Here is a 70482-nt window from a genome sequence, read left to right on the forward strand (position 1 = left end):
TTAGGCAAAGGAAAATGACCTTGTTAGGGTGTGGTGCCTGGCCTTAACCTTGAAAAAATAAGAATCGGTTAGGTTAAATTATAAAAATAAGATTTACATAGCCCCTGTTTCCTTCTGAGAGAAAGGGGGAGAGAGTTAGATCAAGGGAGGGAGAAAGAGCAAGAGAGAGAGAGAGAGAGAGAGAGAGAGAGAGAGAGAGAGAGAGAGGAAATGGGAGGGGGGGGTGACCCTGCAGGTGCCGCTCTGTGATATTTCAGCAATGTGCAGTGCAGTCACATCAGCAGTTGTGGTACGGCTGCAGCAGCGTCCCTGACGCGCAGAGGCTGCCCACTCTCCATACCGCGGGGGATAATCCCAAAATTATTGGTTTGCGACCCAAACGCAAACCCACGATCCTCGGAGAAAGATACTTTTGTTTAGCACCCAATCCGCCATCCATGGCTTCATCCGGGAGTGGAATGGAGGAAGTGCGCGTTTCGGCGTTGACGCCCCTGAAGTTGGTGGGCTTGGTGTGCGTCTTCCTCGCGCTCTGTCTGGATGTCTCGGCTGTGTTGAGTCCCGCGTGGGTAACGGCGGATAACCAGTACTACCTGTCTCTGTGGGAGTCCTGCTGGAAGCCCGTCACCTCGGACACATGGCAGTGCAACACCACACTCGAGACTGGTGAGAGAGACCTTCCTCGTGCTTACTAAAGTCAACAGTTATGACTGTATTGACTATATTGTGTTTGTGATTAGGGAACATGTGATAGGGTTCTATTTTGGGGGGATTTGGGGATATTTTTGGTACCCACAGTCATATTCAAAGCATCCATTGAGATGCATATTAATTCAGAAATGACAATGGGTCCTCTGCTGCTGAGTCCACTGGTGCATCAGCACAAACATTGTTTTTCTCTCTGCTCAGTAACAATTTATGGGGTGGATGGGGCTAAAAGGAAATAGCAGGAGCATCATTTTCCCCCATTCCCCATTTAAGATGTGTGCACTCTAAAACAGCTGTCTTTTCTCAGTTAAAAATAGTTTATTTCAAAGTAATACTTATAATATAAGTACACGAGACTTTATAAAGTTCCCAGTTACCCCCTTTTCTATTTGCCCAGCGTGCCGCTAAATGATGTGGGTAATATGCCTTGCGAGCGGTGGTGCAGCTGGGGTTTTATTGGGCTTTTGTTGCCGACAAAATCAGCCTTTGTTGGGGTTCCTCCGCCGGCCATGGAGCAAGGGAAACTTTGAGAACCGAACGTCCCAGAGATCCAAATATCCTGCCGGGAGATAAGTGTAACCAGGGCAACAAGTGCCGCATTCGAGAAATGCTGTGTTTCTCTCTGCAAAGGGGACTTATTTTTCATCCAGCACAGAATCTTTTGTAGAAACAATCTGTATTTCGATTATTCCGCCACGTGTGTTTAATGTGCCTTTTTATCGAGTTATTTTTGGCCTGCTGATTGTTGTCCTGTGTGTTGTGCAGGCAGAAAGTAGTTTTTTTTGTTGTTGTTTGTCTGACAACACTGTTTTGTTTCTGTGATGAGTAACTGAAGGTCATTTTGTCCCTGCTTCTTCCTACTGTCACTCTGACACAAAGTGCAGCTTGATTCCTTATAAAGACATGGAGTCTCTATGTCAGCAGGCCACATTAACTGCACACAGCAAACTGGTATTTTTTGTCAGGCTTGGTCTTGCACTAGGCTTACATATTGATTTGACTCACAGTAATCAGTCAGTTTCTTCTCCCAATATCCAGGTTTTCTTGGTGTCAAGCCCAGGACATTACACAAATGGTGTTAGTGTTGCAATTACCAGGTTGGCACCCGTAAAATAATGAGCTCCGCAGGGTTGTTGTGCATAGATGTGCAATGGAAATGGGTGACGTTTGGATGGTACACTCAAGCACACACACGGTTTCTCTTTTTTTTTGATGACCCTCTCTATTATTACACACACACACACACACACACACACACACACACACACACACACACACACACACACACACACACACACACACACACACACACACACACACACACACACACACACACACACAGGGCAGAGGTCGGGTCAGATACAAAACATGCAGGGGTTGACACAGTCTCAGGAATATGGAGTGTCTCTGTGAGGACGTTTTGTGCTGATGCCAGTCCAGTGGGAGGGGCGCAACGAATGTGGAGCGAGTGTGTGAGCACTACGCAGGCAGCACTCATCATTATTAGCACTGATTCTAGTTCAGTCAGAGGTGATGATGGGGGAATATGAGACTCAGGCTGCATCCCAAAATGGCACCATATTATTCCTCACACTCTGAGAATTAAAGGTGCAATCTGGAACCTATAAAAAGGTTCTTCGGCTGACCCCATAGGGGTTGTTTTTTAAATATTTTTCTTGAGAGGATGGTCAGGGGGCCGGAACACAATTACAAATCATTTGTAGACTGCAAATTGACTGCAAGAAGCCCAAACAGACATAAAATATAATAATTTGAAACCTTGCTTACATTTGTATATGATCGCATACACTCAGTGGCCAGTTTAGTAGGTACACCCATCTAGTACCGGGTCGGTCCCCCCTTTGCCTCCAGGATTATTTGCCTCCAGAATTATTTGGGCCACGGATTCGACCAGGTGTCGGAAACGTTCCACAGGGATGTTGGTCCATACTGACGTGATGGCATCCCGCAGTTGCTGCAGATTGGACTGCGTTACATTCATGCTGCGAACAGCCCGTTCTGTCTCACCGCAAAGATACTCTATTGGGTTGAAGTCTGGGGACTGCACAGGCCACTCAAGTAAACTGAACACCCCATGATCATGTTCCTGGGACCATTTTGAGACAATACATGCTTTGTGACATGGCGCATTATCCTGCTGGAAGTATCCATGTGACAAAGGATCAATTGTAACCATTAAGGGATGCACCTGGTCAGCAACAATGTTCAGATATGCTGTGGCATTCAAACATTGCTCAGTTGGTATCAAGGGACCTAACGTGTGCCAGGAAAACATTGTGTAAACACAATTACACCAACGCTCCCAGCCTGGGCCGTTGACACCAGGCAGGATTGGGTTTATGCCAAATTCTAATTTTGCCTTCCGAATGACTCAACAGGAACCGGGATTTGTCGGACCAGGCAATGTTTTTTCACTCCTCAATTGTCCAGTGTTGGTGATGGCGTGCCCACTGGAGCCACTTCTTCTTGTTTTTAGCTGATAGGCGTGGAACCCGGTTCTGGTCGTCTGCTGCAATAGCCCATCCGTGACAAGGATGTTGTGTGTTCCGAGATGCCGTTCTGCACACCACTGTTGTACTGCACTGTTATTTGTTTCTTTGTGGGCCGCCTGTTAGCTTGCACGATTCTTGCCGTTCTCCTTCGACCTCTCTCATCAGCAAGCCGTTTTCGGCCACAGGACTGGATTTTTTTTTTTTTTTTTTTTGTTTCTCGCACAATTCTCAGTAAAACCTAGATAATGTCGCGCGGGCCACATTCTGCCTGCAAATTCCGCCAGTTGGGGTACCCTGCCACAGGAGAACCCTTTGAATAACTATTTTTGGTTCCAGGTAGAATCATTTTTGTTCCAGGTAGAACCCTTATCAGTTCCTTGTAGAACAACAAGTAATCTAACAAGTAATCTAACAATTCCCCAACAACTTCCTAATACACACAAATCCATAGTGGTGAATGAGAATATGTACATATAAATATATGGATGAGTCGGCCAAAGGCAAGGTGCAATAGATGGTATAAAATACAGTAGATACATATGATATAAGTAATGTAATATATGTAAACATTTTGAAAGTGGCATTATTTAAAGTGGCATTGTTTAAAGTGACTAGTGGTCCATTTATTAAAGTGGCCAGTGATTGGGTTTCAATGTAGGCAGCAGCCTCTCTGAGTTAGTGATCGCTGTTTAGCAGTCTGATGGCCTTGAGATAGAAGCTGTTTTTCAGTCTCTCGGTCCCAGCTTTGATGCTCCTGTACTGTACTGTATCTCGGCTTCTGGATGGTAGCGGTGTGACCAGGCAGTGGCTCAGGTGGTTGATGTCCTTGATGATCTTTTTGGCCTTCCTGTGACATCGGGTGCTGTAGGTTTCATGGAGGACAGGTAGTGTGCCCCCGGTGATGCATTGTGCAGTCCGCACCACCCTCTGGAGAGCCTTGCGGTTGAGGGCGGCACAGTTGCTGTACCAGGCTGTGATACAGCCCGACAGGATGCTCTCGATTGTGCGTCTGTAAAAGTTTGTCAGGGTTTTGGGTGACAAGACAAATTTCTTCAGCCTCCTGAGGTTGAAGAGGCACTGTTGCGCCTTCTTCACCACGCTGTCTGTGTGGGGTGGACCATTTCAGTTTGTCCGTGATGTGTCCCCCGAGGAGCTTAAAACTTTCCACCTCCGCCACTGCTGTCCCTTGGATGTGGATAGGGGGGTGCTCCCTCTGCTGTTTCCTGAAGTCCACGATCATCTTCTTTGTTTTGTTGATGGTGAGTGAGAGGGTGTTTATTATCTATGCATAGTCACTTTACCCCGGCCTACATGTACATATTACCTTGACTAACCAGTACTAACCATTGACTCGGTACCGGTACCCCCTGTATATAGCCTCGTTATTGTTATTTTATTGTTGCCCTATTCTTTTTAGACTTTAGTTTATTTAGTAAATATTTTCTGAACATTTCACGGCCCTACATATTTCAAAAGGGTTGGGAAGAGATTTTTTACGTATCGATTCCATGGTACAGGGTGTATGAGTTGATATATAAAACAACGCAAGATTCAAGTCTTTTCAGTTGAAATTATTATATAGAATTCCTGCCACCAACAAAATGTTGAATATTTGGGGCATACAATCATCGAAGCTCTGCTGATGTTGTTGTGAGGATACAGAATCAATAGACCATTTGTTTTGGTATTGCTCTCAGGGTCTCGGATGGTTGAGGGACAGCTCTTGGGGAACTGTAGGGGGGGGGTCTTGGAGGCCTGGCGGTTGGGAGCTTGGGCCGGTGGCTGATGGATCGCTGGTTCGGGTCCCCGGTTTTGACCTTGTGGGAGATCTGTCAATGTGACCTTGAGCAGGGCGTTGACCCTGGTTGCTTCTGTGGGTCACTCTGGATGGGAGGCTGTTAGATGACTAATGTGATGTAGTTGTTGAGCGTCTTCACTTCAAGTATATTGTATGTTTTAAATATATATATTTTTAAATAATACATTTTACGGTAAGGTCTGTTGTATTTGGTGCATGTGACAAATAAAATGTGATTTGATCTTCCAACAATGCAGAGTTAAAGATAAATATATAAATATATATTTTTTAATAGAAATAGTGACACAAATATATACAGTGAGTAACAATAACGACTAAAATAACCCTTTCCACAGAAGGGGAAAGAAAGGGTTCTACCTGGAACCAAAAAGGGTTCTCCTTTGACAGTGCTTCCAAACTCCGGTCCTCGAGAACCCCCGACAGCACACATTTTAGTTGTAGCCCCCGACAAAAACATCTGATTCAACATCTCAAAGTCTTGACGATTAGTTGACAAGTAGAATCAGGTGTGCCTGTCCGGGACCACAACAAAAATGACACATTCCCTCTACTGTCTCAGGCCGAGAGGGGCCCTGAAGGCCAATACAGATTTTTCGATTAACAGGGATGGCTGCTCCTGAAATACACACAGGGAGATGTAATTACCGATCAGATTGGATCTTGCATATCACCATTTCCATCTGTCATCATTACAGTACCTAGGCTGCATCCTAAATGGGACCATATTCCCTATATAGTGCACTATTTTTGACCAGAGCTCAAAAAGTAGTGCATTACATAGGGAATAGGGTGCCATTTGTGACTCAACCCCAGATTAATAGTTAGCCCTTCCTGTCCTTCAAGCACTGAGACCTCTGGCTGTATTTCTCGCGCAGAACATGTGGGTCCGTTCCAAATCTCTGAGCTGCTGAGATGAGCTTCTGTATCCTGCTGTTACACAACTGATACAGACTGATAAGAACCGCAGTAGCTCTTCCAATTTCAGCTGTAGTCTGATAGGGAAAAAATGACCGAAATGACTATGAGATGACTAGAATGATTAGATACAGACGGACAGGAGTTAGTGTAGCTCCTGCGGTCGGAGAGGCAGCCAGTGAGGTGGCTGCAAATGAGAGGTCAAGGGTCGTTCCAAGTCAGTACCGCATGTTATGGAAGCACTGAGGCCGCAGGGAGCTCTGCGTTTTGTGGGTTCCCTCCAGCTTCCTGTGATGGATGACAGGACCATTTTTAAACTCTAAATTGTAGGAGCCATATTTAGTCAAAGAAGTGAATGTTTGTTTATGTTCGAGCAGCTCGGACTATGGAATGAATCCCCCCTCCCTCCCTCCGACGAGGACGGGAACTGTAGTTGAAGCGGCTTACACGCTGTCACATTCTCTCATTGTCGAATGGTTTGATGGTTCTCATATTGCTATAGAGGGGTTAATAATTTGCCATGCATCATTCGGTTTACCTGTGACTGTAATGAACACTGTGTGATTTTATCATTAGGAACCAAACCCTTTCTGTGATGGTATTTACTTTGTTAACATATATTTCTTATAGGTAATCAACAACCCCATCATAACATCACCTTGTTTGTTTACATATGCCATTTCCCCACCCAGAGTCCAGACTGTTACTCCCAACAATTATATAGTTATATCACTCAGCAGTCCATCAGTCTTGATAGCCCACTCAGTCTACTAAGATTATGTGCCTGGAAGCCAGTTTTACCCCCCACACAGTCTAGCTTGTTAGATAAGAGTGTCTAGCAGCTAGCTATGTGAGACTATGCTTGTTTAACATTCTATCGCAGGGTGAAGTTGGCCCAAGTAGACGCTGATCTTGGGTCATTTTGCATTTCCCCCACTTCTGGTCGATCTGATCCTAGATCTGATCCTAGATTTGCACAGAGGGGAAACTTCACCACGGAGCACATTGTATCCCAGCTTTCTCCCCAAATACCGCCTATTAAATTCCAGAGCATTTCTATCCCTTACTCCTCAACCCACCAACATTTTTATTATACCGAGATTATTTTTCATTCCATACATGCAGAGAAGTGGATCAATATAGTAGACCTAGCTAGTAGCTCTCTCCCTGTCACCCCCCCTCCACAATCCCTGTTAGCATTCCAGCGAGTGCTATTTCTAGTCTCTACTTTAGTTGAATGTTTTGCAGTTCTTCTGAATGAAACGCTGAGACTGCTGCTGATTTTGCATCGGGCAGTCAGGATGGATACCTATTACCGGAGTCACCCAGATAATTGCTTTGTCTACTTCTGCTGCTGCACTGGTATTTGTTAAGAAGCCTAGCAGCGAGAGCGTGTGAGAAAGAGATGGAGAGAGAGTGTGTGTGTGTGTGTGTGTGTGTGTGTGTGTGTGTGTGTGTGTGTGTGTGTGTGTGTGTGTGTGTGTGTGTGTGTGTGTGTGAGAGAGAGAGTATGCATGCATTTGTTCGTTTTAGTCCATTCTTCTGTGTTGGGTAAAGATCTGATTTTAGTGCAGGGTTAACATTGTTGGACCATACGCCACACTGTAAACATGGATCACTAGGCTTATAACCCCCACGAAAACATTTTCTTTGCAAATCTCAGTCAAATTCTCAGAATTCTCTTCCTATACCCATGAGGAATAGGAAGCCCTGTTACCAGATGGTGTGTGTGCAATGCGATTTTTCACCTGCATGACTTTCATGTCGGTGGCTGTGTGACCCCCGCCCCCCATAACTGAACATGTTTTCTTAAACTCTCTCTCTCTTTCTCTCTCTCAGACTGGCAGATTGCCACGCTGGTTCTGTTGCTGGGTGGTGCAGCCCTCATCCTGTTCTCCTTCCTGGTGGCCCTGGTGTCAGTGTGGTTCGGCTCCAGGAGCCACTGCTACAGACCCATCGCTGTCATGCTGTTCGCTGCAGGTACGTTATTGAATCTGCCATATACTCTCCTTTTCTGTGTCAGTTCATGTGCTCCATTTCTCTCCTTCACGCCCATTCCTCCTCTCTCCCTAACAGTGGTGCTCCAGGTCTGCAGTTTGATCCTCTACCCTGTTAAGTTCATTGAGACGGTCAGCCTGAGGATATACCACGAGTTCAACTGGGGCTATGGCCTCGCCTGTGGGGCCACCATCTTCTCTTTTGGAGGGGCCATTCTCTACTGCCTCAACCCCAAGAACTATGACGACTACTACTAAACCCTGCAAGATTAGAGAGGAGGAGAGGCCTCCACACAACTTCATTTCCCCCCCACACTCGCTGTGAAAGCAGCTGAAACACTGAACCTTATCGAACTGGTAGAGAAAACACATGTTCACACACATCAATTGGAGAATCAACAACAGTAGTGTCTATCTATACATTCAAACCTTTACAATACTGTACTATACCAGACTTAAAGGGACACGCTTTAGCACAGTATGAGCTTGTGGCTTCCACAGGCATCTCCGCCTGTGTTGTGACCGACATCTGCCATAGGCTAAGTGGTGAGGCTAAAGAGCCCATCAGACAGTTCAATGGAATACTACTTACCAATCAGATTCACCAGTGAAATCATGTCCACATTCTGAGCCAACAGTAGGTCCCCTTTAATGCAGGAACTCCAGTAGGAATTGGCAGCACAATGCTTTGTCATGAATAAACCACAGAGAAGGGACAGCTGAGAGTGACGGACACACAGACCAATCGGAGAGCAGAGGGATGGGCTAGGTGGACAGATTGATCTTGAGGAAAGGAAGGTGACTCACCTAAGAAAAGGAATCAAGGATGCATGACATCGCCCCCACTCATATAAGTGATTACCTTTGCTTGTGCCTTTATTTAATCTGTGCCAATCTAAAAGAAGATCGGATGGGTTAAGGCATGCAGCATAGAGTCATTTGCTTTTACCTATACTGCTCCTCTAGATCCGTGCAGATGGAGGGAAGGCAAAATGTGTAGAATTGCAGAAAATTTGTTGTAAAACTCTTGATTCTCTCCACCCATGGCAGAATGTGTAGAATTGCAACAAACTTGCTTTTAAAACTGCAACATTTTCTCTACACCCCATGGAAGAATTTGTAGAATTGCAGGAAATTGAAACTCTAAAACTATTTTTTTCCTCTCCGCTGTCAAGAGGGGACGCTAAAATGCTCGCAGGATGGCCCCCCCCACCCAACTAAATTTCACTCAGGGCCCCCAAAAGGCTAGGGCCGGCTCTGACTGCCTGTGTGGGTATGGATGTGGGTACGCAGACCTGCGATCCACTGCTGCCCCTCGTGATGAGTTCAGATTTTTTATGGCCCCCAACTCTAATCTAAAGCCAACTGCACCCTGCGGCCTAACCCCATCTGTGCCTGCTTCGATTAGCAGCAGTTGTATGATATGTAAATAGAGTAGTTAGAGGTGCTTTTGTGTGGTAAATGCATTTCTAATACAGTAAATTAGAGAAGTAGTAGTAGTTTATTTAAAGGGACAATGTGCAAATAAAAACACATTTCAGACAGTGAAATATGATGCTTGCACCAGAATACGCTCAACACAGCTCATTTTAATCCACAGTCCCTAACTAAGCAATACGAAATACATAAACACACCTAAATCCACACACATCACTCATACAGTAGTATAGTACAATATAACACAGGGGTGTCAAACTCATTCCACGGAGGACCAAGTGTCTGGGCTTTTTTTTAAGACCTAGACAACCAGGTGTGGGGAGTTCCTTACTGATTAGTGACCTTAATCCATCAATCAAGTACACTCGGCCCTCTGTGGAATGAGTTTGACATATGTGATATAACAGATGAAAACAAACACAGGAAACATAAAATACAACTAATAGAATAAAACACATTGAGACTTTTGTGCATTAAGAATTAGTCAATGTCTGCAGGATTGATGCACCTTGATCCAAGCTTTGATTTAACCTCCATTGGAGAAGGATTTAAAGTTGCTAGCGCTTCTGAAGGTAGACGGGCGGGAATTCCATTTTCTGATGACTGAGGTGGAGAATGCTGACTTTCCATTCCTTTTAGGAATGACACAGTCTCCTCTCGTTGAGGTTCAGGGCGCTGCTGTTTTGTTCCGCAACCTGGTCTCAAAGCATTTTTCTTTATTCTGTATGCAAATCCATGCCACTCCATTTAGTATCATAGAAGATTTGACGTGTTTGATATGTTGGGTTTTGTGTGGTATGTATTAATTTGTGGATGTCCATCACTCATTTCGTACAATATGTTACGAATTCTAGCTAGGTGGCTAACGTTAGCTAGGCTAGGGGGTTGGGTTAAGTTTCGGAGTTAGGTTAAAGGTTAGGGGAAGAGTTAGCTAAAAGGGTTGAGGTTAGGGTTGGGGGAAGGGTTAGCTAACATGCTAAGTAGTTGCAAACTAACGAAAAAAGTTGTAAATAATTGAAAAGTTGCTAATTAGCCAAAATGGTCCGTGATGAAATTCTAACACACAACCTTTGGGTTGCTAGATGTTCGCATTAAACACCCACCCAACTTTCATAGTTACCATAAGTAACCATATGTCTTGTGTAACCATACCAAACGTAACATATTCATTTCAGTGTCCCGGATTTACATGTACTATGTTACGCTTAGTCGGAGACCAGGCTGTGTTCAGAGCTTAAAATGACAAAATCTTTCAGAGGTGATAATCTTATAAACTAGACAGACAACTGAGAAAACAAAGTTTTGTATTTGGGGCGATTACTATGGCGATGGTAATGTGATTTCCTGTCAAGGATATTCAGTGCTTGTTTACATAGAGATCGAAGGGGCTTAATTTATGTTTCATTGGCTTGAGGCCAGCTGGTTATACAATAGGTGAGAGAAGAGCATTGCATGTAAATTCATCTTGATGTATCGGAAATTTGAAAGACATATCCGATTTTGCTGGACATCTTAATGTTCTGTTGTTGTTCAAAGTAGGGTCTAGGTCAATGCCCAAATATTTAAACTCTGTGGATGAGTATGTCTGGGTAAGCATGTTTAGTTTTGTGGGGAATTACATCACTGCCGTTGTTCCCACATTGACGTTGAGCCATTTAGCCACTTTCTCCAATGATGTGTGTGAAGAAGGCAAATGACTATTGTGTGTGTGTGTGAGAGAGAGGCCTGGAGCGATATGATCAGTCACTCCCACACTCCCCATGCGATGCCTCTTATTGGTTCAAACCGTTGGGATCTGCATCCCAAACGGCACCCTATTCCCAATTTCGTGTAACGCTCGTCTTGAATACTCTGTATTCAAGACGAGAGTATATTTGTCTAGAATATACTACAGTTCCTGATCCATAACATCTTAAAATGAAAGTGAGTTGACCTTTATATTAAAAACAACAGGTAAATGGAGTGTGTAGGAATGCATGTGTGCTTGGAGGTAGAAAGTGTGTGCGTAGGAGCAGCGAGGCGTGCGTGTGTGTGTGTGCCGAGAGTGGATGAGTATGGATTGCTTCTGCCGTGTGGCTGACGCCTATTAGTTTGTTCACTACCACAATAAAACAGGTAATGGAAACAGACAAGTGTGTGTGTGCTTTTCATTTGCAAAAGGGGGGGAACCACATCAGAGAATGAAATCATTAAATGAAATGCCACTAAACTACAGGAAAGATATTCCAGGCGTAAAGCATCCGTCACATAGAATCAGCTCCTTTATTAAGTACAGCAACTTGAGGCATTTGCACGGGGAAATCTTTTTTTTTTTTAAACATGGAATACAGTGTGGGCATAATATGCATAAAAGTACCAGGAATATATTCATATGCAAGCCTCTTTAGTGTTCTTCATTCGATGAAAGAAGGAGCTCTTGGTACAGAGCTGATACAGTGTATAATCTACATTAGGATTAGTTCATCAGACCCTTTCTTTATGCAATTGCATTGTCCCACTGCCAGAGAGTGCAGCCCTGGTCATTTTGTAAGGGAAAGAACGTCCGCCCGTCGGTAGGGTTTGGGAATGGGCTCAGTCGTGTAAACAGGACAATCTCATTCATTCTGTAACGGAATGTTCACCGGATAAACCACGCCGCCTCCTCAGTTTTCTAAAAACAACGCTTCATTGGCTGTTCTGTAGCCACTGCCACTGTCCACACAGCTAGTCCCTCCCTTTTGGGTTGCCATGGGAATAGTCTCCTGCTGTCCTCATCCTGGGAAAATGTTTTTCACCAATGGAGACAAGGTTCAAAGTGCATGGGTGAGTTCCTCTAAAGAGACAAAAGGAGGGGGGGTGAGGGGGTGTCTCTTCCATAAACAGGTAGGAGGGGCTTATATATAGATTGACAGGGAAGGATGGTCATTACACAAGAACATGGGCAGAGGAGTTTACAGGAAAAGGAAGTAAGGAGGGGGGACTACTGTCCGGAACGGTTCAGGTGTAGCGCGGCATTTCGCACTGTTCACAGCGGTTGAGTGCAGGGTGGTTGAGGAAGGTGCATTCTTCACAGCTCCACTGGGCTCCCTCAAAGTCCTCGTCCCTCTGGGGCCCCGCGACAGCAGGCTTGGGGTTCCGCTCCCCCTCTGGGAGAGGGGTACACATACAGGCTTAGCGTCATTAACGAAGAACATACAGTGCATTCGGAAAGTATTCAGACCCCTTGGCTTTTTCCACATTTTGTTACTTTACAGCCTTATTCTAAAATGGATTAAAATCGTATTTTTTCCCCTCAATCTACACACAATACCCCATAATGACAAAGCAAAAACAAGTGTAGAAATGCGTGGGGGAAAAAAAAAAAAAATCACAAGTATTCAGACCCATTAATCAGTATTTGTTGAAGCACCTTTCGCAGCGATTACAGCCTCGATTCTTCTTAGGTATGACGCTACAAGCTTAGCACACCTGTATTTGAGAGGCTTCTCCCATTCTAATCTGCAGGTCCTCAAGCATCGTCAGGTTGGAAGGGGAGCGTCGCTGCACAACTATTTTCAGGTCTCCAGAGATGTTCGATTGGGTTCACTCAAAGACATTGAGACTTGTCCCGAAGCCACTCCTGCATCGTCTTGGCTGTGTGCTTAGGGTCGTTGTCTTGTTGGAAGGTGAACCTTCACCTCAGTCAGAGGTCCTGAGTAATCTGGAGCAGGTTTTCATCAAGGATCTCTCCATACTTTGCGCCGTTCATCTTTCCCTTGATCCTGACTAGTCTCCCAGTGCCTGCCACTTAAAAACATCTCCACAGCATGATGCTGCCACCACCATACGTCACCGTAGGGATGGTGCCATGTTTCCTGGCATTCAGGCCAAAGAGTTCCATCAGACCAGAGAATCTTGTTTCTCATGATCGGAGTCCTATAGGTGCCCTTTGGCAAACTCCAAGCGGGTTGTCGTGTGCCTTTTACTGAGAAATGGCCTCCGTCTGGCCACTACCATTAAGGCCTGATTGGTGGAGTACTGCAGAGATGGTTGTCCTTCTGGAAGTTTCTCAGTTCTCTTTTCTACTTTTAATAAATTTGCAGACATTTCATTATGGGGTATTGCGTGTAGATTGATGAGGAAAATATTTTATTTAATCAATTTTAGAATAAGGCTGTATCATAACAAAATGTGGAAAAAGCCAAGTGGTCTGAACAATTTCCGAATGCTCTGTAAGCAGTCTTAGCATTAGTAATGGGTGGGGGGGGGGGGGGAGAGAAATAAAATTATCGATAGTTATACCGAACCAAAATTTAAATATGCAACATGCAACAATTTCAAAGATTTTACTGAGTTAGTCCATAAATCAGCCAATTTAAATACATTCATTAGGCCCTAATCTATGGATTTCACATGACTGGGAATACAGATATTAATCTTTTGGTTACAGATACCTTAAAAGAAAATGGGCCTCACAACGGACCTCAGGATCTCATCACGGTATTTCTGTGCATTCAAATTGCCATCGATAAAATGCAATTGGTGTTCGTAGCTTATGCCTGCCCATACCATCACCCCACCATGGGGCACTCGGTTCATCAGCAAACCGCTCTCCCACATGACACCATACACATGGTTTGCGGGTTGGGAGGCCGGTTGGACATACTGCCAAATTCTCCAAAACAACATTAGAGGTGGCTTATGGTAGAGAAATGAACATTGAATTCTCTGGCAACAGCTCGGGTGGACATTCCTGCAGTCAGCATGCCAATTGCACACTCCCTCAAAACTTGAGACATCTGTGGCATTGGTTTGTGTGACAAAAGTGCACATTTTAGAGTGGCCTTTATTGTCCCCAGAACAAGGTGCACCCGTGTAATGATCATGTTGTTTAAATCAGCTTCTTGATATGCCATACCAATCAGGTTGATGGATTATCTTGTCGAAGGAGAAATGCTCTCTAACAGGCTAACAGGGACGTAAAAACATGAGAAATATGCTTTGAGCATATGGAAAATGTCTTGAGATATTTTGTTTTAGCTCAGCTCATGAAACACTTTACACGTTGCGGTAAACAAAAAAAAATCACTGTACATACTGCAATATTATTTTGGGATAATAATATATAGATATTTGACTCTACACACTTTTTTTTTTCTTTTTACTTCAGTACTTAGCGTTAACTAGCGCTAGTCAGCTGTTCCTGCCCCCAAAACACCTGTATGTTTCATCCTATAGCTTGTTCTCAATCGTGAGCAAGCATGTTTTCAGCACTTTCATTTCCTTAACCAAAACTTGTTTTTTCAGCAATATGCTTAGAACATTAAATTGCAATACATATAGAATTGTAAGAATCGTAATACATATCGCATCGGCACCTAAATATGGTGATATTGTCTCGTGACGTCCTTGGCGATTCCCAGCTCTACTTAGTATCGCACCAACAAACACAGCAAATACCACAAGTCTTACAGAGGAGGTAAACTGGGGCGTTAGGAAAACAGTTTTTTTTTTTAATAGATGCTACACCGCATTTTGCCAGCAGAAGACAGCAAGCCACTTTATCAAGTGTTCTCGGGCATGAGCCGCGCAACGGAATCTTGTCAACTGAACCAGCGTAATTCTATTCTGAGCAGCGCGAGCCTCACACGAAACCGCACTGCTCACCCACTGGTTTCATCTAAATGAAGAGGCAGGTCTCGCCCTCTGCAAAACTGGCGAGACCGGTTCATCATCACAGTACCAAACATAACAGGGGAGGAAGTCCTTCCAATGGGATGTTAACAGAGGGCCTAACTCGTTGTGCAGCAAGGATCCCATAGGCATTCATGGCAAGAGCAGGGGTGTCGACCACACTGGTGTCATAGCTAGATGCATAACCTGCTCCTTTTATCCTACTACTGTCATATACAGGATCAAATTGCCACAATCCTTCCACTGCTATAGCTGGTGTGGTAGTGGTGAGCCTTCTGGTGCAAAATGGCTGTCGTATATCACCAACGAGGGTGAGACTATCTAGTGGCGAATAAGGTGAGTTAACCCAAAATTACAATATCAAGCACGAAATTAAATTAATGTCATTACCACACACACACACACACACACACACACACACACACACACACACACACACACGGCACCATTTTAAGACCTGTCTGAGAAGGAAATGCTTTCAAAAACATTTGGAGAATGTCCACACAGGGAGTCTCTGCAACACAAAAGTAAATCAACAAAAGGCATGGTCACGCGATCATTTATCACATTTGGTCTACTGATAGGGAGTGATCAGAGAGAATGAGGAAAAAACTAAAACAAGCAATATTCTGTCAAATGTAATTACAAGGCATTATAAAAAAAGTCACACAGCCACAGTGAAAAATGCCACAGCCACCGACATGAAAGTCATGCAGGTGAAAAATGACACTGCACACACACACCGTCTGGTAACAGAGGGCTTCCTATTCCTCATGGGTATAGGATGAGAATTCTGAGAATTTGACTGAGATTTGCAAAGAAAATGTTTTCGTGGGGGTTATAAGCCTAGTGATCCATGTTTACAGTGTGGCGTATGGTCCAACAATGTTAACCCTGCACTAAAATCAGATCTTTACCCAACACAGAAGAATGGACTAAAACGAACAAATGCATGCACACTCTCTCTCTCTCTCTCTCTCTCGCTGCTAGGCTTCTTAATGAATACCAGTGCAGCAGCAGAAGTAGACAAAGCAATTATCTGGGTGACTCCGGTAATAGGTATCCATCCTGACTGCCCGATGCAAAATCAGCAGCAGTCTCAGTGTTTCATTCAGAAGAACTGCAAAACATTCAACTAAGGTAGAGACTAGAAATAGCACTCGCTGGAATGCTAACAGGGATTGGGGGGTGACAGGGAGAGAGCTACTAGCTAGGTATACTATATTGATCCACTTCTCTGCATGTATGGAATGAAAAATAATCTCGGTATAATAAAAATGTTGGTGGGTTGAGGAGTAAGGGATAGAAGAGGGGAAACCTGCTGTTCAAACAATAACAAAGCAGACACCCCACCACTGTTTTCGTAAACAGCTGAGGTACGGGGCTGGAGATATGGAACCACTCTCAAACTCAAGAGATATAGATGCAAGGACTGACCATCCATGAAACCAAAATTATAGTTTTAACCACGTTTTGAGGCTATACAGCAAGGCTGCCCAACCCTCTTCCTGGAGATCTACCGTCCTGTGGGTTCTCAGTCCAACCCTAATTTAACACACCTGATTCTAGTAATTAGCTGCTCAACAAGACCTTAACTAGCTGAATCAAAACTGCTAAATTAGGGTTGGTCTGAAATCCTACAGGACAGTAGACCTCCAGGAAGAGAGTTGGTCTGAAATCCTACAGGACAGTAAGACCTCCAGGAAGAGGGTTGGTCTGAAATCCTACAGGACAGTAAGACCTCCAGGAAGAGGGTTGGTCTGAAATCCTACAGGACAGTAGACCTACAGGAAGAGGGTTGGTCTGAAATCCTACAGGACAGTAGACCTCCAGGAAGAGGGTTAGTCTGAAATCCTACAGGACAGTAGACCTACAGGAAGAGGGTTGGTCTGAAATCCTACAGGACAGTAGACCTCCAGGAAGAGGGTTGGTCTGAAATCCTACAGGACAGTAGACCTCCAGGAAGAGGGTTGGTCTGAAATCCTACAAGACAGTAAGACCTCCAGGAAGAGGGTTGGTCTGAAATCCTACAAGACAGTAGACCTCCAGGAAGAGGGTTGGTCTGAAATCCTACAGGACAGTAGACCTCCAGGAAGAGGGTTAGTCTGAAATCCTACAGGACAGTAGACCTACAGGAAGAGGGTTGGTCTGAAATCCTACAGGACAGTAGACCTCCAGGAAGAGGGTTGGTCTGAAATCCTACAAGACAGTAGACCTACAGGAAGAGGGTTGGTCTGAAATCCTTCAAGAAACAGAGGGCATATATAATTCATTTAAGTCCAAAAACTGGATGTACCAACCACAGATTGCCCCCTTAAAAATAAAGTCCTACCAATGTTTACAGTGGTACAACAGACGACATCCTGTATCTCACCTTTTCTTCCTGGCTTGGGCGGTACCACCGGACCGGTCTGAATGTTCTTATAAAAGTTGTTCTCGGCTTGTGGATCAAACTTCCCTGATGACAAATTACACAACTCATACAGCATCTGTTATTTGACACCTGAATGTGTGCTCTTGTACATATTGCATCTTCAAACGCCTGTTTGTGTGTTTCTCTGTGTGTGTGTGTGTGTGTGTGTGTACCTAGAGACTGCAGAAGATCCGTCTCCTTCAGGGTACAGTCGACATCAATCTGTAGCTGTCTGTTCAGACTGCGCAACCGGGTCATCTCTTCAGGCTGGAACAGCCGCAGAACACCGGTGGGTTGGATGAGACCAAAAAAATACAAATGTAGACAACTCTGTACCCTGCATTGATTTACTGTTTGTATACACATTTCACAGAAATATACACATATACATATAATATATATATATATTTTTTTATACATGCATGTAGCTAATGTGCGTGTGTTTGTATGTGTGCCTTCAAACATGTTTGTGTGGCTAAGCATTCAAAGGTGTGTGTGTGCAAAAAAGAAAAAACATGTTAAGTACTATGCCTTCAAAAAGGAGTGTGTATATGCATGCACGTGATCATGCATTTAAACCTCACCGATGTATGTGTTTAGGGGCCTATGCAATCACATCTGCGTGTTGCTCCCCCCGTATGTGTGTGTGTGTGTCCCTCTTACCCGGGGGATGAGGCTGGTGCTGTTGACTCGCCTGAAGCGTCTCTGGAGGGCGTCGTACTCCATGTCGTTGACGTCTGCCTTCAGCTGCTCCAGCTTCTGCCTCTCCATCAGCAGCTCCTTCAGCAGACGCTCCATCCGGGCCCTCTGGTGCAGCAGGAGAGCTGGGGGACACAGTGGTGGGAAGACTGCTTCAAACAGGTGGGACGGGTCGGGAGGTGGGCCGGATACGGCATGCGGATGTGCAGGAACGCATACACATCTATGGTTCTGTGAGCGCGCGCACACACACACACACAAACGTATCCGTTCATAAGCCGTGCTTACCCTGAGTGTAAGCGTAGTCGTCGGAGCCCGAGCTGGAGCGGCGAGGCATGCGGTTGGCGATGTGGCTGACGATGTTACCGGGCAGGGCTGAGATGGGCAGGATGGGTGCCGGGGCCAGCGCGTGATGCTCCCCCTGGTCCACCATGTTGAGCAGAGATTCAGGAGAGGAAGCCACTGGAGGGGAACCTGAGAGCGGCCTCTGCTGCTGGGCCTGGCCTGGGGACACTTTGATCTTAAAGGTGTAGCCCGCCTGGCTGCCTGGCTGGGGTGAGGAAGCGGGCCGGGGCCGCGCGGGGCTCTGGTGCAGGTATACCCCGGGGTGGAAGGTGGCAGAGCTCCCCCCGCTCAGGCTGAGGCCCCGCTGGGGTGAGCTGGGAGAGGGGCTGGTAGCCATGTAGAGAGTCTGTCCCGGGGGGCAGTGCACGGGGGAGTTGCTGTGGGGCCGCGGGCCCTCCAGGGTGATCTCAATCTGGTTCTTCAGGGAGCTCTTGGGTAGGTACGGCCGGTAGATGGGCTGCTGCTGCTGCTGTTGTTGCTGGTGATGGTAGGGCATGCTGGCCAAGGTGGGAGGGCTGATGGGCAGGAAGACATGGGTCTGCTGGTGCTGGGGTTGGTGCTGCACCTGCTGTTGGTGCTGCACCTGCTGTTGGTGCTGCACCTGCTGTTGGTGCTGCACCTGCTGTTGGTGCTGCACCTGCTGTTGGGGCTGCACCTGCTGTTGGTGCTGCACCTGCTGTTGGGGCTGCACCTGCTGTTGGGGCTGCACCTGCTGTTGGGGCTGCACCTGCTGTTGGGGCTGCACCTGCTGTTGGGGCTGCACCTGCTGTTGGGGCTGCACCTGCTGTTGGGGCTGCACCTGCTGTTGGGGCTGGTGCTGGGGCGAGCTATACGGGGACTGGTAGGTGGGAGTGGTGTAGGGCGAGGGCTGATACACAGGCTGCCCGGACGAGGGCCAGGGGGAGGGCTGCGGGCTCTGGGAGGGGGAGGGCCGGATGTAGAGGGCATTACCGCCACTGTTGCCATAGTGACCGGCAGGGATCTGCAGGGCCTGGGGGGCGTTGGGCAGGTTCTGAGACAGAGTGACAGTGATAGGGTTCATGGTGTAGCGAGGAACAGGCGAGTAGGTAGGGGACATTCCCTGCACGGGAGGCGGAGTGGGGGTGCTGGCCATGCGCCCCCCGTGGTCATTCATGAAGAAGGGGTTGTACCCCAGCGAGGGGGCTATGGTGGCGGGGGCCGAGAGGGGTTCCGTGAAGCTGACGTGCTGGGGCTCGATGTAACCGTCACTGGAGCTGTGCACCAGGGAGCGCCCGCCTCCATTGTCCTTGCCCGCCTCCGAGGGGGGGTAGCCCCCTAGCTGGATGTGCAGCATGTGGTTCCGGCTCAGACGGGCCTCCTCCGGACTTTGGTACTCCCCATAGAGGTATCTGTTACTCTCCTGAGCCAGCAGGTGACAGCATATATCCAGGTTATTGTTGTTCTGGAGGAGGAAAGGAGACAGGATAAAAGATTCAGTGATGTGGCCCAGACTGATGTTGTAGTTCTATAGGGGTCACTGGTCTGTCGATTTACAGTAGAAAAACAGAGGCATACTAACTTCCTGGGGTCATAACAGATCATCAACTAAACCACACAAACAACTGTCAATGTTTTAAAAAAACAAGTTTAACTCTTTATTCTCCCAAATTTCATGGTATCCAGTTACAGCCCACTACAGGAGCCGCTAGAGCGCGAAGGGACAAGAACATCCCTTCCGGCCAAACCCTCCCCTAACCCGGACAATGCTGGGCCAATTGTGCGCCACCCCATGGATCTCCCGGTCGCGGCCGACTGCGACAGTGCCTGGACTCGAACCAGGATCTCTAGTGGCACAGCTAGAACTGCGATGCAGTGTGCCACTCGGGAGGCGATGTTCAACTTCATATATAGGCATACATGTGTAAGCCTAGATCTGTGAAGCAGCATACAGGCATTTCAATTAGAGAATCAGTGCATGTTTGTAGCCTGAGTGAGCCCCAAATGGCACCCTAATTCCCTATGCAGTACACTAAAGTCCCTTTCCACTGGCCTTAAATGGGCCCAACCTAGGTTGACTTCAAAGCGTTTCCACTGCCTCCGGAAATGATCAATTATATAATGTTGCTAGGCAGCCAATGTGACTGCAGCTGGCTTCTAGCTAGCGAGATGTTGAAGAATGAAATTCCCCCTGTAACTAACATTACCCCATACTCCTGCCAGTGCCAGCCAGACTCAGAGCCATGTATTTAGCTCGCTGACATTAGCGTTGTCGTTAGCATACAAGGCTGGCTAGCTTAATTCCTACCTCTCATGCCATGGTCTATTAGCTAGCTAGCTATCCAAGCAAACCAGATGACAGCTAGCTAGCTTTCGATAGAGCCTGGCCAGCTAAAATACCTGTTCGCTTCTTTAGACTGATTTGCTTGCTAATGTTAGGTAGCTAGCTAGCATTGAGGGCTCTGTTCTCATAAATGTTATTGTTTAGTGCATAAATTAATAAAGGATACAGCTATGGTGGTAATTTGTTTCATGTCTAACTACTGCAGTACTGCTTGTCCATCTGCTCAGAAGAGCTAGCTAAATGTTTTGTCCGCATCCAGCAGTGATCAGCTTGGTGGTTGCATGGTAACAGCATCCCCAACCCGAATTCTAATCGAACTGGCACCAGTTGTGAAACTGGGCTGCGCTGGCTCGGATTTCCTTAGATCCAGCTCGAAGTTGAGAATTCCATTCGAGCCAGCTCGAATTTGGCCCTAATTTTAAGAGCCAGTGGCAACAGGGCTTAAATGTTACTTTTGACCAGGGTCGATATGGCCCCGGCCAAAGTAATACACTATAGGGAATAATGTGTCATTTGGGACACACACTATTATTGCGTGTGATCATAGCTGTCTGGCTACGGTAGCATACCTGCAGAAGGCACTGGGACACTACTCCCTCTGGGATCTCGGGGAAGCGCTGCTTGAGGTCCTGCAGGATGTGATAGTCTAACTGAGGGCCTCCCTGCGCCATCCTGAGCCCACAGAGAGAGTCACTGAGCTCACAGCCCTGAACGCTGCACCTGTGCTCTTCTCATCCTCTACACACACACACACACACACACACACACACACACACACACACACACACACACACACACACACACACACACACACACACACAATCATGAAAAGCTCGAAACAATCTGCAGTCGTCATTACATCACATCAGCCCAGCCACACAACATTAAAAGTCTGCGCCTCTGCCGCAAGATCAGTGCTTTAAATAGCAACAAGGGTTAGAGGATGTGCTTACAAACGGAAGGAGGCTTTTTGGCAGCTTTGGTCAGCGGTTCCTCTGCAGAAACAATGTAATTAGGCGACACATATGTTACGGACAGTTTATGGGCCCTAATGACCAAACAGACAGGCCGATAAAGCAGCAAGGAGGGGTTAGCCGGGCTAAAACTGGTCAATAACCCCATCCGACACTTCACACAACCGACGGGTTTGGCTGCAACAGACAGGCATGGTATCTGGTGTGATAGTTTAGTCATCTCACTGCACCAAGCAACAACCTAAAACCCAAGACAGCTTGCTACCTAGCTAGAGAACGCGACATGCACAAGTGTTACCTACGCCAGCTAACTAATTCATACTGATCACTAACGTGTTTGCGTTCGCATCAGCATCAACGTCTGTGGCATTTTAGCCATCTAAGTTACCTAACGTTATCCCTCTGCAGTGGATAATAGTGATCCGACTCATAATTTCTGGTCAATCATGCTATAACGTCAACTGACAAACGTTACGTTAGTTGTTCTTATTGGTCTTAGCTAGCTAGCGTTACTTACACGGAAGACAAAAACAAATTAATGTTAAATGGCTGACAACCTAAACAAAATAGCGCGCCGTCCACATACTAAATTTAGCTAAGTAACTAGAGTAGCCAGCTAGCTGGCCAACGAAACTAGTTGGCTACCTACTATTGTCGTTTTTGGATAAGCGCGTTAACTAGACAAATAGGATGCGTATGTTGATTGCTAACGTTAGCTAGCTAGCAACCACCAAGTATCGACACAAACAAATCTTTGGTATCGAGTTAAAGAGATGAGCTAATGTTAACGTCGATAGCGTTAGCGGACAACTTCTTCCTAAAGCGCCGTTGACCAGAAAGGCACACACCAACAAGTAATCTGACATAGAGAAGCTAATCACGTTAACGTAGCTAGCCAGCGAATCTATAGGTGTTAGCTAGCTAGAAAGCTCACAATGTATCGAAACCAAGATTTAGCTAACGTTAGCTACTTCGACTTACCATGAGCTTACTCACTCCTGTCATGGACCATTATAGCTACAGTTTCAGAGAAAGCCCATCGATCTGATATTTTCCGAAAGTGGCAGACGAATATGTATTTCACTCTTGATAGATAAAGCGATTGTGTTTCATTCCAAGACAAGGCCGTCGTCTCCACATACGAAATTGGATCTATCGCGATAAATGTAAGCTTTTCGGAGCAGGAAGTGGTCTAAATCTAAATTGTTGGTACTGCGCATGCTTGTCTTTTGCGCCCCGTCCAGTCGAGCCTCCCTTCTTTCCTTAATACATATGTAGATGTGGTTTAAGTACAGTAGTTGTAATAACTGTATGTGAGGCGAATCCTATTATGTGTCATTTGATATTTCCTCTTACAAGGGACACACGCATTTCGTTACACCCACAATAACATCTGTTAAATATGTGTATGTGACCAATACAAAATGATTTGACAAGGGAAGGGCGTCATGATGAGTTAGGTTATTATCGGACACAGTCCAGCCAGTGTAGGCCAAGCATGCCCCGGTATTGTAGGCTATAACATATAGGCCCTAGGTCATTATCTTTCTTAGGCCTATTGATTGCATATTGGAAAGGTTGTTCCATCTATGTGTTACAAATATGCTATAACAATTCAATGCAAAAAAAGTATGCAAGACACTCCTCTTGTTAAGGCAATATTCCCTAATTGATTGCCTGACCCGAAGACACATGTATTGACAGTTATCAAATACCTCAAAAGTTGAATTAATCATTTACAAAAGCGAGTTAATAAAAACTGGTACTATAGTTAAAAAGTCCATAGTTGTACGGCGTCATGTCGGCTGATGCTGTGGTTACCATGTAACGGGACTGGAGTCTTTTACGCAACAATGTGGACCAATGTCATGAACATGGGCCTACAAAATCCTACGCCACAATTAATGAAGTTATAGACTATGATAAAAGCAAAGTGTCATGAAACGACATATTAAATGTTGTGCGAAAGAAGAACAGGATCGACTTTCAACAGCACATTTATTGGAGGTCGGCGATGACTGTGTTGATTACTATGATCAAACAGAGAGCAATGACGGAGTCGGTGCCTGGTCGCAAAATGCATGTAGTTACAGGATTGATATTTGCACCAAGGGCAAACTGTCCGGAAAAATAATTTCATATCAGAGAAGAGAGTGTGCAGAGAATACATGTGATGTCATATCGCAATCTCAGCATTACAACGACCCTGAGCGGTTCATTGAACAATACAGAAGTGACAGATTGCGCCGTTTCCCCTGTCACACACATATCCCTACACATCCGGGGACATGGGTGGTGCTGAAAAGCTGCGAGGAAGAGCCCTTCGATTTTACCATGCCACCAATCAGAGGTAAAAACAACAGCGCTACTGGAGACTACTTGGAGCAACAATATGCACTTATATCTGAAAAAAGAGACACGTTTTCCAAACACAAACAGACGGATGAATGTAAAAAGTTATCTTCTGCATGGTAAGCAAAAAGGCTACTTTCAGTCTGATGATGTGAACTTTTAAATGCGTGCTCAAAAATGATATTTCCAATAGGCTATAGGCACTTTATTCTAGAAAGCCTGGAATACACGTCATAGGCAAAATACAGATGTAAATGTCACACCAAAATTGATATGATTCTCTTCTATTCTATTATGTCTAGTTTTGGTTGATACAGATTAGAGCCAGCGAAAGTCTGTCCATGCGAAATCTTATGTAAGGTTTAATTACTAAAATACATGCCACTGTTACTGAGTTCAGGAAAAACTGATTTCCCAACAGTGTTCAAGATGATGAAATGCTCTGTTTTACCTGCCACGCTATGCTAAGGTCATTTCAAGTGAGTTAACCAACATCTAAGTTTTACCTTGCCAGTTTACTTCCACACTAGAATGATTCATATTGCTCAACAATACTTTGAATGCTCTGTAGATCCATGAGATTGAATCTGGAGACCTTGGTTACATCCCAAATGGTCCCCTATTCCTATACCTATACTTGATCTCTTTTTTCCATTAATCTCAGAATTGTGGAGACAAGGAGCTGTCCTACTATGAGCCAAATGGCACAGTCCACTCACCTATCAACAACATGGGCATCAAGCTGCTGACAGTGCAACAAACACACACCTCGTTGGACGCCTTGCGGAGGAACCAGCGACTCAGGAGCAGCGCTGTCATCAGGAGGCACCCGCGAGCCAATAAGAGTGCCACCTTAGGGGACATCTCCCTGTCAACATTCAAAAACAACGTGGTGTGGTGTAACGGCTATCGAGAGACCTCTTCCATGCAGGCCGCCGCTCTCCCTGATGTTCCCAGTTCTTCATCCAAGAAGGGATACAATAAGGTTAATCCTTTTACGGTCAAAGGGTTGAGAAGGCTCCCGCCAAGTCAGAAGTAAGTCCTGCAAAAGACCATGCCCGGAGTTGAGCTCTTAGAGTGAAGCTCTAAACTGTTCTTTAAAGCACATCAGTCCATTTTTTTAAAACAGTTTTCCCAACTGGGATAATAAAGTGATTGATTGATTGACTGTGATTGATGTGTTTATGTGGGGGAACCTAGATCTTCAGTTTTATGAGAACAGAAGTGATGTGCAGGATGAATATGTCTGTGTGGGACGTTGCAGTGGGACCAGGCCTGGCCGCTCCTTTCCCGCGTCATCTCCTCCCAGTGGGAGATCCATCACCCCAGGCACCCAGCTCTCCTCCACCACTCCCTTACCTCCATCGCACCCCTGGAAGTCCAGCTCTACATGCTACCTGACCGCTCCACAGTTGGCACCCACGAAGCCCCTGGTGGTCCAGCAGAGGAAAAAGAGGTCAGTCATGTCAATGCAAAGTAACAGCCAGACTATGACCTGATAACCAGGGTTTGGGGATCAAGGCTATTTCTATCATGTTGACTCATGTTGATTCAGAAAATCCCAAATTGAGATTTAATTCAGGTACACCTTACTTCAAGCATGGTTATAAGGCATTGTAACTTGTCACGAGTATGTATGACCCCCTTATAATATGTTATTATCATCTCATAATGATTGTGACTAAATAACAGCCATTTGTGAGTATTAATGCACCATAGATTGCATTGACATTGTGGAGGACTTTATGTTGTATTGTATTAACCTGAATGTCTTTCTCTCCACAGATGGTGCCCTCTCCAAGACGGTGAGAGGGTTGGCTTTGCAGAGATTTTGTTGAAACAGAGGATAATGGTATTACATTAAATGCAGTTACATTTTCTATGCTAATTCGTATCATACAGACTTTTTGCTCCTTGTCCTAAAAGTAATACATAGGAAAAGTTATAATTGTGTTTAATTGTGAAATGTGTTACCTTCTATGTACTGTGTAATGAATTCCCTTTACAAAAAAACAGGTGCACTGCCAACTTTATCCATCAACACTAGAGGGCAGCGGTGACTGTTACTAAAGTTTTGGATCGTGAATTATTATAGTAGTTAATAAGAACTTCCACTTGTTTCCCTCCAAATCGAAAAAATGAGGGGTACATGTGAAGATGAGTAACTCAACATTTGTTTTGATATGTATATTTCCAACGAGAATGGATCAATTATGGAACAGAAGATTTTCATATATTTAAACAGGAGAATGGTGTGAAAACATAAAAATCCCAGTTTACTGATGAATGGTGAACCTGATTTCTATGTTGGCATTACATTACTACTACACTGTATTGGCCATTGAGTTCACAGTTGACAAGTGTCTGCTGAATTATATCAGCACATAAATAAAAGAAGATGGTCAACAATATAAGATCGCAACAGAATCTCAGGTTACCAAAATTGCTCACGTTTTTCAAATGGGTAAGCCAGTGTCAATCGCTGACCCAGATCAGAGCTGTGGATCATGGAAAAGTTATTTGTAATTGATAAGTCAACTGCTCTGCTTCTGGGCACTTGGTCACCGAGCCAGGTCTCACTTGTCATGGGCCTAAATATAGCCAGTGGCTGTTAACTGATAGTACTGACATTATACAGTGCCTTTGGAAAGTACTCAGACCCCTTGACTTTTTCACATTTTGTTACGTTACAGCCTTATTCTAAAATGGAGGGGGGAACACCTCAGCAGTACACACGATACCCCATAATGACAAAGCAAAAACATTTTTTTTAAAATTAGCAAATGTATCAAAATAACAACTGAAATACCTTACTTAATAAGTATTCAGACCCTTTGCTATGAGACTCGAAATTGAGCTCAGGTGCATCCTGTTTCCATTGATCATCCTTGAGATGTTGCGACAACATGATTGGAGTCCACCTGTGGTAAATTCAATTGATTGGACATGATTTGGAAAGGCACACACCTACCTATGTAAGGTTCCACAGTTGACAGTGCATGTCGGAGTAAAAACCAAGCTGAGGTCAAAGGAATTGTCCGTAGAGCTCTGAAACAGGATTGCGTTGAGGCACAGATCTGGGGAAGGGTACCAAAACATTTCTACAGCATTGAAGGTCCCCAAGAACATAGTGGCCTCCATCATTCTTAAATGTAAGAAGTTTGGTTGGAACCACCAAGACTCTCCTTAGAGATGGCCGCTCTGCCAAACTGAGAAATTGGGAAGAAGGGCCTTGGTCTGGGAGGTGACCAAGAATCCAATTGTCGCTCTGACAGAGTTCGAGAGTTCCTCTGTGGAAATGGGAAAACCTTCCAAAAGGACAACCATCTCTGCAGCACTCCACCAATCAGGCCCTTATGGTAGAGTGTCCAGGCAGAAGCCATTTCTCAGTAAAAGGCACATGACAGCCCTCTTGGAGTTTGCCAAAAGGCACCGAAAGACTAGGACCATGAGAAACAAGATTCTCTGGTCTTATGAAACCAAGATTGAACTATTTGACCTGAATGCCAAGCTTCACTTCTGGAGGAAACCTGGCACCATCCCTACAGTGAAGCATGGTGGTGGCAGCATCATGCTGTGCGGATGTTTTTCAACGGCAGGGACTGGTAGACTAGTCAGGATTGAGGCAAAGATGAACAGAGCAAAGTACAGAGAAATCCTTGAGGAAAACCTGCTCCAGAGCGCTCAGGACCTCAGACTGGGGTAAAGTTTCACCTTCCAACAGGACAACGACCCTAAGCACACAGCCAAGACAACGCAGGAGTAGCTTCTGGACAAGTCTCTGAATGTCCTTAAATAGCCCAGCCAGAGCCCGGACTTGAACCCGATCGAACAATCTCTAGAGAGACCTGAAAATATCTGTGCAGCAACGCTCCTAATCCAACCTGACAGAGCTTGAGAGGATCTGCAGAGAAGAATGGGGAAACTCCCCAAATACTGGTGTGCCAAGCTTGCAGAGTCATTCCCAAGAAGGTTGTAATCGCTGCCAAAGGTGCTTCAACAAAGTACTGACTAAAGTGTCTGAATACTTATGTAAATGTAATGTTTACGTTTTTATTTGTAATAAATTAGCAAACATTTCTAAAATCCAGTTTTTGCTTCGTCATTATGTAGTCTTGTGTGTAGACTGATTAGGGGAAAAAACAATTGTATCAATTTTAGAATAAGGCTGTAACCTAACAACATTTAGAAAAAGTCAAGTAGTCTGATTACTTTCTGAAGGCTTTGTATCTACTTACAGAGACATCTAGAGGAAACAGAGGTCTTTTTTGTCCCACCGTGCAAATCATTGGAACCAGATTTCACCCTTGTGCCCTGTTCAAAAATGTGCCCAATATTTGTCTGGAAGGATCTGGAATGGCAGAAAAGTTTCCCCAAAAGAATCTTCAATTCCCATTTTTCGTGTCTCTCAATAATATGGTTTACATTAACAAGGCTATGTAGGCACAAACTAATAATAAAAGAAAAGAAAAAAAGACTATTCCATTGCAACTATTCCATAACTTGTTACTCTGTTGTGGAAAGGTTTATAGTCCTTAAATGATAGCTATAATTCAATGTGATCTCCTGTAGGCTCTCTATGCTAGCAGAAACTTAACCAGAGACTTACACCTGTCATAGTGGCCACTCACCTGTCAAGTCCCCCTGCAGCTGAGCTCACACACACCACAGCTTGTGACATTCCTCTGAAACAGCACCTTCCCATCGATGTTGTGGTGGCCATAATGTAGTTCAGTGGAGCACAGCGCCAATCTCTGGGCTCCTGTAAAAAATAAAGGTCTACAGTAGTGGACATCTACACATCCTGCCTTTAAAGCGGCAATCAGCAGTTGAAACAATAGCAAAACGTTCTCCCCGTTCCCATTTTGGTAAAAGCTGAGGGATAGGGCTGGAGAAATGTATCCACTCTCAAATTCATAGGCAGCGCTATGGATGCAATGACTGACCGTCCGCGATATCAAAACTCTAGTTTTAAATATGTTTTGAGGCTAAACAGTGTTTGTTTACATTTACTGTGTATAACAACATTAGAGCAAAACAAGTTATAATAAGCCGTATTCTTCAGGAATCAATGGGTAATATTATTCATTTACAAGTCCAAAAATGGATGTAAAGCAACTTCAGGTTACCCCTTTAATGGGAGAAGTCTAATGACAGTAAGTCCCCAATCCCAGTAGCAAAAATTCAACAGAAATGACTTGATTTGCTCTCTATGTTTGTGTTTGGGGGGGGTCTTATCTTGCCACCTCAAAAGCAGGACACTTGTCTATGTGCCACCACAGTTAACCGCACAGACAAGGCAGCTCCTGGAAAGGAGAGGCCCCACCAGGTCACGGGGTCTTGACATGCCGGGCCGTGTCGGAAGACACTAGTCCAGTCTGATACTGCTGCCACGCAGTCAGACCTGCCACCAGTTGGCAGCTTTCATCCACAACTTTAATCTCGTTTTACACACGTATGTGCTGTCTGTTTCAGCAGATGAGCCAATTATAGATTGGCAAGCTACTCATCGATACAGACGTCTCTCTTATGTTGTTTTCACATAAAGACACCCTTGTGAGACAAGATATACCAATATGTTGAGGGAAAAGCAATGTACATATCGTAGTATCTTAGCTTGGGTATCCTTTTGGCAGGGGTATCATATTATTTCACACTTACCAATTAAAGTGAATTAAATTATTACGGTAGTGGCCATCACTAGACCAGTGCCTCTGACCCAGCATAGTGAAAGTCTGACGAGACGTTCCACTCCAGGGCTGGACGGACATAGGGGTGTGTGGGCCGTACCATTCTGAGGCTGGTCGAAAGGGGTGTTTGGCCGTGCCACAGCAGCTGAGGCTCAGGCCTGGCCTGATTCAAGCGACCTGTCGCCAGACTTGATTAGTTCCCACAGCTGTGGGGCTATATAAGGCAGTCAGTCTTCTTGTTGTCCCTGATGCCTTGAGGGTCTCTGGTTGGGACCAATACCATTCAGTCTTCAAGGAACTGACTGATTCAAGGAACTGACTCCACCGTTCACACTACCCTCTGCCCCAAGAGAGGAGGTGGATGGATGAGGTGGGGTGAACACTAGAGAGCAGCTGGCACCCGTTGCTTTTTTCACATCATAGTAATCCGTGCTCTTGAAACACTATTTGGTGTGTCCCCAGCTTTGACGACATAACTTCTTCAGTGGATCTGTGTCAAACACAGGCCCCACAACTCCCCAGTGTCCTTCTTCTCTGTAACCTGAGCAAAGTCTCACTGTATCCTACCTCTCAAATCAACGATTTAAAATCTTACATCGTAGTATACAGTAGGCCGATTACAGTGTGTCTTTTATACTGACTGTGACCTGTAGCACTGGTGATGCATGCTGGTCTGGCTGAGTGATGCATGCTGGTCTGGCTCTCAGGTTTCAGTTCCGGACATTAGCCGGAGAGTTGACTCTTGGCATGCTGGTGGCTTTCCCAAAGACCGATACACTCTTAAAACCATCTCAGTAACTTGAGTGAAAATTGTAACATTATGTCATATTTTTTTGCATATTGACTGACGACATTGACATCAATGTCTCTGAGTTATTGGGGTTTCTTCCCCATTCCATAACTCTATAAAAATCACTGCTTAATGAGAATGTAATGCACACGTCTGCATTTAGACCAGAAAGGAATGATATTCCTTTTTGATGAAACATTTATTTTTTCGATGTGTGACTGATGTCCTTCCCTTCATGCTAATTTGTTTGAAGGCCCAATTTCAATTAATGATGTGCGTGTTTTGAACAGTACTTCAAATCAAATTGTATTAGTCACATGCGTCAAATACAACACAATACAACCTTATAGTGAAATGCTTACTTACAAGCCCCTAATCAACAATGCGGTTTAAAAAATATGAATAAGAATAAGAAATAAAAGGAATAAGTAATTAAAGAGCAGCAGTAAAATAACAATAGCGAGACTATATACAGTCTTTGGCAATTTTTAGGGCTTTCCTCTGACACCGCCTGGTATAGAGGTCCTGGATGGTAGGAAGCTTGGCCACAGTGAAGTATTGGGCCATACGCACTGTCTCGTCGTTGTCGGTGATAAGGCACACACTGTTGTGTCATCGGCAAACTTAATGGGGGCGGCAGTGTAGCCTAGTGGTTAGAGCGTTGGACTAGTAACCGGAAGGTTGCGAGTTCAAACCCCTGAGCTGACAAGGTACAAATCTGTCGTTCTGCCCCTGAACAGGCAGTTAACCCACTGTTCCCAGGCCGTCATTGAAAATAAGAATATGTTCTTAACTGACTTGCCTGGTTAAATAAAGGTAAAAAAAAAATGATGGTGTTGGAGTCGTGCCTGGCCGTGCAGTCATGAGTAAACATGGAGTACAGGAGGGGACTGAGCACGCACCCCTGAGGGGCCCCTGTGTTGAGGATCGGCGTATAATGTATTTTATTTCACCTTTATTTAACCAGGTAGGCCAGTTGAGAACAATTTCTCAATTACAACTGCGACCTGGCCAAGATAAAGCAAAGTAGTGCATCAAAAACAACACATGGGATAGACATATGTACAGTTATTCACACAATATAAATATCTATATACACTGTGTACAAATGTTGTAAGATTAGGGAGGTAAGGCAATAAATAGGCCACAGTGGCAAAATACACTGCTCAAAAAATAAAGGGAACACTTAAACAACACAATGTAACTCCAAGTCAATCACACTTCTGTGAAATCAAACTGTCCACTTAGGAAGCAACACTGATTGACAATACATTTCACATGCTGTTGTGCAAATGGAATAGACAACAGGTGGAAATTATAGGCAATTAGCAAGACACCCTCAATAAAGGAGTGGTTCTGCAGGTGGGGACCACAGACCACTTATCAGTTCCTATGCTTCCTGGCTGGTGTTTTGGTCACTTTTGAATGCTGGCAGTGCTTTCACTCTAGTGGTAGCATGAGACGGAGTCTACAACCCACACAAGTGGCTCAGGTAGTGCAGCTCATCCAGGATGGCACATCAATGCGAGCTGTGGCAAGAAGGTTTGCTCTGTCTGTCAGCTTAGTGTCCAGAGCATGGAGGCACTACCAGGAGACAGACCAGTACATCAGGAGACGTGGAGGAGGCCGTAGGAGGGCAACAACCCAGCAGCAGGACCGCTACCTCCGCCTTTGTGAAAGGAGGAGCACTGCCAGAGCCCTGCAAAATGACCTCTAGCAGGCCACAAATGTGCATGTGTCTGCTCAAATGGTCAGAAACAGACTCCATGAGGGTGGTATGAGGGCCCGATGTCCACAGGTGGGGCTTGTGCTTACAGCCCAACACCGTGCAGGTTGTTTGGCATTTGCCAGAGAAGATTGGCAAATTCGCCACTGGCGCCCTGTGCTCTTCACAGATGAAAGCAGGTTCACACTGAGCACGTGACAGACATGACAGAGTCTGGAGACGCCGTGGAGAACGTTCTGCTGCCTGCAACATCCTCCAGCGTGACCGGTTTGGCGGTGGGTCAGTCATGGTGTGGGGTGGCATTTCTTTGGGGGGCCGCACAGCCAGAGGTAGCCTGACTGCCATTAGATACCGAGATGAGATCCCCAGACCCCTTGTGAGACCATATGCTGGTGCGGTTGGCCCTGGGTTCCTCCTAATGCAAGATAATGCTAGACCTCATGTGGCTGGAGTGTGTCAGCAGTTCCTGCAAGAGGAAGGCATTGATGCTATGGACTGGCCCGCCCGTTCCCCAGACCTGAATCCAATTGAGCACATCTGGAACATTATGTCTCACTCCATCCACCAACGCCATGTTGCACCACAGACTGTCCAGGACTTGGCGGGTGTTTTAGTCCAGGTCTGGGAGGAGATCCCTCAGGAGACCATCCGCCACCTCATCAGGAGCATGCCCAGGCATTGTAGGGAGGTCATACAGGCACGTGGAGGCCACACACACTACTGAGCCTCATTTTGACTTGTTTTAAGGACATTACATCAAAGTTGGATCAGCCTGTAGTGTGGTTTTCCACTTTAATTTTGAGTGTGACTCCAAATCCAGACCTCCAGGGGTTGATAAATTTGATATCCATTGATAATTTTCATGTGATTTTGTTGTCAGCACATTCAACTATGCAAAGAAAAAGTATTTAATAAGAATATTTCATTCATTCAGATCTAGAATGTGTTATTTTAGTGTTCCCTTTATTTATATTTACATGCATTAACACTGGAGTGATAGATGTACAGATGATGATGTGCAAGTAGAGATACTGGGGTGCAAAAGAGCAATAAAATAACAATATGGGGATGAGGAAATTGGGTGGGCTATTTACAGATGGGCTGTGTACAGGTGCAGTGATCGGTAAGCTGCTATGACAGCTGATGCTTATAGTTAGTAAGGGAGATATAAGTCTCCAGTTACCTACCCTTACCACCTGGGGGCGGCCCGTCAGGAAGTCCAGGATCCAGTTGCAGACGGAGGTGTTTAGTCCCTGCGTCCTGAGCTTATGGATGAGCTTTGAGGGCACTATGGTGTTGAACGCTGAGCTGTAGTCAATGAATAGTATTCTCACGTATGTGCTCCTTTTGTCCAGGTGGGAAAGGGCAGTGTGGAGTGCAATAGAGATTGCATCATCTGTGGATCTGTTAGGGCGGTATGCAAATTGGAATGGATCTAGGGTTTCTGGGATAATGGTGTTGATGTGAGCTATGACCAACCTTTCAAAGCACTTCATGGCTACAGACGTGAGTGCTACGGGTCGGTAGTCATTTAGGCATGTTACCTTAGTGTTCTTGGGCACAGGGACTATGGTGGTATGCTTAAAACATGTTGGTATCACAGACTCGGACAGGGAGAGGTTGAAAATGTCAGTGAAGACACTTGCCAGTTGGTCAGCGCATGCTCGCAGTAAACGTCCTGGTAATCCATTTGGCCCTGCGGCCTTGTGAATGTTGACCTGTTTAAAGGTCTTACTCACATTAGCTGCAGAGAGCGGGATGACACAGTCGTCAGAACAGCTGGTGCTCTCATGCATGTTTCAGTGTTATTTTCCTCGAAGCGAGCATAGAAGTAGTTTAGCTCGTCTGGTAGGCTTGTGTCACTGGGCAGCTTTCGGCTGTGCTTCCTGCCACATCCAACGAGCGTCGGAGCCGGTGTAGTACGATTTGATCTTAGTTCTGTATTGACGCTTTGCCTGTTTGATGGTTCATTGGAGGGCACAGCAGGATTTTTTATAAGCTTCCGGGTTAGAGTTTCTTGAAAGTGGCAGCTCTAGCCTTTAGCTCAGTGCGGATGTTGCCTTTAATCCATGGCTTCTGGTTAGGGTATGTATGTACAGTCACTGTGGGGACGATGTCATCGAAGCAACTTATTGATGAAGCCAATGACTGATGTGGTGTACTCCTCAATGTCATCGGAAGAATCCCAGAACATATTCCAGTCTGTGCAAACAAAACAGTCCTGTAGCTTAGCATCTGCTTCATCTGACCACGTTTTTATTGACCGAGTCACTGGTGCTTCCTGCTTTAATTTTTGCTTGTAAACAGGAATCAGGGGGACAGAAATATGGTCAGATTTGCCAAATGGAGGGCGAGGGAGATCTTTGTATGCGTCTCTGTGTGTGGAGTAAAAGTGGTCTAGAGTTTTATACCCTCTGGTTGCACAAATAACATGCTGATAGAAATTTGGTAAAACGGATTTAAGTTTCCCTGCATTAAAGTGCCCGGCCACTAGGAGCGCCGCTTCTGGATGAGTGTTTTCCTGTTTGCTTATTGCAGAATACAGCACATTGAGTGCGGTCTTACTGCCAACATTGGTCTGTGGTGGTATGTAGAATGCTACGAAAAATACAGATGAATGCTCTCTAGGCAGATAGTGTGGTCTACAGATGATCATGAGATACACTACCTCAGGTGAGCAAATCCTTGAGACTTCCTTAGATATCGTGCACCAGCTGTTGTTTAAAAATATACATAGTCAGCACCCCCTTGTCTTACCAGATGCTGCTGTTCTATCCTGCCGATACAGCGTATAACCAGTTGTATGTTGATAATGTTGTCGTTCAGCCCCAACTCCGTGAAGCATTCCTGTTGGTAGTTTAATCTTCCTCGTAGGTTGTTGATTTATTTTCCAATGATTGCATGTTAGCTAGTAGAATGAAAGGTACAGTGCCTTGCAAAAGTATTCATCCCCCTTTGCATTTTTTGTATTTTGTTGTATTACAATCTGTAATTTAAATGGATTTCATTTGAATTTCATATGATGGACATAAACAAAATAGTCCAAATTGGTGAAGTGAAATTTAAAAAATATCTTGTTTAAAAATAATCTAAAAAAGAAAAAACAGAAAAGTGGTGAGTGCATATGTATTCACCCCCTTTGCAATGAAGCCCCTAAATAAGATCTGGTGCAACCAATTACCTTCAGAAGTCTCATAATTACTGAAATAAAGTCCACCTGTGTGTAGTCCACTTGTCATTCCAATCTCCTTGCATTAGCGTAACCTCTTCTGTAGCCTGCCAACTATGTGTCTGTCTATCCCTGTTCTCTCCTCTCTGCACAGACCATACAAACGCTCCACACCGCGTGGCCGCGGCCACCCTAATCTGGTGGTCCCAGCGCGCACGACCCACGTGGAGTTCCAGGTCTCCGGTAGCCTCTGGAACTGCCGATCTGCGGCCAACAAGGCAGAGTTCATGTCAGCCTATGCCTCCCTCCAGTCCCTCGACTTCTTGGCACTGACGGAAACATGGATCACCACATAACACTGCTACTCCTACTGCTCTCTCTTCGTCCGCCCACGTGTTCTCGCACACCCCGAGAGCTTCTGGTCAGCGGGGTGGTGGCACCGGGATCCTCATCTCTCCCAAGTGGTCATTCTCTCTTTCTCCCCTTACCCATCTGTCTATCGCCTCCTTTGAATTCCATGCTGTCACAGTTACCAGCCCTTTCAAGCTTAACATCCTTATCATTTATCGCCCTCCAGGTTCCCGCGGAGAGTTCATCAATGAGCTTGATGCCTTGATAAGCTCCTTTCCTGAGGACGGCTCACCTCTCACAGTTCTGGGCGACTTTAACCTCCCCACGTCTACCTTTGACTCATTCCTCTCTGCCTCCTTCTTTCCACTCCTCTCCTCTTTTGACCTCACCCTCTCACCTTCCCCCTACTCACAAGGCAGGCAATACGCTCGACCTCATCTTTACTAGATGCTGTTCTTCCACTAACCTTATTGCAACTCCCCTCCAAGTCTCCGACCACTACCTTGTATCCTTTTCCCTCTCGCTCTCATCCAACACTTCCCACACTGCCCCTACTCGGATGGTATCGCGCCGTCCCAACCTTCGCTCTCTCTCCCCCGCTACTCTCTCCTCTTCCATCCTATCATCTCTTCCCTCTGCTCAAACCTTCTTCAACCTATCTCCTGATTCTGCCTCCTCAACCCTCCTCTCCTCCCTTTCTGCATCCTTTGACTCTCTATGTCCCCTATCCTCCAGGCCGGCTTGGTCCTCCCCTCCCGCTCCGTGGCTCGACGACTCATTGCGAGCTCACAGAACAGGGCTCCGGGCAGCCGAGCGGAAATGGAGGAAAACTCGCCTCCCTGCGGACCTGGCATCCTTTCACTCCCTCCTCTCTACATTTTCCTCCTCTGCCTCTGCTGCTAAAGCCACTTTCTACCACTCTAAATTCCAAGCATCTGCCTCTAACCCTAGGAAGCTCTTTGCCACCTTCTCCTCCCTCCTCAATCCTCCTCCCCCTCCCCCCCCCTCCTCCCTCTCTGCAGATGACTTCGTCAACCATTTTGAAAAGAAGGTCGACGACATCCGATCCTCATTTGACAAACGACACTGCTGGTTCTGCTCACACTGCCCTACCCTGTGCTCTGACCTCTTTCTCCCCTCTCTCTCCAGATGAAATCTCGCGTCTTGTGACGGCCGGCCGCCCAACAACCTGCCCTCTTGACCCTATCCCCTCCTCTCTTCTCCAGACCATTTCCGGAGACCTTCTCCCTTACCTCACCTCGCTCATCAACTCATCCCTGACCGCTGGCTACGTCCCTTCCGTCTTCAAGAGAGCGAGAGTTGCACCCCTTCTGAAAAAACCTACACTCGATCCCTCCGATGTCAACAACTACAGACCAGTATCCCTTCTTTCTTTTCTCTCCAAAACTCTTGAACGTGCCGTCCTTGGCCAGCTCTCCCGCTATCTCTCTCAGAATGATCTTCTTGATCCAAATCAGTCAGGTTTCAAGACTAGTCATTCAACTGAGACTGCTCTTCTCTGTATCACGGAGGCGCACCGCACTGCTAAAGCTAACTCTCTCTCCTCTGCTCTCATCCTTCTAGACCTATCGGCTGCCTTCGATACTGTGAACCATCAGATCCTCCTCTCCACCCTCTCCGAGTTGGGCATCTCCGGCGCGGCCCACGCTTGGATTGCGTCCTACCTGACAGGTCGCTCCTACCAGGTGGCGTGGCGAGAATCTGTCTCCTCACCACGCGCTCTCACCACTGGTGTCCCCCAAGGCTCTGTTCTAGGCCCTCTCCTATTCTCGCTATACACCAAGTCACTTGGCTCTGTCATAACCTCACATGGTCTCTCCTATCATTGCTATGCAGACGACACACAATTAATCTTCTCCTTTCCCCCTTCTGATGACCAGGTGGCGAATCGCATCTCTGCATGTCTGGCAGACATATCAGTGTGGATGACGGATCACCACCTCAAGCTGAACCTCGGCAAGACGGAGCTGCTCTTCCTCCCGGGGAAGGACTGCCCGTTCCATGATCTCGCCATCACGGTTGACAACTCATTTACATTTACATTTAAGTCATTTAGCAGACGCTCTTATCCAGAGCGACTTACAAATTGGTGCATACACCTTATGACATCCAGTGGAAAAGCCACTTGCATCTAAATCTTTTTTTTTTTTTTGGGGGGGGTGAGAAGGATTACTTACCCTTACTTACCCTATCCTAGGTATTCCTTGAAGAGGTGGGGTTTCAGGTGTCTCCGGAAGGTGGTGATTGACTCCGCTGTCCTGGCGTCGTGAGGGAGTTTGTTCCACCATTGGGGGGCCAGAGCAGCGAACAGTTTTGACTGGGCTGAGCGGGAACTGTACTTCCTCAGTGGTAGGGAGGCGAGCAGGCCAGAGGTGGATGAACGCAGTGCCCTTGTTTGGGTGTAGGGCCTGATCAGAGCCTGGAGGTACTGAGGTGCCGTTCCCCTCACAGCTCCGTAGGCAAGCACCATGGTCTTGTAGCGGATGCGAGCTTCAACTGGAAGCCAGTGGAGAGAGCGGAGGAGCGGGGTGACGTGAGAGAACTTGGGAAGGTTGAACACCAGACGGGCTGCGGCGTTCTGGATGAGTTGTAGGGGTTTAATGGCACAGGCAGGGAACTCCATTGTGTCCTCCTCCCAGAGCGCTAAGAACCTTGGCGTGATCCTGGACAACACCCTGTCGTTCTCAACTAACATCAAGGCGGTGGCCCGTTCCTGTAGGTTCATGCTCTACATCATCCGCAGAGTACGACCCTGCCTCACACAGGAAGCGGCGCAGGTCCTAATCCAGGCACTTGTCATCTCCCGTCTGGATTACTGCAACTCGCTGTTGGCTGGGCTCCCTGCCTGTGCCATTAAACCCCTACAACTCATCCAGAATGCCGCAGCCCGTCTGGTGTTCAACCTTCCCAAGTTCTCTCACGTCACCCCGCTCCTCCGCTCTCTCCACTGGCTTCCAGTTGAAGCTCGCATCCGCTACAAGACCATGGTGCTTGCCTACGGAGCTGTGAGGGGAACGGCACCTCAGTACCTCCAGGCTCTGATCAGGCCCTACACACAAACAAGGGCACTGCGTTCATCCACCTCTGGCCTGCTCGCCTCCCTACCACTGAGGAAGTACAGTTCCCGCTCAGCCCAGTCAAAACTGTTCGCTGCTCTGGCCCCCCAATGGTGGAACAAACTCCCTCACAACGCCAGGACAGCGGAGTCAATCACCACCTTCCGGAGACACCTGAAACCCCACCACTTTAAGGAATACCTAGGATAGGATAAAGTAATCCTTCTCACCCCCCCCCCTTAAAATATTTAGATGCACTATTGTAAAGTGGCTGTTCCACTGGATGTCATAAGGTGAATGCACCAATTTGTAAGTCGCTCTGGATAAGAGCGTCTGCTAAATGACTTAAATGTAATGTAAATGTAATCTGTCACATGATCTCAGTATAATATACACACCTGCTCTGAAAGGCCCCAGAGTCTGCAACACCACTAAGCAAAGGGCCCCACCAAGCAAGCGGCACCATGAAGACCAAGGAGCTCTCCTAACAGGTCAGGGACAAAGTTGTGGAGAAGTACAGATCAGGGTTGGGTTATAAAAATATATCTGAAACTTTGAAAATCCCACGGAGCACCATTAACCTCTCTGGGATATGGCCAACATCCAGTGAAAATGTCAAATTCAAATCAATTTACTATAAAAATTTCACTTTCATGAAATCACACATGCAATACACCAAATTAAAGCTACACTTGTTGTGAATCCAGCCAACGTGTCAGATTTCAAAAAAGGCTTTACGGCGAAAGCACACCAAACGATTATGTTAGGTTATTACATAGTCATGGAAAAACACAACCATTTTTCCAGCCAAAGAGAGGAGTCACAAAAAGCAGAAATAGAGATAAAATTAATCACTAACCTTTGATGATCTTAATCAGATGACACTCATAGGACTTCATGTTACACAATACATGTATGTTTCGTTCGATAAAGTTCATGTTTATATCCAAAAATCTCAGTTTACATTGGCGCGTTACATTCAGTAATGTTTTGCTTCCAAAACATCCGGTGATTTTGCAGAGAGCCACATCAATTTACAAAAATACTCATCATAAATGTTGATGAAAATACAAGTGTTATGCATGGAACTTTAGATAAACTTCTCCTTAATGAAACCGCTGTGTCAGATTTATAAACAGTTTTACCAAAAAAGCCCTCCATGCAATAATCTGAATACAGCGCTCAGAGCCCAAACAAGCCATACAGATATCCCCCATGTTGTGGAGTCAACAAAGTCAGAAATAGCATTATAAATATTCACTTACCTTTGATGATCTTCATCAGAATGCACTCCCAGGAATCCCAGTACCACAATACATTTTTGATTTGTTCGATAAAATCCATCATTTATGTCCAAATACCTCCTTTTTGTTCGCACGTTTAGTACACAATCCAAACTGACGACGCGCAGGCAGGTCCAGGCGAAGTTCAGTCGAAAAGTAATATTACAGTTCGTAGAAACACTAAGTATAGAATCAATCTTTAGGATGTTTTTATCATAAATCGTCAATAATGTTCCAACCGGAGAATTCCTTTGTCTGTAGAATTGCAATGGAACGCAAGCTACCTATCACGTGAACGCGCATGACCAGCTCATGCCACCCTGGCAGTCCTCTGACTCATTCAGCTCGCATTCCCCCCTCCTTCACAGTAGAAGCATCAAACCAGGTCCTAACGACTGTTGACATCTAGTGGAAGCCATAGGAAGTGCAATATGACCCCATTTTCACTGTATCTTGGATAGGCTAAGAGTTGAAAAACAAACCTCAGATTTCCCACTTCCTGGATGGATTGTTTCTCAGGTTTTTGCCTGCCATAGGAGTTCTGCTATACTCATGGGCATCATTCAAACAGTTTTAGAAACTTCAGAGTGTTTTCTATCCAAATCTACTAATTTTATGCATATTCTAGATTTTAGGACTGAGTAGCAGGCAGTTTACTCTGGGCACCATTTTATCCAAGCTACTCAATACTGCCCCCCCTGTCCCAAAGAAGTTAAATCCATTCTAAAGAAATTGAAAGAATATGGCACCACAACAAACCTGCCAAGAGAGGGCCACCCACCAAAACTCACGGACCAGGCAAGGAGGGCATTAATCAGAGAGGCAACAAAGAGACCAAAGATAACCCTGAAGGAGCTGCAAAGCTCCACAGCGGAGATTGGAGTATCTGTCCATAGGACAACTTTAAGCCGTGCACTCCACAGAGCTGGGCTTTACAGAAGAGTGGTCAGAATAAAAGCCATTGCTTAAAGAAAGAATTAAGCAAACACGTTTGATGTTCGCCAAAAGGCATGTGGGAGACTCCCCAAACATATGGAAGAAAGTACTAAAATTGAGCTTTTTGGCCATCAAGAAGAACACTATGTCTGGTACAAACCCAAAACCTTTCATCACCCCGAGAACACCATGCTGCCACCACCATGCTTCACTGTGGGGATCTTTTTCATTGGCAGGGACTGGGAAACTGGTCAGAATTGAAAGAATGATGGATGGCGCTAAATACAGGGAAAGTCTTGAGGGAAACCTGTTTCAGTCTTCCAGAGATTTGAGACTGGGACGGAGGTTCACCTTCCAGCAGAACAATGACCCTAAGCATACTGCTACAGCAACACTCGAGTGGTTTAAGGGGAAACATTTAAATGTCTTGGAATGGCCTAGTCAAAGCCCAGACCTCAATCCAATTGAGAATTTGTGGTATGACAGACTGCTGTACACCAGCTGAACCCATCCGACTTGAAGGAGCTGGAGCAGTTTTGCATTGAAGAGTGGGCAAACATCCCAGTGGCTAGATGTGCCAAGCTTACAGAGACATGCCCCAAGAGACTTGCAGCTGTAATCGCTGCAAAAGGTGTCTGTACAAAGTATTGACTTTTGTGTTATTTCTTGTTTGTTTCACCCCAACAAATATTTTGTATCCTCAAAGTGGTAGGCATGTTGTGTAAATCAAATGATACAAACCCCCCAAAATCAATTTTAATTCCAGGTTGTAAGGCAACGAAATAGGAAAAATGCCAAGGTGCGTGATTGCCTCTGAATTCTCATTCACGCAGTCTTCTATTCACGCAAATGACGGGGATTTGGGCCTGTTCCCGGGAAAGCAGAATGTCCTTCACATCGGGCTCGTCGGACTTGTTAAATGAAAAAAAAGCTTCTGCCAGTTAGTGGTGAGTAATTGCTGTTCTGATGTCCAGAAGTTATTTTCGGTCATAGGAGACTGTAGCAGCAACATCATGTACGGAATGAGTTCAAAAATAAGTTACAAACAACACAAAAAAATAAAAAAAAATAAACACAATTGGTTAGGAGCACGTAAAACGTCAGGCATCTTCTCCGGCGCCCTGATACATGATACATTCCTGTGCATGGCCAGTGTACTGCTCACAAACATGCTCCTAATGCTCCTAATGCTCCTAATGCTCCAGCTGTGTGAATAAGAGGCCAGACTGGCCAATGAGTCAGTGAGTCAGCAGCTGTGAGACTGATAAGAGCTGACAAATGTGTCTGAATCAGGGTTTCTATTACATCCTTCACTATGGTGAGCACCATAGGTTAAAATTGCTACAATATTCAGAATAGGTCAACCCCCCCTGTTAGTTTCTCTAAAATCCCCCTAAAGATAGTCTATGACCGCATCATAAGCAATGGCAAAATGTTTAGAATTGCAATAAATTTGCTTTCAAGAAAAAAATTCAAACTCTTCTCTTTCTCAATTTTCAAAAAGAAATGAGGTATGCCTTTGGTCGTTCATCGATGTGTCGTTCTGGTCATGCGCACCGTGACAAACGAAGTTAGTTGTCACGCCCTGGTCGAAGTATTTTGTGTTTTTCTTTATGTATTTGGTCAGGCCAGGGTGTGACATGGGTTTTTGTATGTGGTGTGTAGCTTAGTGGGATTGTAGCTCAGTGGGGTGTTCTAGGAGAGTCTATGGCTGTCTGAAGTGGTTCTCAATCAGAGGCAGGTGTTTTTCGTTGTCTCTGATTGGGAACCATATTTAGGCAGCCATATTCTTTGGTTGTATTGTGGGTGATTGTCCTGAGTGTCTTGATGTCCTTTCTGTGTTAGTTTGCACCGGTTTGGGCAGTTTCGGTTTTCATTACGTTTATTGTTTTTGTCGAGTTTGTGTTTTGATTCGTGTTTTGTTTTATTAAACATGGATCGCAATCTACACACTGCAGTTTGGTCCGACTCTCCTTCACCATATGAAAACCGTGACAAAGCATGTCACGACAAAATGTGATTTGATATGATCTGAATTGACATCATCCTCTATGAGGAAATATCGAGCACTTTTTAAACAGTTGAGATTTGATGTGGGGTTTTTGAAGTGTTTTTGTCCCCCCCACTTATACTGTGTTTTCAAAATACCCTTCCATATCCCCCTCAAAACCCCTCAATCGAAGGTTAATAAGTCATGCCAAACTGTATAGGATGGCAGGAAATTGCAGGAAATCTCAAAAACAATTACAGGGGAGGACCCACCGGGTACTGTCCCCCCCCGCCCCAATATCTACACCACCATTTTTCCCTTGGTGAACACTACTTTCTCATCATACTTCAGAGGCATCAGCCTACTATGAGGAGTAGTGGGGTTAGTAATATCATACAGAATGGTATAGCCTTTGGACAGATGCTTGACCCTAAATGACTGATGCTGTATATGGAATATGTGAGTTATTATATGACAAAGTAAGACTGTAAACCTGTTATTGTATGGCCCTTGAGACACTGATATGTAGCCTAGGCAGCTCGTCGTCATTGCATAGCACAGTGACAGTGATATTTGGGTTATTGCTGGGCTGCAGTGGGAAAACAAAGGCAACCTGCTTTCACTCATACCAGATAAGCCATCCTGCCTCTCAACACCAACAAGCAGATAGGTGCAGTGAAATGTGTTGTTTTCCAGGGTCAGACATAGTAGTATGGCAACCCTGGAGCAAATGAGGGATAAGTGACTTGCTCAAGCTTTTTTACTGTGTCAGCTCAGGTATTTCAACCAGCAACCTTTTGATTACTGGCCTAACACTAACCACCAGGGTACTTGCCACCTTCGACTGTGTCCCGAGCTGATTATGAATGTATTCCATATAAAAGTTAGGGATGAACAGTGAAACTTGGAATGCGTCCTGAGAAGTAGGCATACCCTATCATGAGTTTGAGCCGGTCTCTCATGTAAACACCATTTTTATATTTGACATAGGCCAAATGATGAGTTCAGTATTGTGCAAGTTTCACACATGTTTATGTCTCAACCACAGGAGGTTGGTGGCACCTTAATTGGGGAGGACGGGCTCCTAGTAATGGCTGGTGTGGGATAGGTGGAATGGTATCAAATACAACAAACTCATCAGTTGATACCATTCCATTCGCTCCGTTCTAGACATTATTATGAGCCGTCCTCCTCCCAGCAGCCTCCACTGGACATGTTCAAATAGCAAGCCTACCACACTGTCAGCATTTTTTTTTAAAGACAATATGTATGTTCTGGTGGAAAAGGGTCAATCATAGGACTAGTAGTAGCCAAATTGCTGAAAGATAACATGCCAACAAAATAGTTTATTAAATGTAGCCTTCCTTAACTCACGCATTGTCGTTATAAAGGCAGGGAATAAACCATTTGACAAATACAAACACAGGCATGGAGACTGGCCTAGAGAACTGCAGCTGTATCTGCATCAAGCGAACAGAAAGCACCATGCGTATTTGAGGCGACAGCTGAAGCTGGCGTTGGCGCGCGCGGAATGCGTTAGACGGCAAAAGTAGCGGTAGGCCTACTTTTATGGAAGCTGGTTACGGATATGTAACCTCACCCATTCGACTTTGAGTCGTCTGACAGTGAACAGGGCGCACACATCTCCGTGCTTTGACAAGTTGGGATTTGTCATCTTGCCATTACTTTTGTTTTAATCCACTATTTGTTCAGAAAATTCATATGATAAAGGAGGATATTACACTGAAACAGGTAAACGTTTTTTTTCCTACAAGACTTTAGTTGAAGATAATGTGTGTTATGTGGATGTTAAAATTCACCTATTGGGGAGAGTTTCAAATTTGCCCCTCAAGTGTTGATCTTTAAATTGAGATTTGTAATGTAATTTTTTTTTAAGAATGCTAGGCAAACTATAATTTAGTCATAAAAAAGGTGAAATATTGAAAGTTATAATGTTTCAGTCAGGCCTAGTTGACTTTGCTTCGTCATTCAGCTGTTGGGTATAAAAAAAATACGCAAAAACATGTTTTGTTTAGCTGTAAAATAAAATATTCTGTTAGTTTGGTACTCTTACTTTTTAATGTCGGTCTAACATGACCAAACATCAAAGAAATCCAGATATGTTCTTTTAAAACACAGATTATTTTTTATTTGAACACACAGATTCTTCTAGCACATTGTCATGGTATTTAGTGGCAGCTGAGTATATCTGTTAGACCAAAATAGGACTTCACTTGCCAGGCCTAAATGTGTTGGTTAACTATTATATGGCAGTTCAAGTTATTCGAGGCAAATCCTTGTATGAAATGTGGGGTCAAGAAAAGTACTCATGGGTGTAACTGTTATTCAATAGACTGTAGATCTTTTTTTTATGGTAATAACTCCTCTTGCCAATATGTTATACTCTAAATTATTAAATATGAGGTCATGATTGATAGGCTACTTAAGTTTATACACCATATGGAAGTGCTTCAACAATACTATAAATGTGCCTGGAATTATATTTTCTAATGGTATTTGTGTTTCAGCAAAGGCTTGACAACTTCTTTGTAGAGAGATGGTGACTTGGGCTTTGTGTTTGGTCACTGCATCCCTATATTGCATCATTTGGATTAGTGTCCATTTGTGATATACAAAGAGACAATTATGCCATAAAAAGGGTATCATTTTTTAAAAAATGTAAAAAACATTTACATGAATTATCACCTTTATTATGATGCCTGGTTGTCACAGCTGGATTGAAGAGGGCAGTGTATTCTGATGACCAAATCCACAGCTGTAACAGATGTACTGATCCCAGTCTAATAGTGCATTGGTTGAGATACAATTTGTTTTTTTTAGAAAGAAGCCTTGGGTTATTCATATATTGTTAGAATCCAGTTAATTACCTGTTACTCTCAGACTGGTAATCCATACCATCAATGTCACAGTAGTTGTCCTACTTACAGTAGTTGATGTGATATGTGCCAACACAGCTGTCTATCAGGTGTGTAATGGGAAATCGATCTGAACTTGAACTCAAAGTCAAATTTGCAACAGGTGGTCCTTTTGACAAAAAGTGTTCAATCCATCAATCAGTCAAATCAATGACATTGTATTTGTTGGCTTATCTTTTAAAAAATTCAAATCAAATCAAATTGTATTGGTCACATGCACATGTTTAGCGGTACTTCGCACTGCCCTTTGTTCGCCGCAAACCCCTGACTGTTTACGTCAGTATTATTACCAAGTGAATTGATGAGAACATATTCAAAATGTATAGCCATGCCAGATGCCAAGCTTAGATTTCTAACACACGGATCAACAGGAACCTTTTTAGTGTCTGATGACTCTATGTCCCAAACATCTCTTGCTCATCCGATTGTCTGGGACTAAGTCTGTCCGTTTTGTCAAGGGTCTGTTGGGCGACATGCGGCTGCCGACCCTAGCTCTATCCCACCGCATATCACTCATCAGAAATAGCCATGATCACATGGCCTGGACACACAAGTGGGCTATACTTAGCGTTCTGACCCTGCACTGGGGAGGAGGAGGGGGAGGAGGAGGAGCAACCCTTTCCTCCCCTAAACTGCAGCAGCCATGAGGTGCCTGCCTCCCCAAACAGACACTCGCAAGACTTCAGATGCTCAGCAATTGTGTTTATTTATAATGTGATATTGTGTAGGCAGGGTATTAATTAATCAATCTAATGTGTTTTATAGAGGCCTTTTACAGTAGTTGTCACAAAGTGCTTTCCAGTGTAATATGTAGGGTAGTAAAAACAATGACAGATATTCAAAGTTACACACATTCTTGACGTCCATATAGGCTAGCCATTTACCACACCGCATTTCAGAAAGGGCCATTTGTAATGTTTACCTGTAAAATGGTTGCCTATTCAATATAGATTGTTCAGTCAGCTCAATCTGAAGTCCATCATTGGTAGATCTGTCAGACCATTACATCTTCGATGATGGTTGAGATGAATGAGACTACATTTAGTTAGCATTTTTTGGTCGAGTAAGTTTGAATATGGGAAAGAGGAGCTTAATATAATTGTTAAAGCGATATGCACAATAAATAATAAAGTGATTATGTGAAGATGAATAGGTTGTTATATGTACGATACCGTAATGTTACCTTTTCTTTTTTTGACAGGTAACATTTGAAGAGGACCTTGTCAATTTGTCAGAGTGGCGCAGACATGACTGAGGTGGCACAGAATGTTGCGGATGTCGCATACGACATGACTGATGTGGCACACGGCCTGAACGATGTGGCACGCGACACAAGTGACGCGGCACCCGATACGAATGAGAACGCGCATGGCGACGTCGCGACCGAGTGGCACGGTCTCGGGGCACACAAAGAGGACGATGCCCCACCTGACAAGCATGACGAGGCACTTAGCGAGAATGAGGAAGAGGTTCACACCGAAGAGGACGAGGTTCACACAGAGCCTGAGGAGGACGAGGAAGACGAGGCACACGACATGAGTGAGGCGGAGCACAGGGAAAATGACACGGCAAAGGACAAGCCGATGCAAAGGTCAAGATCGAGGAAGGACAAGAAGGATGAGGCACAAAATGGTGTGGCTCACGACATGGACAATGAAAAAGAGGAAGAAGAGAAAGACCAGTTACAGAACATATCTGAAGTGGCACTGAAACAAGAGGTGAGGCACGGCCATATCTGTGAGTTTATCCTGTTGGAGTGGACGTATTAGCTTACTGAATAGTAAGGTTTACTTCTGGACATGTTCAACATGAAATATAATCGGTTGTCGAGACAATTACTGATGTTACATCAGGGAGTGTGCCTGTAGATCTCTCATAAGGTTTCTGCAGCGTTCAACTGAATGGCACTATTCAGAACGTGTTTGAGTTCTGAGACTCTCAGCCCTATGGATCTCACTCCTATGAATCTTTCCCTTAGCACACTCCCAATCCTTTACAATTATTTTTTTTACATTGACACGTGTATCTTCGTCTTTCTCCAGAGACTCCTGCACTTCAAAAAGCCAGTGGCCAGGAGCTACGTGCCCCAGATTGGTAAGGCTGACGTGAAGAACAAGTTTGAGGCCATGCAGAAGGCCAGGGAGGAGCGCAACAGTAGGAGGAGCCAGGAGGAGCACCAGAAGAGGAAGGAGCAGTATGTCAAGGAGAGGGAATACAACCGCAGGAAGCAACAGGTCGGAGGTCAAACAAGACAGAGATAACCCCAACTAACTGTGACCTGCATGGTATGGAGCACTAGCCTCAACAACCACAGTGTGGGTGTACTGGAGAACATCATCACATCACTTTGTGCAGATTTTTAAATTTTTTAAAAATTTAATTGAAGTACCTTATAATTGTGTTTGGGTTGTGCTTTTATCCATCTAGGGTGATTATTCTAAACATTTTTTACTGATAATTACTGATAACATACTAAATCAACTGTGCATTTTATGCATGTTGTCCTTTATCACAAGCTGTATCACAGGTTGCAGCGTGGTAAAACAAACAGTGACCAATACGAGGGATTAACACATTGATACTCAGGAGGGGGGACGCCCTGTACTATTGTAGTCAACTCACCGAGACGGGATGCCTTCATGCTGATCTCCCCCCATGTCACAACCACATGATCCAATCAGAGGCCTCCCTGCAGGTCACATGCATGTGCAATTACACAGGATTAGGGGCTTGAGAACTTGCTGGGACCAGCATGGCTCCTGAGCGTGCAAAGCAGATGATCCCAGATAAACTGGTAACCTCTCAGCAAAGCTCTCCCTCTGATCCACCACAGATAAAAGAACTACTTGCCTCCAGTGATGAGGAGGAGGAGGTGAAGCCAGCCAAGGTAGAGAAATCCTACGTCCCCAAGATCACAGGTAGGAAATGGGGGTATTGTTGAGGGTGTAGAGGAGGGCAGGTGGGCTGTGGGAGAGGACTGAGGAAGAGGGCTCTGTTCTAATTCTCATCTCAACCCATGGGGCAAATTCATTTGGCAACAAACTGAAAGGATACGGACTGAAAAAGCGAGGGACTACCTGGACTCATCCAATAAGGAGCGCTCATTTTCAATTCCAGCTGCAAAACATTTTAAAATGTTGCATGCCTAATGAACACGACCCTGTTGTTTGTGCTGTGGCCTCATCTTCACCATCATCTACGTGTGGGTTCTACACTCTACAGGTAGCGTGAAGGGGAAGTTTGCCGAGATGGAGAAGCAGAGACAGGAGGAGGAGAGGAAGAGGATGGAGGAAGAGAGGAAGAAGCGCGCCACCCAGGACATCATGGAGAAAGCGAAGATGCAGAAGGAGCTGGCCAAGAAAGCCGCAGAGGTAAACATGCGGGATTACTTCCAGGTATACTGTAGTGTAGCCTATAGGGGAAGTGGGACAGTGGGGCTGGATTGCTCAGTCGCTGCCTCTACTAAGGGACTGGCTTCCATCTATGTGTAATCAGTCAGGTAATCCTCAGCTGCCGCCCAGATGAGTTATTTTAAGTGCCATTTGAAAGGCTAACAGTTGGTGCAGGTTGGAGGGAAATCCTACAGTGGAGTCCAGTGGGGCTGCATGCCACAGCAGCTCTGAGAACACACATTCAGGTCGTATGCTATGAATTTTGGGTGTATCTGTCAAGTTGAACAAGGTTTTCCTCACTTGTCATCGCGTAGTGGGTTTAGTATCCTTAGAATGGATCACAAACTAAATTGCTGCTTTCGAAAGGCATTCAGCGCTAGTTGCAATGCTGTAGCTATAACCATGCCAAACTGGACCGAAGCCAGTTCTCCAAATTCATGTTGACCTAGATACGATAAGGTGGTAGATTTCAGTAAGTGACAACACACACTAGGAAGTACTAGGAAGCATTATGCCTAATGCTTGTATTCAGTGCTCACTGTACACACCTTGTTGATCTTCGTTCTACTCCAGTGATCTATTTCTTTCTTGAACAAGGTGAAAGCTATATGGACTTCAATCTCCATTGTCTCCTTTCACTGCAACCTACTGCATGTACCTTGACTGTATAGTAGTGAGACAAAACTTGGGGAAGTCTTTACTGAGGGTGGGCGGTAGCTTTAACCTGAGCCAGTACTGACCGAGTGAGCTATAAACAATTGGGCCACCGTGCTTACAAGTTCTGCTGCTGCTTGAGCCACATACACTGTCAGGTGTAGACAACATGTGACTGGCAACTGTTTCCCACACCACTGACTAAATTAGCCCCTCCTATTTTAGGGCTGACATACACAGACTGACCCATTGAAAATGGTGGCCATTAGGCCGAAAGAATGTTCTCTTTTATGGGCTGTTAGCTTCTCTCTCTCTCTCTCTCTCTCTCTCTCTCTCTCTCTCTCTCTCTCTCTCTCTCTCTCTCTCTCTCTCTCTCTCTCTGTGTTTTGTTAGTGGGGATTTTTCTCTTTATTTTGACATAACATAGGCAGGTATCAACTAGTAATTTCATAATGTATAATATAGCTTTAGTCCATTACTTGGTTAAACACAACCGCTTTAGCACTTGTCAAGTTCACAAACCAGGAAATGGTTTGTGTTGCTGATGTTTTATGTGCTAAACCCCCTTTAGGAATCAATAAAGTACTGTCTTATCATATCTTATCTCATGTTGAATGTAATTTCCTTTTCTCACAATGGCTCCACTTATGTCAGGAGGGAGATGACAGCATCCTGGTCTGTGTGGTGCCATCGAAGCCGTCGCGACCTCCAGGCAGGATCAAGATGAACTTTGAGGACCTGGAGAAGAACCGTGAGGAAGAGCTGAAGAAGAGGACTGAGGAGGAGAAGAAGAAGCGCTACGACGAGAACAAGCAGTCCTTCCGTGAGGCCAAGCGTCGCTCGGTTGTACAGGTGAGCTGAGGAGGACCTTTCCAATAGGCTTTGGCAGGACTGGCAGCGTAACTGTTTTAGGAGGAAATCTTGGAAAATCAAATATTTCATGAAAGCCATTATATCCACATGTGTCTGTGTCAAAACTTCAATACAATACTTTGTGGGAATATGGTGGTCTAGGTGTAGATTGTTTATGTCAGCCCACAGGAGTGTTTCAAGGAAAATCCTTACTGAAATCTATTCTGTCTGTGTCAATACCTTGTGGTAAAATGGTTGGTCTAAGTGTAGATTGTTTATATCAAAGCAGGATGAGGAGCAGCCCACAGAGAAGTAGTTTTGGTAGGACAAAGGAACAGCTTACAGTGGCGTGTGAAAGTATTCACCCCTTGGCATTTTTCCTATTTTATTGTGGTCCTTCTGTAGCTCAGTTGGTAGAGCATGGCGCTTGTAACGCCAGGGTAGTGGGTTCGATTCCCGGGACCACCCATACGTAGAATGTATGCACACATGACTGTAAGTCGCTTTGGATAAAAGCGTCTGCTAAATGGCATATATTACTATATTACTATTACTATTGCCTTACAACCTGGTATTAAAAATTGATTTTTGGGGGGGTTGTATTATTTGATTTACACAACATGCCTACCACTTTGAAGATACAAAATATATTTTATTGTGAAACAAACAAGCAATAACACAAAAAAACAGAAAAATTGAGCGTGCGTAACTTTTCATCCCCCCAAGGTCAATACTTTGTAGCGCCACCTTTTGCAGCAATTACAGGTGCAAGTCTCTTGGGGCATGTCTCTCTAATCTTGGCACATCGAGCCACTGCGATTTTTGCCCATTCTTCTCCAGCTCCTTCAAGTTGGATGGGTTCCGCTGGTGTACAGTCATCTTTAAGTCATACTACAGATTCTCAATTGGATTGAGGTCTGGGCTTTGACTAGGCCATTCCAAGACATTTAAATGTTTCCCCATAAACCACTCGAGTGTTGCTGTAGCAGTATGCTTCGGGTCATTGTCCTGCTGGAAGGTGAACCTCCGTCCCAGTCTCAAATCTCTGGAAGACTGAAACAGGTTTCCCTCAAGAATTTCCCTGTATTTAGCACCATCCATCATTCCTTCAATTCTGACCAGTTTCCCAGTCCCTGCCGATGAAAAACATCCTCACAGCATGATGCTGCCACCACCATGGTTCACTGTGGGGATGGTGATCTCGGGGTGATGAGAGATGTTGGGTTTGTGCCAGACATAGTGTTTTCCTTGATGACCAAAAGCTCAATTTCAGTTTCATCTGACCAGAGTACCTTCTTCGATATGTTTGGGGAGTCTCCCACATGCCTTTTGGCGAACACCAAACGTGTTTTCTTATTTTTTTCTTTAAACAATGGCTCTTTCTGACCACTCTTCCGTAAAGCCCAGCTCTGTGGAGTGTACGGCTTAAAATGGTCCTATGGACAGATACTCCAATCTCCGCTGTGGAGCTTTGCAGCTCCTTCAGGGTTATCTTTTGTCTCGTTGTTGCCTTTCTGATTAATGCCCTCCTTGCCTGGTCCATGAGTTTTGGAGGGTGGCCCTCTCTTGGCAGGTTTGTTGTGGTGCCATTATTTCAATTGTTTAATAGTGTATTTAATGGTGCTCCGTGGGATGTTCAAAGTTTCCAATATTTTTTTATAACCCAACCCTGATCTGTACTTCTCCACAACTTTGTTCCTGACCTGAGAGCTCCTTGGTCTTCGTGGTGCCCCTTGCTTAGTGGTGTTGCAGACTCTGGGGCCTTTCAGAACAGATGTATATATACACTGAGATCATGTGACAGATCACTTATATTGCACACAGGTGGACTTTATTCAACTAATTATGTGACTTCTGAAGGTAATTGGCTGCGCCAGATCTTATTTAGGGGCTTCATAGCAAAGAGGGTGAATACATATGCACGCACCACTTTTCTGTTTGTATTTTTTTTCATTTCACTTCACCAATTAGACCTATTTTGTGCATGTCCATTAAATGGAATCCAAATAAAAATCCATTTAAGTTACAGGTTGTAATGCAACAAAATAGGAAAAACGCCAAGGGGGATGAATACTTTTGCAAGGCACTGTAGGTGTTTCTAGGAAACTAGGAGAATCTCCTCTTTCATGACAGCCGTTCTGTGTCACTACTTCATGTGGATATGGTGGTCTCTAAGGTAGACTGTCTTGGTCAACGCAGGATGAGGATGAGGAGCAACCCACGGAGAAGGAACAGGTGACTCCTGGGAAGCTGAAGATGACGTTTGAGGAGGCGGAGAAGGAGAGGCAGGAAAGGCTGAGGAAGCAGGCTGAGAGGGAAGCTAAACGACGTCTGCAAGAGGAGAAGAAAGCCTTCGAAGTGGCCAAGCTGGAAATGGTGACAGATCTTATAAAACACTATTAGCTCATTCCTTATTAGCATATTACGTTTCAATGGCCTGTACTTTCCTTGTGATAGCTGAGATATTTCCGACTTGCTAGATACTGTAAACCTTGGTGGTAAATTATCAGTGTGGCCATTCTGTACCAACCCTGCATATCCCTTTCATACATCATGCAGATCTTTTCTCTTGTGCTTTTGAAGTGTCAAGTTGACTTGTGGCATCTTTAGGTCTTGATGAGACTTTTAAAGAAGCAATCTCAATCTGTCAGAGCTTGCATGTTGGTGTGTATAATGTAGTTATAAAGGTGAACATAATCTCGTAAACATGGGATGAGGCCTAAAACGATCCATCTTTTCTGAACAAGAAAACCCCCCGGGGAAAAAAACCTGTATTAAACAGTCAATGCATTCTTAACAGTAGCATTTACTTAGCACTACGTACAATCAAGCTTCGATAAGGTGCTTTGAGGCTCTTCCCAGATTGAACCTGCACTGTTGTTGTTGTTAGCGCTGCGTTCTAACCAACTGAGCTATACTTCCCAGCCTTGTGCCTTGTGTGATTTTGGAAGTTGATGTGTTTGCAGGGCGACGATGAGGAGGACTCACAAGGAGCTCAGGGCGAGAGAGAGGTGATCCAGCCTGGTAAACTAAGGCTGAGCTTCGAGGAGCTTGAGAAACAGAGGGTAGAGAATGAGCGCAAGGCAGCAGAGGCAGAGTACAAGAGACGAATGGAAGAGGAGAGGAGGGCTTTCGCCGAGGCCAGGAAAAGCATGGTCAGTGAGAGTAATATAATGGTCACTACACCTGGTCCCCAGATCTGTTTGTGCTGTCTTGCCATCTCCTATGGTCATTGCCATGTCATAGGAGATGGTTTAGAGTTCCTTTTTCATACTGATACCACCCCGAGATGTCAGACACTAGTTTGAGCTCTTTCGTTGTTGTCCTCCTTCTCCAGATAGTGGATGATGACGATGAGGTGTTCCTGGCCATGCTGAACCTGGAGGGCAGCAAGCCAGGGAAGCTGTGCATCAGTTTCGAGGACAAGGAGCGTCAGAGGAGAGAGGCGGAGGAGAAGAAAGCAGAGGAGGAGGCCAAGAGGAGGCTGGAGGAGGAGAAGAGGCTCTTTGCAGAGGCCCGCAAGAATATGGTAGGACTGGGTAACATACCCATAAAGATCCTACAATTCACTAGTGGAATTTGGTATCTTAGCATTATGATAAAAAAAATCTGCCATCTTGCCAGGAAAAAAAAAAGATTTTAGAAACATTTGTGAATCATAGGATCTCTATGAACACACCTCTGCAGGCAGCACCAGCATGTTGCTTATGAAGCCCTGCGCTAACATGTAGGTTATAGTAGGCTACGTTCAGAAGGAGCATGTGAAAATATTACAATTATTTTTTTATGAATAATTTATTCCTGTTTTTTCATCATGATTAGAGCCACAACTTGTCTTGCGTGTGTGTATGTCACAGATGAATACCTTCAGTTTCTCACGCTGTGCGCTATTTTGAACTCGGCTTGATCCAGATGTGTCATCTGAGCTCATATCCAATGTAATGCTCACACTTTAAACAAACTGCAAATGACATTTGCTTATAAATGATTTGTGTAGGCCTTACAAAGGCCTTATTATGACTCCATAGTTCTTATAGTTCATTTAAAGTTATAGTCTGTTTAAAGTGGGACCAATGTTGCTATAATCTACTGGAAACTAACCCCAATATTAACATTTGAGGAAGTCTATATTTAATATAAGAACTCAATCTCTAATTGGTCTATAATAGGACATGGATTAATCCTACATGATGATGTAACGTTACTGAAACACTACACTTGCAATTGCTGTTCCTACTTTCAAATTATCTTCTTAAAGAGCCCCCTGGATCGGGAAAAATCTAAGACTTCATATCAAGATGGAGAAGTAAGATATTTTCACTTTCAAATGACAATTGTACTTGTACACTGACTAAGAAGAAATAACACAGTGTTTCCCATGAACTGCTAATACTGTAAGTTCTTATTGTAAGTCAAAGGTCATATGCATGGATGTGAATGGTCTGTATGAATGGGATATTCAGTAGGCATACTAACACTGCTGTCTTGCTTTAAAAGTGGCTCCTCATCAGTGTGTAATAATGTGTCCTGGTTACTTGGACTGATTCTACAATGATGTTGAAAGACTTACTAGAACGAGATTAAAAATATTAATCTCATTCTATGGCTTTTTACAGTATCTGGTGAGAAGATCAATGTGATTTGGTTCTCTTAGCTTTGCTGTTCAATGTGACTATGTTGCTTAGCTTTGCTTTTCATTGGGTGCTTCACTGTTTGTGAATCATTCTGGGAGGGTTAAACCGGTGGATTAAATTGCTATTGGAAGCTGATATGATGATTGATTTGTGATTAAAGATTATTTGTGCTGTTTGATTCTGATTGGTTTATAGTGAAATGTCAAATGACACCATGCTCTGTGTTTGTATTCCGCCAGGTGCTAGACGAGGAAGAGGAGGGGATGTTCAAGAGCGAGTCCCAGGAAGCATTGCACCCTGGGAAACTAGAGATGAACTTCGAGGAGCTGCTGAAGCAGAAGGATGAAGCCGATAGGAAGCGCAAGGTGGAGGCGCGCAAAAAGAAAATGGAGCAGGAGAAACTGGAGTTTGAGCAGCTCAGACAAGAGATGGGAGAGGTCAGTCATCAACATGGTATCAGTCTCACAATGCTCTTAACTAAAACCCACATGGGAAGTCTCATGGATATTGGCATGGAACTACCAACTGCAGAGATTGATGACAAGACGAGGAGAACCAGGGACTGTATTTATCAAGCGTCTCAGAGTAGGAGTGCTGATTTATGATCAGTTTTGCCTTTTAGATCACAATCCCAAGATTACATGGACAGGTGGGACCTGATCCTAGATCAGCCCTCCTACTATGAGACGCTTGATACATACGGCTCCAGTTTAAACCACGAGACCTACAGTGAGCTCCAAAAGTATTGAGACAGTGGCAATTGTTTTGTTGTTTTGGCTCTGTACTCCAGCACTTTGGATTTGAAATGATACAAGCAGGTTAAATTGCAGATTGTTTAATTTGAGGGTATTCTCATCCATACCGGGTGAACTGTTTAGAAAGTACAGCACTTTTTGTACGCAGTCAACCCAATATTAGGGACCAAAACTATTTGGACAAATTCACTTATATGTGTATTAAAGTAGTCAAAAGTTGAGTATTTGGTGCCATATTCCTAGCAGCAATGATTACCACAAGCTTTTGACTTTCCATAATCATGGTAGAATTGACAATAATGTATAAGTGTTTACAAACATATTCTATTCTTATTAACAATAAAAGTTGAATAAACTCCAAAATGACACAATACATTATTGACTATTATAATTTCAATTGGGCACAAAATAATCTGAAATACAACCTAAACAAACAGAAAATGAATCCAACAAGTTCGTAGAGTCACAAGCTTAATGTCATCATTGTGCGCTAGGGATATGGGACCAAGTACTAAAGTTTTGACTACTTTAATACACATATTTGCTAAATATTTTTTTAAGTGCTGTAATTTGTAAATGTTTCAACCGATACGGATGGAAATACCCTCAAATTAAAGACAGTCTGCACTAACCTCATAGTCAATTGTACCATTTCAAATCCAAAGTGCTGGACTACAGAGCCAATACAACAACAAAAAGATGTCACTGTCCCAATACTTTTGGAGCTCACTGTATGCTTCGATTGTGATCGTATCACTCATCACTCATCAGTTCAATGTGCTTCTTTCCAAAGGATGAAGTGAATGAGAGCTCTGATACAGTGAGTAAGGAGTATGAGGAGCTGAAGAAACTCAAGAGGACCGGCTCCATCCAGGCCAAGAACCTCAAGTCCAAGTTTGAGAAGATCAAGCAGTTGAAAGACGAGGAGATCCAGAAAACGATTGAGGACGTGAGAGCAAAGAGAAAGGCCGTAGACGAGGAAATCAAAGAGAGGGAAGAAGAGCGGGTCCAGGAGGTATATATTTGAGCATGGTCCTTCAGAATCGCTTAGGAACGCCAACGTGTTGGCCTGTATCATGTTCTTCTGAAATAACTTACTGTGAGGGCTGTTTTTTTCAGGAGGATGATGAAGGCAAAAAGGACACAGAGAAGGGGGCTGAGGAGGCTCCGTTCAGACAGAAGGTGGACATGCGCGCACGGTTCGAACAAATGGCCAAAGCCAGAGAGGAGGAGGAGAGGAAAAGGGTGGAGGAACAGAAGCTGCAGAGGATGCAGTTCGAGCAGCAAGAGATTGACGCCGCTCTCCAAAAAGTAAATCCCCCTTTCATCGGGTTCAATCATCGGGTTTCTCGTTGTTAAACTGTGGGCATCCTTGACACGCATGACATTCTAAAAACGCATGACAGCTCAGTTCAGCCCGAAGTGGTAATGTGAGAGGGGGAGGGGTTCCACAAATCTAAAATGTGATATCACGTGTCATGTCTTTGGCAGAAAAGGGAAGACGAGGAGGAGGAAGAGGGAAGCATCATCAATGGCTCGGCAGCCTATGAGGATGAGGAGGACCACGCCAGGTCGGGGGCTCCGTGGTTTAAGAAGCCCCTGAAGAACCAATCGGTGGTGGATGCCGAGCCAGTGCGGTTCACGGTGAAGATCACCGGGGAGCCCAAGCCGGAGGTGACCTGGTGGTTTGAGGGGAATATGCTCCAGGACTGTGAGGACTATCAGTACATAGAGAGAGGGGAGACATTCTGCCTCTACCTACCAGAGACCTTCCCAGAGGACGAGGGAGAGTACATGTGCAAAGCTGTCAACAGCAGAGGCACCGCTGCCAGCACCTGTATCCTAACGATAGAAAGTAAGCAATCGTCCGTCTGACTGCCACTGCATGCCTGCATGATATCACTTCCTGTTTTAGTTTTCTGAACTTCCTATGATTGGATGGGATCGCATGCTCCTCTTTCTATGATTGGATGGGATCGCATGCTCCTCTTCCTCATTGGCTTGGTTCAGCTGGTTCATGTATGGGTAACACCTCCCTTTTCTGTTTCTCTCTTCCAGCTGAGGACTACTGATGCTTTCCTTTTTCTGGAACTTTCCCTGTCTCTCTCACTCTTTTTGTATAATGTAATATCTCATGTTAGAGCCAAAAAGAGGAGGAAACAGCATTATGCTAGCCATTCCTTCTAGGGATACACACAAAATGAAAAGTGCAAGATCATGTTGTTTACGTATTGCTCATCATTCATCCCTTTCATTATTATGTTTAGGATGAAATCTGTGCCAAATCACATATTGGTCCCATGAGTGATTGCTGCCATGAATGACGTTCAGATTGATTTTGTGATCATATCATAGATCACAACTCCTGTGCATCTGAGAAAATGTCCCTTCAAAGGTCAAATTTCAGAAAGTTTCATTTGAGAATATGGTGCAACCCAATTTAAAGCCTTTTGATATCCCTGTCAAATAGATACAGCAGTATGCACAATCTATCTGAAACATTGGTTACCAATAAAAAGATCGATTTAGGATTTTGTTTCTTTTCTTTTTTAATATTTTGTTAATCTAAAAGGTACACAAAGATTTTTCATATCCCAAAAGTTTTTTTCTTCATGTTGAGCTAAAATACAACTCTACATGATATGCATTATATAGTTGTATGGTTTGAAATATAATGACACAATTGGTTTTATGCTAGCCTAAATATTTGTGATACGTTTATTTAAAGTTTTAATAAAATTAGCTAAATACCAGTCTCTGTGCAACTGTTGTATCATTTATTTTAACATGAATTACAGTAATGTAAATGCATGGATGGAGGGATGGATGGATGGATGGATGGAGAGGAGGGTTTCTACTTATTCCATTCGATTCTATTCTATTCTAGGGCATTTGTAGTTTATTACAATGTTGTAAGACATATACTATTTTCAGTTGCACCTTTATCAAGGTGCATAGATTTTGATGTACATTGATCAAAAGTTACGTAAGTATGTGTTATGCACGTGAGTGAGGACCCAAAAGCGGTTTAACAAATACAGAGTCCTTTAATGTCAAAACACAGGGAAGACATAGATCCTCTTCAGATGTATATAATGGCAAAATAGACAACCTGCAGAGAGGGCGACAAATGAATCATAAAGTCCTTCTGATAATTACAGAAGAGTCCCCTTCTTAGCAGCAGAGGAGAATAGCTGGGTTAGAGTCCCCTTCTTAGCAGCAGAGGAGAATAGCTGGGTGAGCGGCGACAGACTGCTGGTCTCTCTGGGTAGGCGCGGGTCGTAGAGGACAGAGGTACCTGATCACACGTAGCATCAGATGAACAGGTAGATTCCGACAGGACGGGACAAGGGTGAAGCAAACAAGACGATAGTTTGGTTCTGGCATGAGAAACTCAAACGAGAATCTGACAAAGACAGAAGCAGGAACAGAGAGAGAAATAGAGACCTAATCAGAGGGAAAAAGGGAACAGGTGGGAAAAGGGTGAACGAGGTAGTGAGAGAAGATGAGGAACAGCTGGGGGAAGGAGAGGAAGAGAAGGTAACCTAATACGACCAGCAGAGGGAGACGGAGTGAAGAGAAAGAACAGGAACAAGACATAATATGACAATACATGACAGTACCCCCCCACTCACCGAGTGCCTCCTGGCGCACTCGAGGAGGAAACCTGGCGGCAACGGAGGAAATCATCAATCAGCGAACGGTCCAGCACGTCCCGAGAGGGAACCCAACTCTTTTCCTCAGGACCGTACCTAGGATAGGATAAGTAATCCTTCTCACCCCCCCCCCCTTTAAGATTTAGATGCACTATTGTAAAGTGACTGTTCTACTGGATGTCATAAGGTGAATGCACCAATTTGTAAGTCGCTCTGGATAAGAGCGTCTGCTAAATGACTTAAATGTAAATGTAAATGTACCCCTCCCAATCCACTAGGTACTGATGACCACGGCCCCGAGGACGCATGTCCAAAATCTTACGGACCCTGTAGATAGGTGCGCCCTCCACAAGGATGGGGGGACGAGCGGGGGCGCGAAGAACGGGCTTAACACAGGAGACATGGAAGACCGGGTGGACGCGACGAAGATATCGCGGGAGAAGAAGTCGCACTGCGACAGGATTAATGATCTGAGAAATACGGAACGGACCAATGAACCGCGGGGACAACTTGCGAGAAGCTGTCTTAAGGGGAAGGTTTTGAGTGGAGAGCCATACTCTCTGACCGCGACAATATCTAGGACTCTTAGTTCTACGCTTATTAGCGGCTCTCACAGTCTGCGCCCTATAACGGCAAAGTGCAGACCTGACCCTCTTCCAGGTGCGCTCACAACGTTGGACAAAAGCCTGAGCGGAGGGGACGCTGGACTCGGCGAGCTGAGACGAGAACAGCGGAGGCTGGTACCCGAGGCTACTCTAAAAAGGAGATAGCCCGGTCGCAGACGAAGGAAGCGAGTTGTGGGCGTATTCTTCCCAGGGGAGCTGTTCTGACCAAGACGCAGGGTTACGAAAAGAAAGACTGCGTAAGATGCGACCAATAGTCTGATTGGCCTGTTCTGCTTGACCGTTAGACTGGGGGTGAAAGCCGGAAGAGAGACTGACGGAAGCCCCAATCAAACGGCAAAACTCCTTCCAAAATTGAGACGTGAATTGCGGACCCCTGTCCGAAACGACGTCTGACGGAAGGCCATGAATTCTGAAAACATTCTCGATGATGATTTGTGCCGTTTCTTTAGCAGAAGGGAGCTTAGCGAGGGGAATAAAATGAGCCGCCTTAGAGAACCTATCGACAACCGTAAGAATAACAGTCTTCCCCGCTGACGAAGGCAGTCCGGTGATAAAATCTAAGGCGATGTGAGACCACGGTCGAGAGGGAATGGGAAGCGGTCTGAGACGGCCGGCAGGAGGGGAGTTACCGGACTTGGTCTGCGCGCAGACCGAACAAGCAGCCACGAAACGACTCGTGTCACGATCCCGAGTGGGCCACCAAAAACGCTGGCGAATGGAAGCAAGCGTACCCCGAATGCCGGGGTGGCCGGCTAACTTGGCAGAGTGAGCCCACTGAAGAACGGCCAGACGAGTAGGAACGGGAACGAAAAGAAGGTTCCTAGGACAAGCGCGCGGCGACGGAGTGTGAGTGAGTGCTTGCTTTACCTGCCTCTCAATTCCCCAGACGGTCAACCCGACAACACGCCCCTCAGGGAGAATCCCCTCGGGGTCGGTGGAGACTACTGACGAACTGAAGAGACGAGATAAAGCATCAGGCTTGGTATTCTTAGAGCCCGGACGATAAGAAATTACGAACTCGAAACGAGCGAAAAACAGCGCCCAACGAGCCTGACGCGCATTAAGTCGTTTGGCAGAACGGATGTACTCAAGGTTCCTATGGTCAGTCCAAACGACAAAAGGAAAGGTCGCCCCCTCCAACCACTGTCGCCATTCGCCTAGGGCTAAGCGGATGGCGAGCAGTTCGCGGTTTCCCACATCATAGTTACGTTCCGACGGCGACAGGCGATGAGAAAAATACGCGCAAGGGTGGACCTTGTCGTCAGAGAGGGAGCGCTGAGAAAGAATGGCTCCCACGCCCACCTCTGATGCGTCAACCTCGACAACGAACTGTCTAGAGACGTCAGGTGTAACAAGGATAGGTGCGGATGTAAAACGATTCTTGAGAAGATCAAAAGCTCCCTGGGCGGAAACGGACCACTTAAAGCACGTCTTGACAGAAGTAAGGGCTGTGAGAGGAGCTGCCACCTGACCGAAATTACGGATGAAACGACGATAGAAATTTGCGAAGCCGAGAAAGCGCTGCAGCTCGACACGTGACTTAGGTACGGGACAATCAATGACAGCTTGGACCTTAGCGGGATCCATCTTAATGCCTTCAGCGGAAATAACAGAACCAAGAAATGTGACGGAGGAGGCATGAAAAGTGCACTTCTCAGCCTTCACATAAAGACAATTCTCTAAAAGGCGCTGGAGGACACGTCCAACGTGCTGAACATGAATCTGGAGTGACGGTGAAAAAATAAGGATATCGTCAAGGTAAACGAAAACAAAGATGTTCAGCATGTCTCTCAGGACGTCATTGACTAATGCCTGAAAGACAGCTGGAGCGTTAGCGAGGCCGAAAGGAAGAACCCGGTATTCAAAGTGCCCTAACGGAGTGTTAAACGCCGTTTTCCACTCATCCCCCTCCCTGATGCGCACGAGATGGTAAGCGTTACAAAGGTCCAACTTAGTGAAAAACCTGGCTCCCTGCAGGATCTCGAAGGCTGAAGACATAAGAGGGAGCGGATAACGATTCTTAACTGTTATGTCATTCAGCCCTCGATAATCTATGCAGGGGCGCAGGGACCTGTCCTTTTTCTTAACAAAAAAAAACCCCGCTCTGGCGGGAGAGGAGGAGGGGACTACGGTAACGGCGTCGAGAGCTACAGACAAATAATCTTCGAGAGCCTTACGTTCGGGAGCCGACAGCGAGTATAGTCTACCCCGGGGGGGGGGAGTGGTTCCCGGAAGGAGATCAATACTACAATCATACGACCGGTGCGGAGGAATAGAGGTGGCCCTGGACCGACTGAACACCGTGCGCAGATCGTGATATTCCTCCGGCACTCCCGTCAAATCACCAGGCTCCTCCTGTGAAGAAGAGACAGAGGAAACAGGAGGGATAGCAGACATTAAACATTTCACATGACAAGAGACGTTCCAGGAGAGGATAGAATTACTAGACCAATTAATAGAAGGATTATGACAAACTAGCCAGGGATGGCCCAAAACAACAGGTGTAAAAGGTGAACGAAAAATTTAAAAAGAAATGGTTTCGCTATGATTACCAGAGACAGTGAGGGTTAAAGGTAGCGTTTCACGCTGAATCCTGGGGAGAGAACTACCATCCAAAGCGAACAAGGCCGTGGGCTCCCTTAACTGTCTGAGAGGAATGTCATGTTCCCGAGCCCAGGTCTCGTCCATAAAACAGCCCTCCGCCCCAGAGTCTATCAAGGCACTGCAGGAAGCTGACGAACCGGTCCAGCGTAGATGGACCGACAAGGTAGTGCAGGATCTTGAAGGAGAGACGAGAGTAGTAGCGCTCACCAGTAGCCCTCCGCTTACTGATGAGCTCTGGCTTTTACTGGACATGAAGTGACAAAATGACCAGCGGAACCGCAATAGAGACAGAGGCGGTTGGTGATTCTCCGTTCCCTCTCCTTAGTCGAGATGCGGATACCCCCCAGCTGCATAGGCTCAGCACCCGAGCCGGCGGAGGAAGATGGTAGTGATGCGGAGAGGGGGGCAACGGAGAACGCAAGCTCCTCTCCACGAGCTCGGCGACGAAGATCAACCCGTCGCTCTATGCGAATAGCGAGTTCAATCAAGGAATCCACGCTGGAAGGAACCTCCCGGGAGAGAATCTCATCCTTTACCTCTGCGCGGAGACCCTCCAGAAAACGAGCGAGCAAAGCCGGCTCGTTCCAGTCACTGGAGGCGGCAAGAGTGCGAAACTCAATAGAGTAATCTGTTATGGATCGATTACCTTGACATAGGGAAGACAGGACTCTGGAAGCTTCCTCCCCAAAAACAGAACGATCAAAAACCCGTATCATCTCCTCCTTAAAGTCCTGATACTGGTTAGTACACTCAGCCCTCGCCTCCCAGATTGCCGTGCCCCACTCACGAGCCCGTCCAGTAAGGAGAGATATGACGTAGGCGATACGAGCTGTGCTCCTGGAGTAAGTGTTGGGCTGGAGAGAAAACACAATATCACACTGGGTGAGGAACGAGCGGCATTCAGTGGGCTCCCCAGAGTAACACGGCGGGTTATTGATTCTGGGCTCCAGAGATTCGGAAGCCCTGGAAGTGGCCGGTGGATCGAGGCGGAGATGGTGAATCTGTTTTGTGAGGTCGGAGACTTGGGCGGCCAGGGTCTCAACGGCATGTCGAGCAGCAGACAATTCCTGCTCGTGTCTGCCTAGCATCGCTCCCTGGATCTCGACGGCTGAGTGGAGAGGATCCGAAGTCGCTGGGTCCATTCTTGGTCAGATTCTTCTGTTATGCACGTGAGTGAGGACCCAAAAGCGGTTTAACAAATACAGAGTCCTTTAATGTCAAAACACAGGGAAGACATAGATCCTCTTCAGATGTATATAATGGCAAAATAGACAACCCGCAGAGAGGGCGACAAATGAATCATAAAGTCCTTCTGATAATTACAGAAGAGTCCCCTTCTTAGCAGCAGAGGAGAATAGCTGGGTTAGAGTCCCCTTCTTAGCAGCAGAGGAGAATAGCTGGGTGAGCGGCGACAGACTGCTGGTCTCTCTGGGTAGGCGCGGGTCGTAGAGGACAGAGGTACCTGATCACACGTAGCATCAGATGAACAGGTAGATTCCGACAGGACGGGACAAGGGTGAAGCAAACAAGACGATAGTTTGGTTCTGGCATGAGAAACTCAAACGAGAATCTGACAAAGACAGAAGCAGGAACAGAGAGAGAAATAGAGACCTAATCAGAGGGAAAAAGGGAACAGGTGGGAAAAGGGTGAACGCGGTAGTTAGAGAAGATGAGGAACAGCTGGGGGAAGGAGAGGAAGAGAAGATAACCTAATACGACCAGCAGAGGGAGACGGAGTGAAGAGAAAGAACAGGAACAAGACATAATATGACAATACATGACAGTATGATATATATATATGAAAAATGTACGCTACCGTTCAAAAGTTTGGGGTCACTTAGACATGTCCTTGTTTTTGAAACAATAGTTTGAGAATGAGATGCCTCACAAGTCCTCTACTAGGAGCTTCATTTAAATAGTACCAGCAAAACACCCGTCTCAACGTCAAGGTGAGGCGACGTCAGGCGACTCCGGGATGCTGGCTTTCTAAGCAGAGTTCCTCTGTCCAGTGTCTGTGTTCTTTTGCCCATCTTAATCTTTTATTTTTATTGGCCAGTCTGAGATATGGCTTTTTTTTTGCAACTCTGCCTAGAAGGCTAGCATCCCAGAGTCGTCGCTTCACTGCTGACATTGAGACTGGTGTTTTGCGGGTACTATTTAACAAATCTGCCAGTTGAGGACTTGTGAGGGATCTGTTTCTCAAACTAGACACCGGGGCCTCCCACTCCTCTTTCTATTCAGGTTAGAGCCAGTTTGCGCAGTTCTGTGAATGGAGTAGTACACAGCGTTGAACGAGATCTTCAGTTTCTTGTCAATTTCTAGCATGGAATAGCCTTCATTTCTCAGAACAAGAGTAGACTGACAAGTTTTAGAAGAAATGTATTTGTTTCTGGCCATTTTGAGCCTGTAATCGAACCCACAAATGCTAATGCTCCAGATACCTAACTAGTCTAAAGAAGGACAGTTGTATTGCTTCTTTAATCAGCACAACCGTTTTCAGCTGTGCTAACATAATTGCTAAAGGGTTTTCTAATGATCAATTAGCCTTTTAAAATGATAGACTTGGATTAGCTAACACAACGTACCATTGGAACACAGGAGTGTTGGTTGCTGATAATGGGCCTATGTAGATATTCCATTAGCAATCAGCCGTTTCCAGCTACAATTGTCATTTACAACATTAACAATGTACACTGTATTTCTGATCAATTGTATGTTATTTTAATGGACAATTGTTTTTGATTTTCTTTCAAAAACAAGGACATTTCTAAGTGACAAACTTTTGAACGGTAGTGTACAGTATATATATTGTACAATCAATATGTGCAAAGCTCTTAGAGATGTAGCCAGAAAGACTGCTGTAATTCTAACTTGTATTGACTGAGGGTTGTGGAGACTTATGTAAATTAGATATTTCTGTATTCCATTTTCAAATCAAATGTTATTTGTCACATACATATGGTTAGCAGATGTTAATGCGAGTGTAGCGAGATTCTTTTGCTTCTATTTTCGACAGTGCAGTAGTATCCTACAGTAACAGTAACGATTCCCCAACAACAACCTACTACACACAAATCTAAAGGGGTGAATGAGAATATGTACATATAAGTATATGGATGAGCGATGGCTGAGCGGCATAGGCAAGGTGCAATATATGGTATAAAATACAGTATATACATGTGGTATGAGTAATGTAATTTATGGAAACATTTTTAAAGTGCATTGTATAAAGTGACTTGTGATCCATTTATTAAAGTGGCCAGTGATTGGGTCTCAATGTAGGCAGCAGCCTCTCTGTGTTAGTGATTGCTGTTTAGCAGTCTGATGGCCTTGAGATAGAAGCTGTTTTTCAGTCTCTCGGTCCCAGCTTTGATGCACCTGTACTGATCTCGGCTTCTGGATGGTAGCGGTGTGACCAGGCAGTGGCTCAGGTGGTTGATGTCCTTGATGATCTTTTTGGCCTTCCTGTGACATCGGGTGCTGTAGGTTTCATGGAGGACAGGTAGTTTGCCCCCGGTGATGCATTGTGCAGTCCGCACCACCCTCTGGAGAGCCTTGCGGTTGAGGGCGGCACAGTTGCTGTACCAGGCTGTGATACAGCCCGACAGGATGCTTTCGATTGTGCATCTGTAAAAGTTTGTCAGGGTTTTGGGTGACAAGCCAAATTTCTTCAGCCTCCTGAGGTTGAAGAGGAGCTGTTACGCCTTCTTTACCCCACTGTCTGTGTAGGTGGACCATTTCAGTTTGTCTGTAATGAGTACGCCTAGGAAATTAAAACTTTCCACCTTCTCCACTGCTGTCCCTTCGATGTGGATAGGGGGGTGCTCCCTCTGATGTTTCCTGAAGTCCACTATCATCTTCTTTGTTTTGTTGACGTTGAGTGAGAGGTTGTTTTCCTGACACCACACTCCGAGGGCCTTCACCTCCTCCCTATAGGCTGTGTTGTTGTTGTTGGTAATCAAGTCCACTACTGTTGTGTCATCTGAAAACTTGATGATTGAGTTGGAGGCGTGCATAACTACGCACCCTTGTGGGGCCCCAGTGTTGAGGGTCAGCGAAGTGGAGATGTTGGTTCCGACCTTCACCAACTGGGGGCGGCCTGTCAGAAAGTCCAGGACCCAATTGCACAGGGCAGGGTTGAGACCCAGGGCCTCCAGCTTGATAATGAGCTTAGTGGGTACTATGGTGTTGAATGCTGTGCTGTAGTCAATGAACAGCATTCTTGCATTTATATATTTATTTTATTTCACCTTAATTTAACCAGGTAGGCCAGTTGAGAACAAGTTCTCATTTACAACTGTGACCTGGCCAAGATAAAGCAAAGCAGTCCGACACACACAACACAGAGTTACACATGGGATAAACAAACGTACAATCAATAACACAATGGAAAGATCTATATACAGTGTGGGCAAATGTAGTAAGATTATGGAGGTAAGGCAATAAATAGGCCATAGTGGCAAAATAATTACAATTTATCAATTAAACACTTGAGTGATAGATGAACAGAAGATGAATGTGCAAGTAGAGATACTGGGGTGCAAATGAGCAAAAAAATAAATAACAATATAGAGATGAGGTAGTTGGGTGGGCTATTTACAGATGTACGCCACAGGATGTTTTTGTGCTGGTCAAGGGCAGTCAAGTCTGGAGTGAACCTAGGGCTATATCTGTTCTAAGTTCTACATTTTTTTTTTGTATGGGGCATGCTTATTTAAGATGTTGAGGAAAGCACTTTTAAAGAATAACCAGGCATCCTCTACTGACGGATTGAGGTCCTTCCAGGATACCTGGGCAAGGTAGATTAGAAAGGCCTGCTCGCTGAAGTGTTTTAGGGAGCGTTTGACAGTGATGAGGGGTGGTCGTTTGACCGAAGACCCATTACGAATGCAGGCAATGAGGCAGTGATCGCTGAGATCCTGGTTGAAGACAGCAGAGGTGTATTTAGAGGGCAGGTTGGTCAGGAATATCTATGAGGGTGTATATGGATTTAGGGTTGTACCTGGTAGGTTTCTTGATAATTTGTGTGAGATTGAGGGCATCTATCTTAGATTGTAGGACGGCCAGGGTGTTAAGCATATCCCAGTTTAGGTCACCTAACAGTACTAACTCTAAAGATAAATGGGGGGAATTACTTCACATATGGGGTCCAGGGCACAGCTGGGGGCTGAGGGGGGTCTATAACAAGTGGCAACATTGAGAGACTTATTTCTGGAAAGGTGGATTTTTAAAAGTAGAAGCTTGAACTGTTTGGGCACAGACCTGGATTGCATTACAGAACTGTGCAACTCTGCAACTCTCTGCAGTAGATTGCAACTCCACCCACTTTGGCAGTTCTATCTAAGCGGAAAATTTTGTAGTTGGGAATGGAAATGTCAGAATTATTGGTAGCCTTCCTAAGCCAGGATTCAGACACGGCTAGGACATCAGGGTTGGCAGAGTGTGCTAAAGCAGTGAATAAAACAAACTTAGGAAGGAGGCTTCTGATGTTAACATGCATGAAACCAAGGCTTTTACGGTTACAGAAGGCAACAAATGATAGCGCCTGGGGAGTAGGAGTGGAACTGGGGGCTACAGGGCCTGGGTTAACCAGGAGGAGTAGGATAAGGAGGAGTAGGATAAGGATACGGCTAAAGGCTATAAGAACTGGTTGTCTTGTGCGTTGGGGACAGAGAATAAAAGGAACAGATTTCTGGGCGTGGTAAAATAGATTCAGGGCATAATGTACAGACAATGGTATGGTAGGATGTGAATACAGTGGAGGTAAACCTAGGCGTTGAGTGATGATGAGAGAGGTTTCATCTCCGGAGACACCACTTAAGCCAGGTGAGGTCTCTGCATGTGTGTGTGGTGGGACAAAAGAGGGCATTTTGGGTGGGACTGAGGGCTCTACAGTGAAATAAAACAATAAGAACTAGCTAAGACAGCATATATAAAACTAGGCATATTGACATTAAAGAGCGGCATAAAGCAATCACAGGTGTTGATCAGGAGGGCTAAGACAACAGCGGGTAAATGGCGATGACTGGGCAGAGCGGGTCAGTTGCAAGACCTGAGTTCGAGGCTGGGGCCGACAGGTGAACAAAATTAGGTACCGTGTTATTGAAACAGTCCAGGGGGAATCAGCTGTGTAGCCGAGTGATCATAGGGTCAAAAGAGCAGTAACAGGTGAATCAGGGTGCCATTCGGTAGTCACTACTACGCTAGGCAAGCAGGGGACACAGCATTCAGAAAAGCTAGTAGATGGTTCTTCGGTGACATCGTAACAGAATAGCCTGTTGAGACCACATCGGGCGATCAGGTTGGTGGTCCAGTCGTGATAGATCGATGGGGCTCCGTGTTGACAATAAAGGGTCCAGGCCAATTGGCAGAGGAGGTATTGTAGCCCTAGAATTAGCTGGTGGGCCTAGCTCGAGGCTAGCTGGTGCTTGCTTCGGGACAGAGGCATTAGCTAACAGTAGCCACTCGTTTGCAGCTAGGTAGCTGCGATGATCCGGTGTAATGATCCAGAGCGGCAGGAATCCGGTGATGTCCCCCTGATGGGTGAGAATAATATACAAGCTGTTAAGGAGAACCTTGACGACCTTTTACCTAGCCGGTGGGGATTCCGGTGGGGTGCCCCCACCTAGTACTGGCAACACTAGCTGCAGTAACCCATGGGGATTTGGTCACACTCGGACAATCAGAGAGGAGGCAAATTATGCTTGGGAAAATGGTCACAAGGGGAACCCGTGTGTGTGTGTGTGTTTCAGGGAAAGGAGGTGTATCTGATTTCCTTCAGCTAGGACTTGAAATTGGTTAATTAAATCTCCCCATTTTTCCTACATCTTGCATGCCTTCTCAAACAGCTGCAACTGTATAGACATTCGCACATCAAGTCCTTTCTGGAGTTGGGCTCAGGGATGGAACAACTGTTGAACATCTGAGCTTGCGGTTGTTTGTGAGGGAAGAGTGGGGAGTGTGTATGTGTATGTGTATGTGTATGTGTATGTGTATGTGTATGTGTATGTGTATGTGTATGCGTGCGTGCGTGCGTGTGTATCCCACATCTGTTGCTATGGGGTAATGACGTTAGGGACAATATATGTGACAACACAGAGGCGGATGCAAGATGCAAGCAACGATGGTTTAATTAATACAGTTTACAACAGCAACAGGACAGACAGACTGTACTTAGACGGAATCCGACCCAGGGACTAGGGCACATCTTCCAATGATAGCGTGCTGAGAAATCCAGG

General features: G+C 45.3%; 4 protein-coding genes and 1 long non-coding RNA gene across 32 annotated transcripts; 3 read left to right on the top strand and 2 right to left on the bottom strand.

Annotated features, from left to right (window-relative positions):
• The first annotated feature begins 209 nt into the window (after nucleotides 1-209).
• Nucleotides 210-11497, top strand: LOC118387079 (transmembrane protein 47-like). Its single transcript, XM_035775223.2, has 3 exons — nucleotides 210-663; nucleotides 7792-7932; nucleotides 8029-11497. Exons 1-3 carry the CDS (start codon nucleotides 438-440, stop codon nucleotides 8205-8207), a joined length of 546 nt encoding a protein of 181 aa, XP_035631116.1. The 5' UTR covers nucleotides 210-437; the 3' UTR covers nucleotides 8208-11497.
• A 132-nt stretch (nucleotides 11498-11629) lies between these two features.
• LOC118387064 (TGF-beta-activated kinase 1 and MAP3K7-binding protein 3-like) lies at nucleotides 11630-23012 on the bottom strand. 26 transcript variants are annotated; one of them, XM_052526906.1, is made up of 9 exons: nucleotides 22753-23012; nucleotides 21367-21535; nucleotides 19223-19918; nucleotides 19151-19168; nucleotides 18439-19114; nucleotides 18115-18275; nucleotides 17625-17718; nucleotides 17413-17496; nucleotides 11630-12511 (listed from the first exon to the last, which is right to left on the bottom strand). In XM_052526906.1, the coding sequence occupies exons 2-9, from the start codon at nucleotides 21466-21468 to the stop codon at nucleotides 12363-12365; spliced, it is 1980 nt and encodes a 659-aa protein (XP_052382866.1). In that variant the 5' UTR covers nucleotides 21469-21535; nucleotides 22753-23012; the 3' UTR covers nucleotides 11630-12362. The 26 variants fall into 26 exon arrangements, with proteins under 26 accessions (XP_052382866.1, XP_052382900.1, XP_052382892.1 ...); XM_052526940.1 differs by lacking the exon at nucleotides 19151-19168 and having other exon boundaries at nucleotides 18439-19078; nucleotides 19259-19918; XM_052526932.1 differs by lacking the exon at nucleotides 19151-19168 and having other exon boundaries at nucleotides 18439-19096; nucleotides 19259-19918.
• A 697-nt stretch (nucleotides 23013-23709) lies between these two features.
• Nucleotides 23710-26086, top strand: LOC118395491 (uncharacterized). The gene is made up of 5 exons (XM_035789311.2): nucleotides 23710-24242; nucleotides 24545-24602; nucleotides 24788-25158; nucleotides 25388-25579; nucleotides 25909-26086. The coding sequence occupies exons 1-5, from the start codon at nucleotides 23710-23712 to the stop codon at nucleotides 25985-25987; spliced, it is 1233 nt and encodes a 410-aa protein (XP_035645204.1). The 3' UTR covers nucleotides 25988-26086.
• LOC127932215 (uncharacterized) lies at nucleotides 25053-30440 on the bottom strand. The gene is made up of 3 exons (XR_008144600.1): nucleotides 29785-30440; nucleotides 25887-28885; nucleotides 25053-25553 (listed from the first exon to the last, which is right to left on the bottom strand). It is a non-coding gene; the product is annotated as an uncharacterized LOC127932215 (long non-coding RNA).
• Nucleotides 30441-44667: 14227 nt separating this feature from the next.
• Nucleotides 44668-59111, top strand: LOC118387084 (nexilin-like). Of its 3 annotated transcripts, XM_035775237.2 has the most exons (15): nucleotides 44683-44887; nucleotides 47273-47789; nucleotides 48114-48305; nucleotides 48905-48989; nucleotides 49294-49442; nucleotides 50772-50969; nucleotides 53169-53345; nucleotides 53936-54124; nucleotides 54307-54498; nucleotides 55228-55275; nucleotides 55843-56040; nucleotides 57152-57373; nucleotides 57478-57669; nucleotides 57850-58213; nucleotides 58417-59111. In XM_035775237.2, exons 2-15 carry the CDS (start codon nucleotides 47319-47321, stop codon nucleotides 58428-58430), a joined length of 2691 nt encoding a protein of 896 aa, XP_035631130.1. In that variant the 5' UTR covers nucleotides 44683-44887; nucleotides 47273-47318; the 3' UTR covers nucleotides 58431-59111. The 3 variants fall into 3 exon arrangements, with proteins under 3 accessions (XP_052382911.1, XP_035631138.1, XP_035631130.1); XM_052526951.1 differs by lacking the exon at nucleotides 53169-53345 and having other exon boundaries at nucleotides 44668-44887; XM_035775245.2 differs by lacking the exons at nucleotides 55228-55275; nucleotides 58417-59111 and having other exon boundaries at nucleotides 44678-44887; nucleotides 57850-58248.
• The last annotated feature ends 11371 nt before the right edge of the window (nucleotides 59112-70482 follow it).

This window comes from Oncorhynchus keta, chromosome 1 (genome assembly GCF_023373465.1).
Source record: "Oncorhynchus keta strain PuntledgeMale-10-30-2019 chromosome 1, Oket_V2, whole genome shotgun sequence".
NCBI classification, from domain to species: Eukaryota; Metazoa; Chordata; class Actinopteri; order Salmoniformes; family Salmonidae; genus Oncorhynchus; species Oncorhynchus keta.

Coding starts and splice junctions, on each gene's coding strand:
- LOC118387084 (XM_035775237.2), top strand. CDS start 47,319: ATGACTGAGGTGGCACAGAATGTTGCGGATGTCGCATACGACATGACT. Junction 50,970..53,168: donor AGCGTCGCTCGGTTGTACAG/GTGAGCTGAGGA, acceptor TGGTCAACGCAG/GATGAGGATGAGGAGCAACC. Junction 54,499..55,227: donor CAGAGGCCCGCAAGAATATG/GTAGGACTGGGT, acceptor ATCTTCTTAAAG/AGCCCCCTGGATCGGGAAAA.
- LOC118395491 (XM_035789311.2), top strand. CDS start 23,710: ATGAAACGACATATTAAATGTTGTGCGAAAGAAGAACAGGATCGACTT. Junction 24,603..24,787: donor CTATGCTAAGGTCATTTCAA/GTGAGTTAACCA, acceptor CATTAATCTCAG/AATTGTGGAGACAAGGAGCT. Junction 25,159..25,387: donor AGGCTCCCGCCAAGTCAGAA/GTAAGTCCTGCA, acceptor GGGACGTTGCAG/TGGGACCAGGCCTGGCCGCT.
- LOC118387064 (XM_052526871.1), bottom strand. CDS start 21,468: ATGGCGCAGGGAGGCCCTCAGTTAGACTATCACATCCTGCAGGACCTC. Junction 19,919..21,366: donor TGTCCCAGTGCCTTCTGCAG/GTATGCTACCGT, acceptor TTCCTCCTCCAG/AACAACAATAACCTGGATAT. Junction 18,276..18,438: donor CGACTACGCTTACACTCAGG/GTAAGCACGGCT, acceptor TGTGTCCCCCAG/CTCTCCTGCTGCACCAGAGG.
- LOC118387079 (XM_035775223.2), top strand. CDS start 438: ATGGCTTCATCCGGGAGTGGAATGGAGGAAGTGCGCGTTTCGGCGTTG. Junction 664..7,791: donor CAACACCACACTCGAGACTG/GTGAGAGAGACC, acceptor TCTCTCTCTCAG/ACTGGCAGATTGCCACGCTG. Junction 7,933..8,028: donor TGTCATGCTGTTCGCTGCAG/GTACGTTATTGA, acceptor TCTCCCTAACAG/TGGTGCTCCAGGTCTGCAGT.